This window comes from Herpailurus yagouaroundi, unplaced genomic scaffold (assembly GCF_014898765.1).
Source record: "Herpailurus yagouaroundi ecotype Mexico unplaced genomic scaffold, PumYag 100, whole genome shotgun sequence".
Classification (NCBI taxonomy): Eukaryota; Metazoa; Chordata; class Mammalia; order Carnivora; family Felidae; genus Herpailurus; species Herpailurus yagouaroundi.
The window spans coordinates 43,987,007-44,057,128 of NW_024412391.1; the positions used below are offsets into that span (position 1 = coordinate 43,987,007).

At 49.8% G+C, this 70,122-nt stretch overlaps 1 protein-coding gene, 2 long non-coding RNA genes and 1 other non-coding gene across 6 annotated transcripts; 2 read left to right on the forward strand and 2 right to left on the reverse strand.

The window, feature by feature from the left end:
- Positions 1-25,096: 25,096 nt before the first annotated feature.
- On the reverse strand, positions 25,097-30,002 carry EVX1 (even-skipped homeobox 1). Its single transcript, XM_040472380.1, has 3 exons — positions 29,549-30,002; positions 27,711-27,958; positions 25,097-27,088 (listed from the first exon to the last, which is right to left on the reverse strand). The coding sequence occupies exons 1-3, from the start codon at positions 29,973-29,975 to the stop codon at positions 26,549-26,551; spliced, it is 1,215 nt and encodes a 404-aa protein (XP_040328314.1). The 5' UTR covers positions 29,976-30,002; the 3' UTR covers positions 25,097-26,548.
- Positions 27,950-33,008, forward strand: LOC121028567 (uncharacterized). The gene is made up of 5 exons (XR_005789309.1): positions 27,950-29,056; positions 30,281-30,546; positions 31,056-31,093; positions 31,220-31,330; positions 32,681-33,008. It is a non-coding gene; the product is annotated as an uncharacterized LOC121028567 (long non-coding RNA).
- A 3,906-nt stretch (positions 33,009-36,914) lies between these two features.
- Positions 36,915-45,551, forward strand: LOC121028568 (uncharacterized). 3 transcript variants are annotated; one of them, XR_005789312.1, is made up of 4 exons: positions 36,945-37,517; positions 40,719-41,055; positions 44,926-45,076; positions 45,169-45,550. It is a non-coding gene; the product is annotated as an uncharacterized LOC121028568 (long non-coding RNA). The 3 variants fall into 3 exon arrangements; XR_005789311.1 differs by having other exon boundaries at positions 36,977-37,517; positions 44,926-45,551; XR_005789310.1 differs by lacking the exons at positions 44,926-45,076; positions 45,169-45,550 and having other exon boundaries at positions 36,915-37,517; positions 40,719-41,916.
- Positions 45,552-50,507: 4,956 nt separating this feature from the next.
- On the reverse strand, positions 50,508-50,614 carry LOC121029052 (U6 spliceosomal RNA). Its single transcript, XR_005789559.1, has one exon. It is a non-coding gene; the product is annotated as a U6 spliceosomal RNA (small nuclear RNA).
- Positions 50,615-70,122: the final 19,508 nt, after the last annotated feature.

Below are 70,122 nucleotides of genomic sequence, written 5' to 3' on the forward strand. Positions count from 1 at the left end.
CTAAAACATGACTATTTCGGGGAAGACTTCCTAGACCCTCCACCTTAGGCCAGATCATGGTATTCCCACCAACTAGCATAGTGTCTGCATATGCAAAGTATTTAGCAGATATTTGCTGAAATCCCTCTTCTCTAAATCCCTAACCCTTATTCATCTCTTGGCATTTATCACACTGAAATAGAAGTATTTATACCAGACTGTGTGCCGTTGAAGGATCTGGAAAATGGTGCCTCTCTCATTTTTTTCTTTCTTCTTTCCTCCTTCCTCCTCCTCCTCCTTCTCTGCTTCTCCGCCTCAGTATCCTTTCACATAACCTTGTGCTTGCTGGCTCATGACTGACAATGTCAAAACGTCAAAATGTCTGTCAAAAGGATAGACCCTCCCAACAACATAATTTATGGATGACATGGAGAAAGACATTATTTGTTCTAAATAGGAATGATTTTTACAAACTTTTCCATGAACCAGGGCTTTCTAAAATAGGGTGGGAAGGCAACATGCCATCACATTTCCCTGAGAAGGAGAGCAAGTATGTAGAATAATACTGTTGCTTTGGACTAGGAAAGATGCTGCTGCAAAGATTTTTTTTTTTTTAATTTTTTTTTAACACTTATTTATTTGTGAGACAGAGAGACAGCATGAACAGGGGAGGGTCAGAGAAAGAGGGAGACACAGAATCAGAAGCAGGCTGCAGGCTCTGAGCTGTCAGCACAGAGCCCGACGCGGGGCTCGAACCCACAGACCGCGAGATCATGACCTGAGCCGAAGTCGGATGCTTAACCGACTGAGCCACCCAGCTGCCCCTAGATTTTTTTTTTAAGTAGGCTTCACACCTAGCACAGAACCCAATGCGGGGCTTAAACTCACAACCCTGAGATCAAGACCTGAGCTGAAATCAAAAGTCAGACGCTTAACTGACTGAGCCACCCAGTCACCCCATGCAAAGATATTTTTAAATGGCATCCACAAGTTGTGCTAGGAAAGAGGGTCTGTGCTTGATAACTTCCCAGCGGAAAAAATACTGGGTTAGAGCAGTCTGTTTAACAAACATACTCTGTTAGACTTTAAGATGTAATATTTCCATTTTGATTCCAACATTCTAGGTCAGCTTCTATATGGCACAAACACAATAGGAGTATTTATTTCCACTTAGGGTCCCCATTTTAACAAGAAAAGTCCAGAAACACTAAAGGAGAGCATGGCCCTGAGAGGTACATGACATTAGCCAAGGCTAGAATGGATTAAAGAAATTGAATTGTGTACAATAAGAACAGAAAAGAACCCAAGACCATGTTCTACTTTTAAGGAAATGGCATGTCTGCACCAAAGACCTTCCTTCACTTACCAATCATAGAAATATTTAGTAAGCTAGCAAGGACATACTTAATATTTGGCTCCAGGTAGCAATTCCCTGTTTATCAGGTATTCCTCACATACAACCTCCTAGAGATGAAGGGAAATTCATGCTAAAATGGACATTAATACACGGAGATGAAATTGGTTCACATCAGAGCATGATAGATAGAGCTGGATGAGAACTTGAAATTCGTTCAGGCGATTTCCCTCTTTTTATCATCAGTCGTAGAAGCAAAATTCTTCCTATGTTTCAAGGGTAGTAGAAGAGAGGTCCCAACTCAGGACAAGTAGGAGTGAGCACACCTCACTCTGTTTCTCCCACTGAATGCAGCGATAAAACCTAGACATAATTCGTGGAGTATCTCTTTGAGGATTCTGAAAAGTGAATAGTAGGAGGAAAAGAGGAGAAAAAGAACATAATTCGAAGTATTACTGAACTGGTGGTAAGTTTCCCATTTTTCCTCTGGTATTCCTGAGCCTGGATTCAAGACAACCTGAACCCAGAGTGGCACCAGGCCACTGACAAAGAGAGCTCCAGGACAAGCACTATAGTGTGGCTTGAGAAACAGAAAAGGGGACTCATAACTCCCAGCGAAAATGAAGAAATTCCCCCGTTTTTCTTTTTTGGCTTTTCGTTTCTCCATTTTCTCCTGTCGCAGCCACCCCAGGCAAATTTATAGTAGTAATAGTTGTGTCAGCCACTGTGGCAACAGCAGAAGCTACAGGCATCTAAAAACCTGATGAAGATTCTCTGGGATCCAAGAAACTAAGGTCTAAAGGGGATGGTGTGAACTCCCAACATCTTATTTCTGTCTCGCTCTCTGGCTGCTTGGCTCCAGACACTAGGTCAGCCATAAGAAGTATATAGTAAAGCAGGATAAATAAACTCCAGCTTTCAGGTCAGAGGACTAAAAAGGTGAGCTTCAGGGAACTTTCCAGACAGATTGCAGAGAGAGTCGAGCTTGGGAAAGTGAAACCATAAAGCTTTTTAGAATTCCCGGGCTCACTGCTATCCTGTGTACGTGTGGATTTGATCCTACACAGCTTATGAAAAACTTTGAGAGCTGAACTAAGTATATAGTCCACTGTCCAGGTGCCAGACTGACCACTGGGTGGCACACATGTGAGACAGATAGCCCTAAATAGCCCTACAAAGGCTCTGAGAATAGAACTGGCATTGAAACCACAGCCCACATAAGACTAGTCAGGACTTGGGACCTAAGTACAACTGGACTCATTGACTGATACAAAAAAAAAATAATATCCAGGATACAATCCAAAATTGCTTAAAATCTGAAGAACTAGGAAAATCTCAACTCATATAAGGAAAGGCAATATGAACCCCAAGATTAAACGGCTGTTGGAATTATTGAAAAAGAATTTAAATTACAGAATTTAAGGCACAGATTCTCAAAGAAATAAACAGTTTGAACCAAAAAGAAACACAGAAAATTTCAGCAAGGACATAGAAAATATAAAGATGAAACAAATGGAAATTTTAGAACTTCAAAATATAATATCAAATTTAAAACTCAAGACAAGAACTTGATAGCAGAAGAAAGTCAGCGAACTTGAAAACAAATCAAGAAATATCCAATATAATGGGGCGCCTGGGTGGCTCAGTCAGTTGAGCATCTGACTTCGGCTCATGTCATGATCTCCTGGTCTGTGAGTTCAAGTCCCGTGTTGGGCTCTGTGCTGACAGCTCAGAGCCTGGAGCCTGCTTCTGATTCTGGGTCTCCCTCTCTCTCTGCCCCTCCCCCACTCATGCTCTGTCTCTCTCTCTGTCAAAAATAAATAAACATTACAAAATTTAAAAAAAAATAGAAATATCCAATATAATCAACAGAAAGAAAAAAGACTGGAAAAAAAGTTAACAGAGCTTTAGGAATTTGTGGAACAATACCAAAAGGTCTAACATTCATGTCATCAGAGTCTGAGAAAGAGAGGAAATAGAGTACAGTGAAGAAAAAACATTTGAAGAAATAATGGCTGAAAATATTCCAAATAAAGTAAAAGACACATACCTACAGATTCAAAAAGTACAGTAAGCCTCAAACAAGATAAAATCTAAGAAATCTATACTCATATCCAACATAATAAAACTACAGAAAACTAAAGGCAAAGAAAATATCTTGAAAATAGCCAGAAAAAATGGCACAGTACCTACAGGGGAATAATAATTCAAATTATTGCAGGTTTCACATCAGAAACTATAAAGTCAAGACACAAGTGAAACATTTTTTTTAAGTGATGAAAGAAAAGAATCATCAATCAAGAATACTATATCCAGCAAAAATATCCTTCAGGAATGAAGGTAAAATACATTCTAAGATGAAAGAACATTAAGAGAATTTTTTGCTGGCAGATCAGCTAGAATTGCTGAAGTCAATTATTCACACATAAGGGAAATGATAGTAAAAGGAAATTCAGAACGTCAAAAATGAAGAAAGAGCAATGGAAATTTAATTATCTGGGTAATGTAATAGATTATTCCCTTGAGTTCTTTAAAATACAATTTGATGACTGAAAGCAAAAATTATAAATATAACTTGTATTTAAACATAAATATAAATTATAAATATAAGTATTTATGATGAGTTTTTCAATTTATATAGGTGTAATACATAAAAAATAATATAAAGCAGGGAAATAGCTAGTAAAATGTCTATATTCTGCTTAAAATGATAAAATATTGAAGTGATAAAATGTAAAAGTTGATTGTGAAGAATTGTGTATATTGTAATCACCAGAGCAATCACCAAAATAACTATACAAAGAGGTATATAATATAGTAAAAAACAAACTAGATAAGTTAAAATGCAATATAAATTTTTTTTCAAATAATCCAAAAGAAAGTAGGAAAGGGGAAGTAAAAGAATGAAGAGATGAGAGGAAAAGCAGAAAATACATAAAATATGGTGGACATAAATCCAAGCATATCAATGATTACATTAAATGTAAATTTCTAAACATGACAATTAAAAGAGATTATCAAAACAGATTTTTAAAAATTTTTACCAAATTATGCACAATATATAAGAAACTCACTTTAAATATAATGATATAGACAAATTGAAAGTAAAAAGAAACAAAACAAAAACACTAACCAAAAGAAAGCCGGACTAGAAATATTAATATCAGAAAAAGTAGACTTCAGAGCAGAGAAAATCACCAGGAATAAACAGAGACATATAATGATAAAAGGCTCAATTCACCAGAAACATAATTCTAAGTGTGTAGGCACTTAACAACAAATCTTCTAAATCTATAAAGCAAAAAAGTGTGCATGTACTTAACAAAGCTTCAAAATACATAAAGCAAAATACATAAAGCAGAATTGACAGGAGAAACAAAGAGAACAAACAGATCAATGGTTGCCAAGGGCTAGGAGTTAGTATGACCATAAAGGGATAGCTAAGGGAGTTTCAGGGGGTGATGAGTTTTTTCTGATTGCGGTAGTGATTACATGAATCTATATATGTGTGAATATTCATAAAACTTAGGCAAAAAATTAATTTTACTGATTTAATTAACATATTAAACATTTTTAAGGCAATTATTTAAAAAGAAAAAGTAGGGGCGCCTGGGTGTTGCAGTCGGTTAGGCGTCCGACTTCAGCCAGGTCACGATCTCGCGGTCCGTGAGTTCGAGCCCCGTGTCGGGCTCTGGGCTGATGGCTCAGAGCCTGGAGCCTGTTTTTGATTCTGTGTCTCCCTCTCTCTCTGCCCCTCCCCCATTCATGCTCTGTCTCTCTCTGTCCCAAAAATAAAATAAAAAACGTTGAAAAAATAAATAAATAAATAAAATAAAAAGAAAAAGTATATAAGTGATCCAAAAAGAAGATCCAAAAGCCTGGACTTTAGTCTTGCCATAAAGGATATTAAACCTTGTGCTTTATAAATCTCAGTTACTTGTCACTGAAATTTCTTTCCCCTAATCACCCCACTCCCACTCCTGCCCCATTCCTACATCAGTATTGGGTTCATGAGGTTCCCTTCTTCTGGAAGACATTTTTCCTTCCATTCTGGTATTTCGTCCTGTTCAAATTTTACGTCCTTCAATCCCCAAGTTTAAAACTACCTTCTTTTGATGTCTTACTGACTCATTCTACCCTCACTAGCTGAAGTTAAATTCCCTTTTTCTTGAAAATAGCCAAATTATTCTGTCTGGACCTCTTGTACAGCACTTGCCAGTTTCTCCCTAGTATCATGATCCTCCACACTGCCTTATTGTCTCTACCAGGCTATAGTCAAGAACTAGCAAGGGTCTGAGATTTTTCTCCTGTTCACAAACTAACCAATTAGCCTGCTACTATTTCATAGATGTTGGCAGAAGACATGAGATTCTTGGGTCAGAGACTAAAGACTTTATTACTCATGGCAGAGCAGGCAGGATCAAGTTCCTAGGTTGTCCAAGTCCCGTGGAAGCAATGTAGAGTGGCTTAAGAAGGTGCTGTGCTCACCGTGGGTCTGGATCACAGCTGAGGTTCCCTGAGCTTGGGAAACCCCCAATCTTATAAGAAGACTGTTAGCAAACCTGCCTAGTTTCTGCCCCAGAAAGGGATATTATCTTTATTATACTGGCCTCTGCCAAGGAGTAAGATACTGTCTCTATCCTCCCAGACCACTTACCAAAGAAATAGCCTTGAAAATACAGTCCAGGACAAATGCTGATACATGAAGACTTGCACCTGGGGGAGGGGGAGGATGGCTCAGTCAGTTGAGCATCCAACTTTTGATTTCAACTCAGGTCACGATCCCAGGGTCATGGGGTTGAGCCCCGTGGCTCCACAGGAGCCTGCTTAAGATTCTCTTCCTCTGGGCAGAAAACATGAATGGACACTTCTCTAAAGAAGACATCCGGATGGCCAACAGGCACATGAAAAGATGCTCAGCGTCGCTCCTCATCAGGGAAATACAAATCAAAACCACACTCAGATATCACCTCACGCCAGTCAGAGTGGCCAAAATGAACAAATCGGGAGACTATAGATGCTGGAGAGGATGTGGAGAAACAGGAACCCTCTTGCACTGTTGGTGGGAATGCAAATTGGTGCGGCCACTCTGGAAAACAGTGTGGAGGTTCCTCAAAAAATTAAAAATAGACCTACCCTATGACCCAGCAATAGCACTGCTAGGAATTTACCCAAGGGATACAGGAGTACTGATGCATAGGGGCACTTGTACCCCAATGTTTATAGCAGCACTCTCAACAATAGCCAAATTATGGAAAGAGCCTAAATGTCCATCAACTGATGAATGGATAAAGAAATTGTGGTTTATATACACAATGGAGTACTACGTGGCAATGAGAAAGAATGAAATATGGCCCTTTGTAGCAACGTGTATGGAATTGGAGAGTGTTATGCTAAGTGAAATAAGCCATACAGAGAAAGACAGATACCATATGTTTTCACTCTTAGGTGGATTCTGAGAAACTTAACAGAAACCCATGCGGGAGGGGAAGAAAAAAAAAAAAAGAGGTTAGAGTGGGAGAGAGCCAAAGCATAAGAGACTGTTAAAAACTGAGAACAAACTGAGGGTTGATAGGGGGTGGGAGGGAGGCGAGGGTGGGTGATGGGTATAGAGGAGGGCACCTTTTGGGATGAGCACTGGGTGTTGTATGGAAACCAATTTGACAATAAATTTCATATATTGAAAAAAAAAAGATTCTCTTTCTCTGCCTCTGCCCCTCTCCCTGGCTCATGCTCTCTTTCTCTCTAATAAATAAATAAATTAATTAATTAATTAATTTTAAAAAAAGACTTGCTCCCCAACAGCTATTACCTCCTTGAAGATCTATATCTGATTTCCTCTTCAGTGACTTGTGCATTTGCCCAAAACATACTTTGGGGGTAGGAGATGTTGGGTATTTGTTCACTCTTTAATCATAGGCTTGTCAAAGAAATTTTAAGTTGGGGCAGAATGAATGTGAAGTCTTGAGTGGAAGAGGGCAGTTAGTCCAAAAATAACTCTGAGTTCATGTGCCTAAATGACACCATTTGTATAAATGAAACATTGTGACTGATGTCAGGACACGGCATCTACTATATGCCGAATGTTTCTCAAAAGATACAGGGAATTGGGCCACCTGGCTGTCTCAGCTGGGAGAGCTTGCGACTCTTGACCTCAGGGTTGTGATTTGGAGCCCCATGTTGGGTGCAGAGAGTACCAAAACATAAGAATAAAATAAAACTTAAAAAAGAAAGACAAAGGGAATCATTGGACACGAGGAGAAGATGCTCATCAAAGTAGCCAAGAAGTGGACACGCCCCAAGTTGTCCATAGATAAAGAAAATGAGGCATATATGCACAATGGAATATTACTGTGACTTAAAAAAAAAAATAAAAAAGAAGGGAAATCCTGTCACATGCTGCAACACAGGTGAAACTACAGGACGATATTCTGAGTGAAAGAAGCCAGTCACAGAAAAGCAAATACTGTGTGTTCCACTTAACCCTGAGATATCTAGAGTAGTCAGACGAATGGAACCAAGTTGAATAGTGGTTGCCAGGGCCTGTGGGAGGGGGAAGTGAGAAGTTGTTTCATGGATATGGTGCTTCAGTTTTGCAAGATGAAAACAGTTCTAGAGATCTGTCGCACAACAACGTGAATATAGTTAACACTACTGAACTATATACACTTAAAAATGGTTGAGAGGGTGAATTTTATATAGATGATTTTTTCACCGCAATTAAAAAAATTTTTTTTAATTTTTTTTAATGTTTATTTTTGAGACAGAGAGAGACAGAGCATGAGCGGGGGAGGGGAAGAGAGAGAGGGAGACACAGAATCTGAAGCAGGCTCCAGGCTCTGAGCTGTCAGCACAGAGCCCCAATGGGGGGCTCGAACCCTCAAACAGTGAGATCTTGACCTGAGCCAAAGTCGGACGCTCAACCCACTGAGCTACCCAGGTGCCCCTCACCACAATTAAAATGAAAAAACAAACAAACAAACAAAGAAAAAAACAGATTTCTAGGCCCCACCCGTGATCTGAATGAGAATCTTTAGAGGTTAGTCTTGGAATCTGCATTTTAACCAGCTCCCCAAAGTGGTTTGGCAGGGAAGCACATTCACATTTGAGAAGCCCTGCTCTGGAACATATTTCCAGGGACCTCAGCAAACTGCTGTAGTCTCTGTTTGTGTCCTCTCCCACCATTCCCCATGAACAGGTGGGAATCTACACACAGACATCTCTCTGATGTTCACAGAAAACTCTCTCTTTTCATTATTTTTTATTTCTGAGCTCTTTCGCCCCTCAGCTTTTCTTTTGCCAAGAGGAATCTCTGACTGTTCTTTACTTTGTTCTCACTACTGTCAGGTCACCAGCTCTTTCTCCCGATAGTGCCCAAGCAAGGCCTTGACGGTTTCCTTGGGCCGTTTTCTGCACAGACGCTTGTATGCTCAGACCTGCCCGCCCATCTCCTCCTCAGTCTTCGCTCTCAATACTAGGTAACACAGCACAGCCCAATGAAAAGAGCCTCCTCTACTTTCTCCAGTAATTCACAGCATCAGACCTGCTTCAAGCTGAAGTGGGAAGATATTTCTCTTGATGAAAAGACTCAGTTGACCCTACCAAGTTGCATTGGTGTTTTCAGAGAAGAATGCATCTATACAAGTAAATCTCTAATGAAAATCAATTTTCTAACAAGGAAGTTCAGAACAGAGGGTAGGATGTGGTGACAGTGAATCCCTGTCTTACAAACCAGAAGAGTCCGAAAATCTTTGGCTTGACCAAAATTCAGCCACAAAATGTAGAAAGGAAACTCTCCCTTCTAATCATTGACTCCAAACCTCCCCTTCTTTCTGTTAGTAAAAGTAATTCAGAATGCATATTTATAAAATTCAAACGTGGGGCACCTGGGTGGCTCAGTCGGTTGAGCGTCCGACTTCGCTCAGGTCACGATCTCACAGTCCGTGAGTTTGAGCCCCTCGTCAGGCTCTGGGCTGATGGCTCAGAGCCTGGAGGCTGCTTCCGATTCTGTGTCTCCCTCTCTCTCTGACCCTCCCCCATTCATGCTCTGTCTCTCTCTGTCTCAAAATAAATAAAAACATTAAGGAAAAAAATTTAAAAAAAAATACTAAAACCCTTTGAAACAGGTCACTGTTATGTACTAATCCTCTGAAAATTATCTCAGGATCCTTGAGAAAAGAGAAGAGAGGAAAGCCTCCCATATACAAAAACTGACCCTGGCCTGTTTGCTGAGCTCCCTGGGCACTGGGTCTATGCCAGTGGCTTGGCTTTCCTGTGTATTTTTCATCCAACAGCTCTCTATGCGGAACCAACCAGGGCTTCTGAGGTCTTTGCACCAGCTACTGTGCCTCGCATCAGCTTGATATTTCCAAATTTCAAAACGGTCCAAACGGGATCTTTAACCTATCTATTAGTGATACAATGTGCAATTCTCACTCCAAGAAGATTTTAGGTATACATCTCCTCCGGGGAAGATTATCCCTGCTGATACAGCCTGCACTTCAAAGCTTCCTACCTTATCTTCAGGTTCAGGAATTGTTAGAAGGATGTGTGTTACTAATTACTCAGTCTTCAGGGAGTTGGGGGGCAGGGAGGTAGTGGCATTGCTATCAGTTTTACATTCCTTACTACACAGGAGCTAGGTAGGCGTTCTTCCTCAAAGGGTTAGGAGGTTAATTTTCACACACAGAGAGTAAGTGGTAAAAGGGGACTTGAACTCGGGCTTTTCCAGTTTCAAAGGCTACACTTTTTCCACTACGTTATCAGGTCACCCTGTCTGTTCCTGAGCAAGCAACTATGATTTTTATGAATCCGGATCTTCTCCCATTTGAGCTGCTTTGTTGATTTTTGTAATGTTTATGTTTATTTTTGAGAGACACACAGAGAGAGCACGCGCACAGGTACAGGTACTGGGTAGAGAGGGGAGGGTACAGAGGATCCAAAGCAGGCTCTGCGCTGACAGCAGAGAGCCTGATGCAGGGCTCAAACTCACAAACCGTGAGATCATGACCTGAGCCAAAGTCAGATGCTTAACTGACTGAGCCACCCAGGTGCCCCTGAGCTTGTTTTAGAAAGTATTCATACTGCTTTCCCAGATGACGAGTTGAAATTTCTCTCAAGCAATAGCAAAACCCAATGTTGCAGCTTCCACAGAATGTACAATAAACACAGATCACTGATGTTGTATTCAATGGGAATTGAAAATCATATAGGTTGATTGTTTTGCTTGACCAGCTTCTTTAAAAAGACAGTAAGGGGGAGTGCCTGAGTGGCTCAGTTGTTTAAGCATCCGACTTCGGCTCAGGTCATGATCTTGCACTCTGTGAGTTCGAGCCCCACATTGGGCTTTGTGATGACAGTTTGGAGCCTGGAGCCTGCTTCGGATTCTGTGTCTCCCTCTGTCTGCCCCTCCCCCGCTCACGCTGTGCCTCTCTCTCTCTCTCTCTCAAAATAAATAAACATTAAAAAAATTAAAAAAGAGCGAGAGACAGTAGGAAAAGTAAATGTACAGAATAGAGAATACTACTTGACATGACTACTAGAAGTCTAAAGCTGGATTTCCAGTACATGTTAGGTCAGAATTATTTATATAAAAACATATTCCCAAAATTATAATGCAAATCATTAGCAAAGCATAATTGAAAATACACAATTCCTGGGTTGCCTACCTGGCTCAGTTGTATATGTGCTGCCGAGGTGAGCACAGCTGGCTCAGTTGTAGAGCGTGAGACTCTTGATCTCCAGGTGGTGAGTTCAAGCCCCACCTTGGGCATAGAGCTTACTTAGAAATACACACTTCTTTTTAATAAAGCTTTTTTGTGTGCCCACCAAGCACATAAAATTAAGTCAACATATCAAACTTCATATATTTACAACTAGTGCTTATAAAATCCTTGAGATGAGAAGGTGCTCTTTAAGATATAACTCTCTGAGGGGCACCGGGCTGACTGAGTTGGTGGAGCACATGACTCTGGATCTCAGGGTTGTAAATTCAATCCTCACGTTCGGTGTAGAGATTACTTAAGAAAAGATAAAATCTTAAAAAAAAAAAAAAAAAGATCTAACTCTTTGAAAGCCATTTAATGATCTTACGTGAATATTCATTTTAATTTGGCTCATTTTGAGCCCCTGAGATAAAATCTTTTCCCCTGAAATAAACCAGCTGAAGAAGCTTAATTTTTCACCTTTCACAAAATCAACATATATACTGACATACTTCACTGTACCAAGTAACTGATAAACAAAATTTTGGAAATCAATTATCCTCACCCCATCCACACTGCACCGTGAGGTCCTTGGGCCATACCCTGTGTGTATTTCTTGACTCAGGGTGACGGAAATGAGACATCGCCTAAAGAACAGGATTAGGGGCGCCTGGGTGGCGCAGTCGGTTAAGCGTCCGACTTCAGCCAGGTCACGATCTCGCGGTCCGTGAGTTCGAGCCCCGCGTCAGGCTGATGGCTGATGGCTCAGAGCCCCGCGTCAGGCTGATGGCTTGGAGCCTGGAGCCTGTTTCCGATTCTGTGTCTCCCTCTCTCTCTGCCCCTCCCCCGCTCATGCTCTGTCTCTGTCCCAAAAATAAATAAAAAACGTTGAAAAAAAAATTAAAAAAAATAATAATAAATTAAAAAAAAAAAAAAAAGAACAGGATTAAAGGCAGGGTGCCTACAGCAAGCCCTAAATGAGGCTGTGTCACATACCCCTTCTCCCAACAATGCGTTGCTTTGTCCTGAAACTGGAATAATTGACTTTGAAAGGAGAAAGGAATAAGGTGCTGAATTTGTTCTAAGCCATGTATCTTAGCAAATAACCAAGGTAACTTTCTTTAACCAATAAGATTGTCCATCAACAAAACATTCAAACACTTACTAAGTCAAGGCACTCTCTCAGGCAAAATGTCTAAAAATTCCATGGTAGAAAAAGGACAAAACTAAATCTTTATGTCACCGAGACTTAACTTCACAGATAAGGAGAAAAATTAAGGGGTCCACAGTCGATCACTGAAGATAGGAATCCATTTCAGAACCATCACTAATGCAAAGTACCATCCCACCCCTAGGCAAACGTAAATATACCACACATCCAGAAACGCATAGGCTGTGTTAAAATAACAGTTAAATTCGCAACTATCCTTCAGCAGAAACTGACTCTTGAAAGATTTCTAGTAACCTTTAAAAAGTTTGGTGGAGGAGCGCCTGGGTGGCTCAGTCGGTTAAGCGTCCGACTTCGGCTCAGGTCACGATCTCGCAGTCCGTGAGTTCAAGCCCCGCGTCCGGCTCTGTGCTGACAGCTCAGAGCCGGGAACCTGTTTCAGATCCTGTGTCTCCCTCTCTCTGACCCTCCCCCATTCATGCTCTGTCTCTCTCTGTCTCAAAAATAAATAAAGGCTAAAAATTGTTTAAAAAAAAAAAAGTTTGGTGGCTCCCATACTAATAAGGTGAAGAGTCCAATTTGAAGAGTACTCTTGAGTAGTATTGTGGGTAGAGGGGTCATGGGAAATGGCTCTCCGCCTCGGTTCACTGCAGGAACGTTATAAGAAACGCAACGTTTGTACACTTGGAACTTACTTAATGTTAAATAGCAATTTTACTTCAAAAAAGAAATGCAGAGTTCAAGCAATTAGGGGGCTCCGGGGTGGCTCGGTTAAGCGACTGAGTCTTGATTTCGGCTCGGGTCGTGATCTCGCAGTTCAGGAGATTTGAGCCCAACGCCCCTGTCGGCACAAAGACTGCTTGGGATTCTCTCTCTTTCCCACGCTCTCTGCCCCTCCCCTCCCACGCGTACACTCTAAATAAATAAATACACAAGCAGACGATCATTAACAAAAAAGAAGAAGAAATTATGCGTCCAACACAGACGTCTCCGCTAATAGTCCAGGAGACCAGGACATGCCACAAATAAAACCCTGAATTCCCCTCTGCTTCTTCTCAGAGCCTGTATAAACCTCGCACTCCGTTCTCTCCAACAAGAGAGAGGCGATCCAGTGACATACAAACGGAACAGCTGTTAAATGTCCACCCTCCAATAGGCATGCGAAGTCATCTAAGTTCCTACCACTGTGTTGTCCACAAGCCTGACTCCTCCACAGATGGGGAAACACAACGAAACCAGCAAAGGACCTTTTGTCACATCTTCCTGAAACTCTGTTGTGGATAAAATAAGAGTGAGATTTTCGCCAGGTGCAAGTGGTAGGTAATCCTAATTTACCAAGAGTATCAGACCTGGGGTAGAGTGGTCAGTATATTCTAAAAGCGTGATCATCACCTTTCCTCTTGGTACCTCGAAGTGAGCAAGGACATGCACACTTTACACCATGAGCCCAAATCAGGCGTGGGTCTCCAGACCCAAATGGCATTTCCTGTTTCCACCAGCCTGCTTTACGACCTGAGTCGTGTGCTGGGATTTGCAGTGATATGGAAGCCTCCCTTTCTTTCTTTTCTATCTCCTCTGATCTGATCCAGACATCCTAGCAAATGCAAGCATCTGGCTATGGCAACGGAGAACAGACATCCTTACCGTGTCTCCAGAACCTCAAGAACTACTATGCACATATCGAAGTAAATTTATTTCTTTAAAAAAAATCATAATAATAACCTTTCCCCTGCAGAAAGGAGAATTATTGACTGCTTTTCAGGGATGTCACGGTAGTTCAGAAGAAGACCCTGTTCAGGCAGTGCTATAGTTTCCTGGAATTCTCGAAATTCTCTTTGGAGGTGGAGGACTGTTTTTGTACGTATTTCTTCCAGACTCGCTGGTACCCCCCAAACCTTATCTCTGATCTTCAACAACCATGATTCCTAAAGCCACCTGACCAGTTCTGGTCATCGAGAAAACAGAAACTGGCAGAGCTCTCCAAAGGTTCTCCCCCACCCCCGAGGAACACTGAAGTCAACATGTACGCTTACCTTTTGGAGTTTGCCAGCAGAACTTGTAAGTCTTTCTTTACACTTCTTTAGTGGGGTAACACTTAGGTGATACCTAGGGCCCGATTGCCCTGTTTGTCTCAGCACCTTGCCTTTCACTAATTTCAGTCACTGATCCCAGAGGAGTACAACTGGAATGTCAACTTGCAATGAAGTTCCCAGACTGTCATTAAGAAATGCAGCTTTGGGGAGCTTGGGTGGCTCAGTCGGTTAAGCGTCCGACTTTGGCTCAGGTCATGATCTCACAGTTTGTGAGTTCCATCCCCGCGTCGGGCTCTGTGTTGCCGGCTCGGAGCCTGGAGCCTGCTTCAGATTGTGTCTCCCTCTTGCTGACCCTCCCCGTTCATGCTCTGTCTCTCTCTGACTCAAAAATAAATAAAACGTTAAAAAAAAAAAAAAAAAAGATAATAAAGAGACCCGGATCCTTTCCTACTAGTCCCAATCTCAGTTCAATTACAATTAATAGCATTTACTGAGTACCTAATAGTGCTAGGACGTGCTTATACTTTCCCTTCCCCGGTGGTCCCGAGTTTCAGGGGGTTTTAGGATCACCCAGGGGAGCTTTGATAACCACGGATGTCCAGACTACCGCTTCCAAGATTCAGACTCGGAAAAGTCCGAAGGTGCTTCTAACGTACAGCCAACGTTGAAACCCTCCGTGCTTAAAGCCACCGCGACCAGTCTCAGAACCTTATCCTGTCTTGCTGTCCTTACACCAGTTTCTCTTGCCAGTCCCATGGCTTTAATCTTTTACCTCGGACGGCTGAATAATAATGCATTTTCATCTGCTGTCCTTTTGCTACTGGGGTCCGCCTTCCTAACTGAGTAGCCCAGTATCGACAGCTTATAGAATCAGGACTGAGCCCCTTTAGATGCTGCAACTTGACCTCTTTGTTGTCCGTTTTTAAGTCAGCTTGTAGGCAAGTTGATTTCACTAACTAGGTCAGGCAGGGCCAGGAGCCCTAACCTAGTACTTGACACATTGCCTCCCTGCCTCCAGCTCGACACCCTTGCTATATCATCTTCTACAGCTCTAGTGGCTATAACTTCATGAGAAAACAAAGTTAGGCAGCTGAGGCTGCTGAATGTAGCATCGAGGACCAAGAGCTGGAGTGAGACCATCTGAATTTGAGTCCTGGATTCCCCCCTTTTACTAGCTGTTTGACCTTACACCTGTGTGACTGGCTGTGTGCCAGGATTCTCCAGAGAAACAGACCGAGTATATACATCCACGTAATTATGGGGGCTAAGAAGTGCAGACCCAGGAGAGCCAATGGTGTGAAGTCCCAGTCCTGGTCCAAATCTGAAAGCAGGAGAAGACAGGCAGAGAGAAAGAATTCTTCCTTATCAGTCTTTTATTCTATCAGGCCTTCAACAGACTGGATGAAACCCTCCCACAGCGGGAAGGACGATTTGCGGATACACCCAGAATAATGTGTAACCAAATATCTGGGCACCTTGTGGCCCAGCCAAGTTGCCATGTAAAATCACTTATCATGCTGGGCTTTTTTCCTCATGTCTAAAGTGATAATAATCATAATTTTTGTCTCATGTAGCGGTGGTAAGAATTAAGGATGACAGCGAATGTGGATTTTTTTTAAGTTTAGTTATTTAATTTGAGAGACAGAGAGAGAGACTGCATGCACATGCACATGAGCAGGAGAGGGGCAGAGAGAGAGAGACAGACAGGCAGACAGAGAGAATCCCAAGCAGGCTTCACGCTGTCAGCGCAGAGCCCTATGCAGGGCTCAGACCCACAAATCTTGAGATCGCGACCTGAACCAAAATCAAAGACTTGGATACTCAACCAAATAAGACACCCAGGCACTCCTGGAATTTTTTTAATTAAAAAGCGTGAGCCCAGGGGCGCCTGGGTGGCTCAGTTAGTTAACTGTCCAGCTCTTGGTTTCAGAAGGGTGAACCCACTATACAAATGTCAGTGAGCATGATTACAAATAGAAGAGTACAAGTAGTATTCACTTGCAGAAAAAAATATCTTTTAAAAGTAAGGAACAAGTTAGCTAACGAGAATCTCCTAGTTACCTCTTATCTCTAGGTACCCTCCCCTGGGGTTTTTCCAAAACGTCCCATCTATTTTCTTTCTACTCTGCTTCCTCTTGCCCTTGTCATTGTGGCAGTTACTCCGCCCTGCCCTTCCTACAGTCTTTTACACAGCTTTGCAAGAAAAAAAAAAAAAAATCGAGAGAGAGAAATTGAAATAGGAGAGTCTAGACGAACAAATGAGTGCGAGCTGTATCAGAAGAATGATCAGAGCAAACAGGTGTTATCCTGTGCCTGACTGGCTCAGCTCGTAGAGCATGTGACTCTTGATTTCAGAGTTGTGAGTTCAAGCCCCGTACTGGGCATAGAGTTAACTTAAAACAAAACAAAAACAAACAAAGCAGATGCTGTCCTAAGCTCTTTATATATAAAAAGTCATATAATCCTTACAACAACCCTATGAAATAGGGTCTGTGGGAAGTAGTCTCTTAGATAGCCCCCAGTGACCCCTGTCTCCTGGTTTTGATGCCTGTGTAATCCCCTCCCTTTAAGTGTGGGCTGGGTCTAGTGACTCACTTCAAACCAATATATTATTATGGCAAAAGCAATGGTGGAATGTCACTTCTTTTTTTTTAATTTTTTTTTTTTTTTTACATTTTATTTACTTTTGGGAGACAGAGAGAGACAGAGCACAAGCGGGGGAGGCACAGAGAGAGAATGAGACACAGAATCCAAAGCAGGCTCCAGTCTGGGAGCTGTCAGCACAGAGCCCGACACGGGGCTCGAACTCACAAACTGTGAGATCATGACCTGAGCTGAAGTCGGAGGCTCAACCGAGTGAGTCACCCAGGTGACCCAGTGGAATGTTACTTCTAAGATTAGGTAACGGAAAGACTATGGTTTCTGTCTAGGCAGTGTGATCTCTATCTCTATCTCTATCTCTATCTCTATCTCTATCTCTCAAGTATGCATGTGCTGCCTGGCTTATTCATTCAAGGAAAAGCCTGAGGCCATGTTGTGAGCTACCCTATGGAGAGGTCCACACTGCAAGGAACTGAAATAAGCTCATAACCAACAGTCAGTGAAGAATTAAGGCCTTCAGTCAAACAATCCACCAGCAAGAAGCGGAATCCTGCCAACAACCACGCCAGTGACGTTGGAAGCAGATGCTCCCACCCGCCCCAGTTGAGCCCTTAGATGAGCCCACAGCCCCAGTGGGCTGACTTTAAGCCAGAGACACCCCGTTAAAATTGTAAAAAGATTTCCACCCACAGAAATTGAGATGATGTTTATTGATTTAAGCTGCTAAACTCTGGGGTGATAGCAACGGATAACTACAACAGGCCTAAGATTGTCATCTCCATTTCGAAGATGAAGGAACGATGTGTCAGGGAGACTAAGAAACTTTCAATGATATGAGCCTGTCAGTGGCAGACTGGGGATTCGAACCCAGAAACCCTGGTTCCAGAATCTGTGCTTTTGAGTTGCCTGAATGGTTTATGTTTTAATAAATAGATGTCAAAATGCTTATATTTTATATTTTGTACAATGTGAAACTACTGATGCTGACAATGTACAGGCTCTAAATCAAGTAACATATGAGTTGGCTTTTGCCGGGGTCTCTGACAAGGAAGTGTATTTCCTACCATAAAATCACCCTAGCCACAGTTGGCATCACTAATGAGTTCTTCTCAAGCAAGGTAAAAATTAGTTGTAATAGGTTACAAACACAATCAAAGCCACATCAGTGCCAAACTGGAGGAGAACAAAGACATTGTATGAACCTAAGTCTGGTATTGGCCATATTGTCGGTGTTTAATAAATATTTATGGATTCATTCATTGGGCTAAACTGCTCATTGAATGTCCACCAAAGAAATTGGAGATTAAATTTTTGGAAGGCAGAGTGGCATTGCAGTCTTTAAAAATAGACACACAGGTCCATCCTGCCTCTTATACTACCTTTATCTAATGCATTGGAAAGCATAAAACAGTGAATGGCACGTGACGAGTACTCAATAAATGTTAGCTCTTCAACCTTACTGCCTAGCACCACAAGTCTGCTCTCTGGACTTTCTAAGGGTCGGCAGAGAAATGTAGGAGCCACAATTACTGCTGATCTGAAGAAAAATCTGAGTGAAGTATTCACCACCACCACCACCCCCCCCCTTCCTTGAGCCCCGATACCCATCAACCAGGAGCTTGAAGAGTTCCAACCTAGCAGCTGAGTTCCCTGTTTGGTGCATTCAAAAAGTGAAGCGTTTGGGGAATTAGCTAAAGAATGGAAGTCTAACTACTGGAACAACATATAAATAGAAAACTGGGAATATTAGACGCATGAGTCACAGGTCTTCTACTCAACTTCAGCGATTCTTTACTTTTCGTTCACTGTCAAATCACCAAGGACTCCAGGAGAGGACCTTCTGTCCATCAGGGAACTACTTCCGGGGGATCTGGGTGGCTCAATCAACTTCCTCTCAGGTCATGATCTCGGGGTCGGTGAGCCCTGCTTCCGGCTCTGTGCTGACAGCTCAGAGCCTGGAACCTGCTTCAGATTCTGTGTCTCCCTCTCTCTCTGCCCTTCCCCCACCCACGATCTGTGTCTCTCTCTCGCAAAAATAATAACCGTTAAAATTTTGTAACTTTAAAAAGGAATTACCTCTGTATTTAATTATCCTCACTGACCTTCTTGCCATCTCAACGAGATCCATGCTTCTTTTACTGATTCCTCTTCCCCCACTCTACAGTTTCTCTCCCCTACACATACACACACCTATTTTACTCTCACTGCCAAGTTCTTTCTTCCTCGTCTTCCTTTACAAAATATTATATTTGGGAATGACCTACACATGAATATACACATTGACATTCTGCTTTCACAGTTTAAAAATACATACCGCACAGCGGCACATAGCACACCCTCACATATTTGCTGAATAAAATCCTCCTTGACTGAATTCGCCCAGGCTGGACAGAGACAGTATCTGTCTGACAAGGTGTTCAGTTCCCTAACACTGGTGACAGCTACAGGAAAGAGAAAGAAAGATTATACATCATCTCTATCAAGCCCTAGCTCCTGTCTATCCTACACGGGAGGAAAATGAAGCTAGGAAAATAATGTAATCCAGATGACGCAGCTATTTACGAACAGAACCCAAGCTAGAAGCCTCATCATCGGTCTTCCAATCCAGCGCTATTCGCGTGTGGGTACCGATGCCCCTAACTTCCCAAGGGTATGACTTTGTCCGGCCTCAAAGGGGGGCCCTGGGTTCAGCCCCAGGCCTCCACTTCCGACCTCAGGCACACTACTGGCGGGGTCTGACATCCACACTTCATTAAGGCTGGCCCCTACGTGGATTTTCTATTCAGCGCATCAAGGGTGTGGGGCCTGTGCTGACTTTCTGCGGAACCATCCCGAAAAGGGGTCTCGACCTTCCCTTCTCCTCCACCCTGGGGCTACTTGCAGGCTATCATTCCCACCTTCCTCCAGGCTCCAGCCAGCCAGGCGGCTCTGGCACGGGTCTCCGTGCAACTGGCTCCCAGCGCCTTGATGAGGCGTGTTTAATCTTCCACCCGGATTATTTAACCTCCGCATCCTTGTTAACAAACAGCCATTATTAACGAGATGAGAGACCACATGGGGTGGGCTTCTACAGACAATGCGCGCTCCCTTGGCCTTTCCGCAAGCAAATTCATAATCCTCGGCGACTCGGCCGCCCCAGCCCTCCTGCCAGGCCTGAGAGGGAGTCGGGAAATAGTAGGAAGCGGGTCATCGGGACCCTTATCCACGACCCCCTGCGCCTGCAGGGTCCGGGGTCTGCAAGATGGAACTGTACCTCTCGCTTCCTTCCCTGCCTCCCTCGCTCGCTGGCTCGCTCGCTCTCCCAAGGGACTGCTACAGTGCGTTATAAATTTTACCTTTCCAGTGTGCAGGAGAGGCGAGAAGAGGCTGTGTCCCAGCTCCGGGCCGGCCTGTCCCCGAGGACACCAATTAAAGGCACTAATTGGACAGCAATACATCAAAGTCGCTCCCGGGAGTGGGTCCTCAGAGCGCCAGGAATCCATTAGTTGGGCTTTTGTTTCAAAACAGAGAAATACAGAGGAAGAGGGGAAAAAAAAAAAAAAAAAACACCTCGACGCGGATGGGAGTGGCGCGTGTGCTGTACCGCATAGACTCCGCTCTGTGTTCTCTGGGAGCCTCTCTCTCCTCTCTTACTCCAGGCTCGGTACATCAAATGATCTTTCCCGCCTCTCTGTTCCGACCCGCCTCACTTCCATCCCCAAAGAGCGCCGCCTAGAAAGGTCCTCTCTTCCCTCGGACCCGCATGCAAACAGGGCCCGTGTAGACGCTGCCCCGTTATACCTAAGCGCGCCTGTACCGATTCCGGAAGAACCAATTCACCTCCCCGCGCACCTTGTTCTGGGTCTTTGCCTAACCCTGGTGAGGAAGGGGAGGCAGACACCTCGGGGAGGCCCATGTCGCCTCGAAGTCGGCTGCACTGGGCTGTCACGAGGCGCCGGGACGCCCGCGGGAGGGGGACGACGCAGGGGGACTGGGTTCACCGGGAGGGGTTACATCAGGATGCGGGGAGGGGCGCTCCGATGGGGGGAGGAAAGGGCGCTACTTTGGAGAATTTGGACGCTGCTCACATGCCGGAGGGCACCCAGAGAAGCCGGCCGGGGTGGGCCCCAGGTCCCCGAAGGAGGCGAAGTGACCCCAGGCGTCTAGGGACCGCAACGATGAGGGGCCCAGGGGCAATGGGGGCCCCTCCCCGGCGTCGGCTCAGAAAGAGGCTGGGCTTCCAGAGTCCGGAGCCCCGCGAGCCCCGCAAGGCCGTCGGACCTGTGCGCGACGAACGCAGATCCGGGCTGATCCTGGCGAGCCCCCAGCACAAAGTGGGATGCGCCGGGGTCGGCGTCCTCGGGCGCAGTGACTCGGCCTGCCTGACCCGGGTCTCACCCGGCAGCCGCCTGGGCCGGGGAGGCGGGAACCTCGCCCAGGGCCGGGGCTCCGAGGGCCATGCTGCGGTTTCCCGCCGGCCCTGCAGCGGGCGAGGGCGAAGGCTAGGCCGGCCCGGGTGGGTACGGCAGCCAGGGCGCAGGATGGAGCCACCGGACTCGGCCTCACCTGGACCGAGGGGAGGCCGGACGCCGAGCCCCGAGCGCCCCGCATCCTGCGGGGGCCGCGCCCGCTCCCTTCCCTCAAGGAGCCAGATTGGAATGGCTGCTTTTGATGCCATTTGTTACCAACCCCGGCATTTGTTTTCCATTTTATAAACGCTTCTCTTTAAGTAATTGTCCCTGTTAACAGCGTATACCTTTCAGCAGCCTCCGCTGCGCTATAAATAATCCCGATGAAGATGCAAGGATATGACTTTCACAAGATTGGACAATTGATTCAATCTGTGACCCGCGATCGCGAATAATATTGGAAGGCTATTTAAACAGATGAAGGCCTAAATTGTCTTGCTTGTATCTGAATTAATTTCTCATTCATCATCATTATGAAGTGATTGGTCTATTCAAGCTCTTCAGCCTGCTGGAACGGAGCGGGATTTAAATGAGATTGTAACACAATTTAAATGCTTGCCGACTTTAACGAGGCCAATTGAGCAGCTGCAATAAATACAAATATTTTTCTAAACAGCCTTGTTTTAAATAATTACTTAATGCTTTCATGTTATTTTTAAGTGGCAATCTTTCTCTCTTTCCTACTCCTGCTCAGAATATCACAGACTTATTTGCTGAGAAGGCGATTTTCGAAAGGACTTTATGTCTCTGTTTGTAGAAGGTAGCATGCCTTTTGTGGTTGGGTTTTTTTTTTTTTTTTTCACTCAGGGTCAACATTTCGGGGTCCCACAGCTGGCACACACGGTGAACCGCACCTTGGTTTCCCTCTGATGCAGTCGGATATGTTTGCCCTGGCAGAGCCTGGGAGAAGCTGAGTGATGGAAGAAATTTGCCCTTTGGACCAAGTCATTTATCCAGACGGGTTTAGCTGGATCTTGCAAACGAATCCAAGCGACTGCACTTACGGATGACACCCCGAAGAGTGGTATCGCTTCTGACTTGTTCTGATGACCGTCATCATCTCGAACAAATCAGAATTCCAGCATATCTCAAAGGTGTCCCTTAGGAAGTTCAATCTGCCAGCAGTTTGGCTCCCGTGCAAGTCGACCGGAGTGGGTGGAGGAAGGCTGAGAATTTCTTTGTTTAGGGAATAGGCACGGAAAGAGAACATGGCTACAAAGGTTGGTTGGTTGGGGTGGAGTAATTTAAAAAAATACACCCCCCCCTTTTTTTTTTTGCCCCTTTTCCTCCCCCTACTCCCTCTCTCACTCTGGGGAGATGATGCAAGAAGAAGATGCTGAGAAGGAAAACCTCTTCCCACTTTGAGAATGGCATCCTCAACAACCCTCTGCCATGACACCCACGCTCTTCCATCGACATATGGCGGCGGGTGTTTCCTCAATTGGGGAATAATGGAGGCAACCGAGCGGGAGAAGCCTGGGGAACAAAAGAATCTCTTAAACTTTCGCCAAAAGGCTGGGGGGGGGGGAGGACACGCGGCCTGCCCCGGAGACCCAAGCTCCCATTTGCAGCGATCTGTTTAGGACCACGTCCCTTTGGGAAGCCTAGGGTGAGGGAGGGTGCATTCTGAATCACTTCTCTGCCTCGGAGGGCGCAGGAGGACTCAACATCTGAGGTGTTAGGGTGCACGGTTAGTGGCTGGGAAGGCAGAGCCAATATGGTCACTAGAGAAACCATCCGTGGGACAGAACACCCTGGGGGGGGGGGGGGGGGGGGGGTGCGATCAAACTGCGGGCCAGGAAAAAAAAAATGGGGACAAGGGTGGAGGAACCAAGTGATTTGCTCTGTAACTGGGCAATTTAATGCCAGAGTTAGGGAGCTGCTGGCCGGAATCATTTTGTCTTCGGAGGCTCTGCGGAGCTCATCCTCTTCATCCTGTTGTTTAAAATGAGCATTATCCCAAACATATGCAATGCAATCAGTTTGGTCACACTTACAAGAACACGCTTTAATAAGGCAATCAATCACACGCTAACAAGCCGGCGACGGGCCGGCGCTGAGCGTGCACTCCGGCTGCGGGACGGCTGGTCTTGCCCGGCCCGGCGGACTGCGGCTGAGCGCTGGTCTGCTCTCCCAGATCCCCACGCCGCCGGGTCGCAAGGGGGTTGAGGAGCCCAGGGAAAGTGTGTGTGTGTCGGGAGTGAGGTGTCAGACTTTGCAGGGGTGACGGTGGACTCTGGGCCCCATAGTGGCGCGGGGGAGGGGAGGGGAAGCCCGAACTTGAAGCTCATAGCTGCATGGGACCCTAATAGCTGTGTGAGACCCAGAGCCTCCGTTTTCCCACCTGCAAAATGGGACCAAGATGGGGCAAAGCTAAGCAGAGGCTTTTAGACAGTTGAAAAAAATAATAATACCACGCCAACCCTGTTGTTTGTTTTAGCCTTCTTTTACAGACAAGGAGACTGAGGCTGTGGAGGGGTGGTGCCTTCTTCAGGGTCATCTCCCACCCTCCCCCACTTCCGCCAAAATGTAGGGATCAGGCCAGGGGCGGTTGCCAGGTGCAGGCGGGCAAAACCTGTTTTTAGGTGCAGGGGTGGAGAAGGGAGAGTGAGAAGTGGTGCCTAAGTGCCAAACCGCAAACCTTGGCAAAAGGGAAATTTCATTATGAAGTAATGAGTAATTCCTCCTGGCAAGATGTATTGTTATATCTTCCACTTCAATTTGGAGGAAGAGAGGCTCAATTACCCAGAAAATACAGTCAATTAAAGGCTGCTGATTGGACACGAGGCCGGATCATCGATCTTGTACTTTCCAATATCGCTGCAGACACCTCATTTTCCCTCCCTATTAACTGAAAATACGCCTGGCATTACGGCAACCCGCAGCCCATTTACCTGTCGCAAGCAATCTGGGCCTGCCGCGAAGTAACCGCGAAATTTGCCCGAGTTTGGCACGGGGAGCTTCCCGGGCTGCAGAGGTAGCTGCGAAAGGCTGGGGGTGGAGGAGGGAAGGGGAGGAGGATACTGAAAACCTCAGCTCAAGGCTTTGCTTGGGAGGGCGGGAGGGTTTCTCTGGAACCCACAGAGGGATGGAGGCCGATTGAGGGTTCCCCATCTGCCCACAGAGACACGGGCGGGGACCCTTGAAGTCCACGCAATTCCGCGCTCCCAGTCTGCCCATGACGCCCATCTCTCCCCTGCATGTCCGGTGGCTCTCCTCCGGGGATGGAGGTTGGGGGTGAGGTGGCTGAGGGGGGCACCACCCCCTAGCCCTGACCAGGCCAGAACTCCATTCTGGGAGAGGACTTTCCGTTTGAAGAGCATTCAGACCCACCCTTGCCGACCCAGGAATCCGTCTCCCTCCTTTCCCTGAACCCTAAGGTGCAGACTCAGCTTGACCCAGCAAGCCCAGCTCGCTGTAATTCTCAAGCTCCACCCTCACTGCCTCATTCACCTCTAACCTTGGGTTGGGGGTGGAAGCAGGATCCACAGAGACCTTAGTCCAGGGTGCCCTTTCCTCCAAAGTTTGGAGCAACTGGAGAAGAAACCATCGCAGGGGTGAGCCCCAGGTGGGCCAGTTCAGCATGGAAGGCCCCCAGCGTGCAGGGAATTAAGAAAACATGCACCTCGGGGCAGTCAGGGCCTGTCTTCTCCACATCTATGCCATGTCCTGTCTCTGCCAGGGCCAGCAGAAGTTTGGGAGACTGTCTGCAGGTGCACGTCTTGGTGCCTTCTATACCTGAGCTTCTGGTGGCCGACCTAGCAATTCAAAGAGTCACTGCACTGCCTGCTGCCCCAAACATTAAACTGTTAAAGTGAGAATTATGTCCAGCTTTTATTGCAGTATGGTTAACAAATTGCAACAGCAGGTTCGTCAGGCTTCGAAGGAAAACCAAACCGAATTCATTCCCTACTGGAAGAAACACTCCCTCCGTCAGGGTGAAGCTTGTTATTGAGGGGTACACGTTCTCCTAGCCCTCAAAAACTGGCTGCAGGAATGAGGGTGAGAGTGAGAGTGTGGGCGCAGCCCCCAAACAAAACCTGGTGAAGGGGAAGGGCAAGGTCCCCAGAAGGGGCGGAAGGCTTCTGCTAGTGTCTGAAAGCCAAGCCTCAGTGGCAGCTTGGGAGGAAAAGGAGAGGAAGAAGGACGTAAAATGCCAACTGTACCGGGAAGAGCCAGAAAGCTCTTGGTGAAGGGAAGGTGAACAGGCAAGGGCTTGAAATCGCCTCTAATTTGCTGGCAGATACTTAGTGAGGGAAGGAGAAGAGGTCCCTGCTCCCTAAGCTCTTCCCTGGGCGCCTTGTTAACAGCTCAACTCTGGGCTCCGTGGCACGGTGATCATTATTATACATTCAGCATTCAAACACCCTCCTCACACATATCACTTGCTAATCAGGGTGTGTATTGGGCCCGGGGAGAAGAGAGACTTGGTAGAAGCTGCCAAGAGGCCCTGAGGCCTCCGCAACGTCTCTGCCAATGCTAAATAAACAAAAAGTGGGGGTAGGACGGAGGTAGGAGGAGAGATGATGGAGCTGCAAGTTGAGAGATGGCAGGAAGCTAGGAGAGAGACACGAGATCAGGTGCTGGGAGATGCCAGAACGAGAAAATGTGTAACTGAGGCTCCAGGAAGGCAAGAGAGCCCCTAGGTTCCATGGGAGGGCCAGGATCTTCCGTGGTAGTAAATCACCCCTCCCACTCTCTCCCCTGGGCGGCTGGTGCATCGCCATCCACAAGCCCCTTGCCGTGCCTTGGAAAAGCTGGCAAAGATTAATCTCTACCTGCCCTGCATACACAGCATTTTGTTGGGAGAGACAGCAGTTTCCTTTCCAGTGCTTGGGCTTGGCCTTTGGGGGAAGGGGGGTCCCGGGTGAGGCAAGGGTGTGAGGTGGGGGTGTGAGGAGGGACTGAGGGGCTGGATATCGGTGGCTGCTGCTACTAAATTTGTTTGGCTTTGGAGCCATGGCCTCAACCCCCGTCCGGGGCACGGGGTCCGGTGAAAAACGGCTGAGGGGCCGCCCCAGAGGAAGGTCTCTCGGCCTCTGCCTCCCCATCCCCACTCCTGATCCCCAAACGCGCCAGCCACTGCCGCTCCCCAGGCGTCCTGATCCTGGAGGCCGAGTCCCTCTGGTCCTTTTCGGCCCGCTTCTTTCCCCCTCGGTGCCCTGGGGGCAGGGAGGGGCCCTGGCTGAGTCCCCACGCGGGGGGGGGGGGGGGGGGGGAGCCCACGGGCGTCCTGGAGCCGGCGGCCCGCGGGCAGCCCCTTATCTGGTAAGGGGCACCTCTTCTCTCTGGTCCAGGGCGACGGAGGAGGCCTTGCTGAGCACGGAGGGCGCGAAGGTGAGGAAGGAGTCCGAGCGGGAGGTGGAGGCACAGGTGAAGTCCGAAGCGGCGGCGGCGCGGGGCGCCAGCCCGTTGGCGGGGCCGCTGTGGCAGGCGAGGCAGGAGCAGGGCCCGCCGGTCGCCGCGCCCAGTCCGTGCGCCGGGCCGGGGTAGAGCGGCGGGTGGCGGAAGGCGCACAGCAGTTCGGGCCGCGGGTAGGGCTGCGACAGCACGCGGAAGGTGTCGAGAGGGCGCAGCGGGCCGCTGAAGGGCGAGGCGGCGGCGGACGCGGCGGACGCGGCGCCCAGGCCCACGGGCGAGTAGTAGGGCAGGGGCAGGTGCGACGGGAAGGGGTAGGGCAGGCCGCCCGCGGCCGCCGCGTGGCTCATCATGTACGTGTAGAAGGCGGGGTCGGCCGGGTGCGGCCACGTCATGGCCAGCCGCTGCCGCTTGTCCTTCATGCGCCGGTTCTGGAACCACACCTGGGGAGGAGAGGGGCAGGTTCGGCGGCTGCAGGGGCGCCGGCCCGGGCGCACGGAGCCCCAGGAGTCCTGTCCCCGCGGCGGGGGACGATGCCGGTGGCGCTGGGAAGAGCCGCGGCAGAGACCCTCTGGGCGGGGGCAGAGCCCCGCCGCCACCACCTGGCGCTGGAATCCCCCGTGGAGAGGTTCGGGGAGTGGCTTCAGGATCTGTCCCTCCTTCCCTCTGCCAGGGCTCCCTGGAGGGCCAGCCCGGTGTGGACGCGCAAGTAGCCCGGTGGACTAAGGACTCTGCTGGTCTGAGGTCGCAGGCAGGGCTTCCCCAGAAACACCGCCCCTTCCAGCCGCTCTCCCTCGGGGCAAAGGCACCCCATCCCCGCTGTTTGTTTGGCTAGAAAAGGCAGAGAGTCTACCGCAAGCCAGCAGGTCCCGCCTAGGGTCTGTCGGGAAGGTGAAAGTGCACACACCTGGCGCCCGCACCAGGCCTCGACACCCCCGGCCTAGCTGCCACGTGGGCTGGGAGACCCCAGGCTGTGATTCTTGGCCCAGGACTTAGGGAGTGGACAGTTGGTATTTACTTCCTGCTGAGTGGGCGCACTCCTTCTCCCCGGTCTCGGGCGCATACCTTGATGGTGGTTTCCGGCAGGTTTAGGGCGGCGGCCAGCTCGCATCTCCGCGGCCTGGATACATAGTTCTCCCTGTAGAATTCCTTCTCCAGCCGGGCAATCTGCTCCCGGGTGAAGGCGGTTCGGTATCGGCGCATCTGGTCACTGGCGCTGCAGGCCAGGGTGCCCTGCGAGCTGCCGCTGCTGTTGCTCTTGGGGGCCTCGCTGCCGCTGTTGGGACTGCTGGCCGGTGCCTCTGAGCTGGGCCCTGCATAGGGAGCCCAGAGCACATGCACACACAGAACACACAACAGACACACAAAACGCTGCTGATGTGGGGCTGTAGGCCCAGGGCATATATGAAAGGTGGGGGAGAAGGGGACACAGCCTCAGTTTCTGCCTCTGCTGGGGCCTGGGGGACTTTGAGAACAGGGAAGAGAGGTGGGGGGCGGGGGGGGGGGTGGCTCACCATCCAGACGATTGCAAAGCAGCCCTTAGGCCTGGCCGGGCTGCTGTCTGGGAGACCTGAGTCTTGAGGCCTGCTGGGTACAGAAGCCGCAACCACCCTGGCCCCTTGCCTTGCTTGGGGCACAGACTGGAAGCAGACCCTCTGAGCTTTGTGCCCCCCGTTGGCAGGAGTGGGCAAGGATGTGCATATCTGCCGGGCAAGTTGAGATGCACCTTTGGTACTAGAGTGTTGTGAGCTCTGGGGTCTTCGTGCCTTGCAGGATGCGGTGCACAAACTGAGTTTCGTTGCTTTTGTGTGTGCCAGGCTGCCGGTGTAGGTGCGGGAATGTATACTAGGCTGCATGTGCATAGGAGTGTGTGCGTGAATATCCTATCGCCTTCATAGATTTGAGCGGCCCTTGGCTTGTTCTGAGGGCATGCTGTGGTTAGGGAGTCTGGGTTGAATGGATAAGATGGTAATGAATGGACATGGGTGTTCAACCAGGTGTTGGCTGCCAAGGCCAGGGGGTGGTTTTCTGCCCTGCCATGGTCTTCCCATCTCCCCCCACAGCTCGGTGGAGGAGTCTGCTGCTGGGCTCTCCCTCCTACTAGCTTTCCACCCCTCTTTGGGAGACTCCCTTCTTGGCCACCTCCCCCACAAACTAGCCCCTCGTCTGGGAGGGGTTCTCCAGTTAAAGCAGCAGGACAGCACCCCTCCTTTTGGGTCTAACCCGAGGAAGGGTGGGGCTCCTGCCCCCCGCAGCTCCTTTTTCCTTTGGGTGGAGAAGTGGGACTGGGAAGGAAAGGGGAATGGGGGAGGGCCAGAGCTCTGCCTTTTCAAATGCAACCGGAGACCAAAGGCAATTAGATCATTGGGACCATTTCCGACCTGGCGCCACCGAGCCCGGGAAGTGACAAGGTAATTTGGACCTCTGACCGACGTGCAAACTGGTCGGAGGGCCGCGGCACCCAGGCAGCCCGAGTCGGCCGCGGTTTTACGGTCCTTTATGGACTCTGGGCTTCCGCGCCTGGATGCGCCTTACACCCCGCCGGCCACAAACTGCCCGGACCCGCGTTTGATCTCGCCCACGCCGGGGGGAAGGTGTCTTCCCCAAGCAGTTGAAGCAGTACCACAAAACTCTGGGGGGTTGGGGTGCGCTTTGAACCCCCCTCAAGCCCAGGGCTTGCGTCTCCCTCCTCCCGGAAAGCACAGCTGTCACCCTCAGTCCCGCCAATGCCAGAGCACAGAAGGAGACCCCAGCCAGGGCGCAGATAGCTGGGGAGAGTTGCTCAGGTGGGTCCCCCCAGCCACCCTGCCCTGGGGGGAAGGAGTGTCTTCCTCCCCTCTGGAGCTGAAGTGGAAGGTGGGCGCGATGGGAGGCCCGGGAAGAGAAGGGGGCGCGATGGCTACCTTTGCTGTGCTGGTACTCGGCGTTCGCCGTGGCGCAGTCCGGGGTGCAGCTCACCTCGATTTCTTCATAGAAATCCGACTCGGTGTCCGAGCTGCTAGGTTGCCCCTGGCCCGAGAGGCTGTCGGCGGAGGGGGCCGGAGGTCCGGGGCCAAGCACTGCAGCCCCGGCTGCCCGCGACTCGGCGCCCGGCCCGGGAGCGCTGCCTGCTAGTCCGTCGACCGGCTCCTCCTCCAGGCCTGCCCCGCCGCGCTCCCGGGCGGCCGGAGGACCGGCCCGCGGGCTCAGGCAACCACGGGGCACCATCTTCTCGGGCGGCTCGGGCAGCGGGCTGCCCACGGCTTCGGACAAATTGGAGACTCTCTTGCCAACCAGAGTACCAAGCTGACCCGCATCCAGAAACATAACCATGTCCTTTCGGCTCTCCATCCCGGGGCTCGCCGGAGGGGGGGGGGGAGGGAGTAAGCCCCAAGTGAGCTCCTAGCCCCCGTCTCCCTGGGTCCCCAGCGGCCCGACAGATCTTGGCTTCGGGAGGCAGAAAGAGAGGCCAGGCGACCGGGCGGGCGCGGAGCGGCCGGAGCGCGATGTCGACGGTGACGGCGGTGGCGGCGGTGGGGAGCTGGGGTCACCTTGTGATGCGAGCGCTCCTCTGTGCCGCACCGCCTCTGGGAGGAAGCCCCATTGCCCTCTTCTTTCTAAGCTGTCATCCTCCTAAGCTGCAATCGTCATTACAGTACCGCTGGTGACGCCACTCGGCGAGCGCAAGTGGATAAATAGAAACGTCTGCCACAGCGAAGATGAAAGGAGCCCCGCAGCTAATGGCTCGGCAGTGATGCGCCAGGTGTGGGCCTGGCTCGAATGGGGAGGAGAGTGTGAAAACAGAGAGATACACACACTGAGAGAGGGAGACACCCAAGCAGAGGGGATGCAAATGGCATTCTGCAGAAAGAAAAAGAAAGCTTAAGGCGCGCCGCGAGTTCCGCAGGAGCTGCGGGACTCGGTAATTGAATAAGCTTCTGTTTTGTGTGTGTGTGTGTGTGTGTGTGTGTGTGTGTGTGTGTGTGTGTTTTATTGTTGTTTTGGCTTTTGTTTTCTTAACTTGGTGCCTTGATCTAACGTTTGATGAGAGAATCCATGACTGCATTTTAAAAGTGTGAAGGCCGGCTCACAAGCCTCGCTTCTCTCGCCCTTACAACTGCCTGTGCTGGCGGGCTAACCTCGCAGGGGCTCCAAAGTCTTTTTACAAGCTACCGAAAAACACATTCCCTCCTCCCACCGGTTGTCTGGAGAGTTTGAGCCCGGGGTATCCTTTCCTCTCTCTTCCTCCTCCCACCCCCCTACCCCCAGATGTCTCCTTCCTCCTGGAAACCAAACGAGAACTTTGCTATTTTTCTTCCCCAAGGGGTAGGAGATAAATGCGCTAATGCTTTTTCTTTAAGGACCTGCTTTGGCTGCTGACTCCACAGGCTTGCTGATTTTTTTTTTTTTTAACTCCCCTTCCCCATCTAGGTGGCCTTAAGCTTTCCACAGCTCGGCTTGACCTCCAGGTGGCTATTCATAGAAGAAATTGTTTTCCCATTTGCTTGGGCCTCGCCTGCGCTTCAGGTATGTAGGGTGGGGAGAGGTTCTAAGAGTGGCCTTTTTCTTTTTTCTTTTCTTGCCCATATTTTAAGGTATTCGTTCAGAGTCAACGAATTCCTCTGCAAACAGGTTTTGCGAGTGAGGAGACACTAAGAAGTGCGGCCCCTGCAGCGGCAGCAACGGAGGCTCCCAGCTGGGAGAAGGTGCTGTTCTCATCTAGAGACTGGGGGGCAGGGGAGGGGTTGAGAGTACCCCAGCACGTGACATTGGGGTTCACAGAGCTTGGACTCCCAGGGTCCTCCCCCAGGTCCTGTCTACAGGCTTCAGTGGCACTGGGGCTAGAAGAAAGAGAAGTCACTGAAAATGCCCTGAAATATCAAGTGACTAGGGGTGCTCATAATCTTTGAGGGCAAAGGGGAACCTCCAAGGCAAGGTTGGGGGTAGTTTGTAGTGCTTGCTGTCTTTGGAAGCAGCCACAGGCTCCCTCTCTCAGCTCTGCTTCCAGGGAAGGTACACTGGAACCCATTAGGAAACTGACCCCTTGCCAGCTCTGAGCAAGTGTGTTGGGGCCAGGCAGGTGGGCAAGGGCTCTCCCCACTTTGCCCAGGGCAGGAGGCAGCCCTCTTCTCCACTGTCCTATCCCTCCAACTCTCCTTTCTCTGCCCCTTCTCCTTTCTCAGAGCTTCTGGTTCTAAGCAGCTAGGGCTGCCCCTGTACGCCGCCGCCCCCCCCCCCCACTTCTTCTCAGTGTCCCAAGACCAAGCTCCAGTTTCTGAGATTCTAAAGAAAAGTGTTATCACTATCTTTTATTTTTTTGTCTTCCTATTTTGCTTTCCTCCATATTCTCTTTCTCAACTCTTCTCGCTCTTTCCCCTGCCTCTGTCTTTCTCTCGGTGGGTTTGCGGAGGTGGTGGAGACAGCAAAGCATTCAAGCAAGACAAAGTTCCCTCCTCACTGCTGCTTTCTACTGCCCCTGTTCAGTAAGAAGATGCTCATTCACCTCAGCTGGGGATGGGGGCGGGGGTGGGGGGGGTGGAGAAGGTAGGGGGATCCAAAAGGTAAGGTAATGTTGGCCTAAACATCTCCACTCCCTGGGACTCCTGAAGCAACCATCTGCTGAGCACTGCTAGATTAAAACTCCCAGGGAATATTCGAAAGGTGAGAGGAGCGACTGGGAGTGGGGATCAAATCCCAGAGCCTTTTGCCGCGTTGCAGAGTTGTCTTCGGATTCTGTCGCGTGCCCTGCCCTGCCCAGCCAGCAGCCAGAGCCTGAGGGAGCACCTGGCTTGCTCTCTCCTTCCTGTCCAAGTCGAGCCCGCGGCGCCTGTGTTCCGAGCTGCCTCCGTTGGGCCCTTCCAACCCCGGGCCTGGGTCTCGCCCACCCTCTGCCCGCCCTGTGAGCCTGCCGCCTTCTCACAGCCTCTCCCGCTGCGCTCACCTCCTTGGGGCCAAGTCCTCTGAGGGACTCCAGTCGCCCCGCCCCGCCCCCAGCTTTGCATTCAATGGGAGTGCTCTGCGTTTGATCCTCTTTTCCTCTGGGTTTTTCCTGCGAGATGAAAGCCGTGTAGGATTGAAAGATCAAGAGGTACCCCTTGCGTCTCCTTCCTGGGTCCGGCCCACCCAAGCGGGGCTTCCCCCGCCGTCCCAGGGAGGAAGGAGGCTCCAGCCAGGGCTCAGCCTCTCCCGGATGGGGGGCATGCCTCCTCAGGGTTTCGGATCTGAAGCTTCTGGAACGCCCCCTCTGCCCCATCCCTCTCTGGACTTCTGCCTCCGCCCTTTCAAAGGATCAATTCCCCACCTCACCCCACCCCCTCCGTCCCCGGTCTCAAGGGGCCTATTGCGCCGTCGGGCGCGGGGGGGGGGGGGGGGGGGGAGCAAAAAAAAAAATGTTAACCAAATGTCACTTCTTCCAAAAGCATCCTTTCATCAACATCAGAGGAAGAGAGGTTGGAATTTTCACTAGAGGAAGAAAACACGAGGGGACTGAATAAGAACACTATTTCTGTTTAGTCTTTTTTTTTTTTTTTTTAGGGTGGGGAAGGGTTATTTTAATAGTGTGGTTATTACTGTATCAGGAAGATTATTCCCGACGACACTGCCCAAGAAGCAAGGTAAATGCGTAGAGGGAGTCAAGTCCGCAGCCGCAGAGGCCTGGGAAACCCCATAAACGCAGAGAGGGGGTGATAGCAACCTAAGTGGGGTCCGTTTTCGGCCCCGACTGCTCCCTCTCTCCCTTCGGCAGGGACGACCCCCTCCCCCCACCCCCGTTGGCCTGCTGGCCCCTCCCCCGCTGGGGCGACGGGTTTAGGTCCCGCCGCCTCCTCTCCGATTGAAATTCTCGGGACTTCAAAAGCTTGAGGCTCCGCTTCCGCCCGGGCAGGGCTGGGCCGGGGGGTGGGTGGGAACCCCGGGGAGGCGACGCGGAGATAAGATGCGCGGCTCGTGTTAAATGGAATCGGAAGCCGAGCTTGGGCCACCAGACGCGTTGATCCGCTGGAGCCGCTACGCTTCCCAAGAAAACCCCGCTCGGGAGAGCGGCGGCAGGGGGTGGGGAAATGCCTCAGTGGCCTTTGGACCCTGCTTGGGTGCGACGATCTGCGGCCCTGGGGACCTTCTCCAGCCAGGTGCGGGGTCTCCCAGAGGCGAGTACACGTCCCGGCTGAAAGGCAGGGGCGCAGGTTTCCGGGAACTGGTTTGGCTGCTTCGGTGCCAGCACAATTTTGATCAGGAAAAAAATTGTTTGTGCTTCTCACTTTGGTAAAACGCAAGAACAAAGGGAGCTTCCTTTTAAACAATAAGCGTTGCCCGGCTGTCGTGGATATTGATCGTGGGCCCTTGTACGTCCTCCAGGCCCGTGTCGCGGGCGTGCACATCGAAGTTTTCGCGCGGCTGGGTCTCCGAGGCGGGGATCATAGGGGTGAGGAGACTTCCGAGGTTGGTCCCTGTCTTGTCCCTGGCAGCTGCCAACGCCCATCTGGGAACGCCAAACCCAGAAACACCGCCGTCCGGTGCCCCCCCGCCAGGAGCAAGGTCTGCTGGATCTCAGACGCCCAGAGACGTTCTCCCTGTGCCAGGAGATCACGCCTCCTCTACTTCCCCCAAACCCTTGCCCACCCACCCCATAGAGGGAGGCCCTGACACACTCACCTGCAGTGGGCATCACAGAACAGTCTCTCCTGCAGGGAGAACCTGCAGCTTCTGGAATTCTGGTTTGGATACGCTCGCCTTCTCTCCGTGCCTCTCCCAGAGCCAGGAGCCAGGAGCCTGGGACAAGAAACTGGATGCTTTCTGACCCTGACACTTCCTGCTCCTTAGATCCTTGGTGCCAGCCAGACCTACAGTGCCTCTTGCACCTGTCAGCCCCAGGGTCCTATAGGCCCAAGCCCCGTGGCTTTTCCCACCCTGAGCTTCAGACAAGTGCCTGAGCAGCCCACGACTTGCCCATCCCAGAGCCAGAGGACCCAGGGCAGTACTGGAGTACTTGAGGACTTCCTCAAGCTCAAGGCTTGCTTCTGCCTCAAGGCACCAACTGGAAGGGTTCATTTTTCCATGGAGGAGCAGTTCCCCAACATCCAAGCAACCAAAGCCCAGACATACCCTTCCTTCCTCTACCCTAGCAGGGATGGTATGTGTTTTTCCTTCACCATTACTCTTCAGACATTTGCTTGCATTACAAGCCCATTTCTCACTTAATCGACACAACACTCCTTTAAAAGTCCTCAACAGGCCACAGTTCCTTTTCTCCCACAGTGATCGGGTAACCAGCGGTCTTGACTCAAATGGCCAGGCTCTAGACCAATTCTCCGTCCAAGGCTCTGTCCCTCCCTGGCCGGCAGGGATGCCTCAACACCCAACAGTGTCTTAACTGTCCATGAGGCCATCCTCCACAAACCTCCTGCCCCTTCTGGGATCTAGGTGGGTCCAGGGTCCCCTCAGAGAGGTTGCCCACCTGCCCTCAGTGGCAGTAGCCTCAGGGCCCACACACCTGGACTCTTCTCACAGTGCCCCACCAATGATTTCCCAGGAGGGCAAAGAGAAACCCTATCTGGAAATCTGGGAACCCCCACATGATAAGAATAATCACTGTTTTAGGCATTTCAGCAGTATTAGCTCTTTCCATCCTCACAATAGGCCCGAGGAAGAGAGTATAAATCATCGCTATTTTGCAGCTGAGTCATCTGAAGGAGAGACAAGGCCCACATATAAGTGACAGAGTCAGGACTGAACTTCTATCTATCCCTCCAGCTTCAAGTCCGCACTCACAACACCCAGAGCTATTAGAAAATCCCAAGCATTGCATTTGGAGCCTCTCCTTTTCAAAGCTCCACTTGTGTTTTTTCGCCAAGCCCTTTCCCCTGCCTCACTCCCGGATGAATTCACTGGGGTTGGGAGAAGTGGGGGGGGGGGGGTACAACTAACCTCCGGCCACTCAATTTGAGCATGGAGAAGAGTAAAGAAAAAGGTGGTACAAAACCATTTAGAAATGTATCCTGGAGGAGGCCTCCAGGTCTTGCCCTCTTTTAAGATGGGGATCAGAGGCTAGGTGGGGATTGTGCAGGGGCCTGCAGGGAGGCTGGAGCCACCCTGAGGGGTTTGGGGTGGGAGAGCCTAACTGCCCTCCCCAAGCAGGGGGGAATTGTTTACAGGGTGTGAGTTCCAAAATATCAGGAAGATAATCACAGCAAGTGATTCTGGAGACCCTAAGAGACAAAATCCAGTTGCTCTTTGACCACAGCAATCCACCAAGGCCCTGAGCCTCTATCTGGAAACGGGCAGACTCACCAGAGTTATCCTCGCCTGCTTTAGCCTCTTGGGAGTCATGGCCCCTTCGCATATCTGGCAAACGTCTCCCCAGAAAAATGCACCGAAGCATTAAAGTTAGCCTTCAGCTTCTAAGATTCCTGTACCCACAATAGCCCCACCCCAACCACCAAACCCCAGGCACAATCACCAAATCCCTTTGTGGTTTTACCAGGGTGTTTTCCCTGACAAGGCAGCTGCCTCCCTCGAACTGTCCTCCAGATTGATTGGCCCAAGGGACAAAACCTGAGGGTATGGCCAGGCCTCTCCACACCGCATCTGGCCTCAGCATATTGGTCAAGCTTTGCACATGCTTCCATTCAAAACCTAGTCACTGGAGGTGCATGCTGGGAAAGAGAATGGCCAGGCTGGGGCTTGGCTTGGCCTAAGGAGCCGTGGGGGAGGGAGGGGGGATCTGCAGTGCAGGGAATTGGCCGATTATTATCATCAGGGAGTCCTGTTCACCAAGGGTTCCTTTTCCCTGGGGAGGGGCAGGGAGTGAGCAGGTTTTCAGTTTTTGTTTTTTTAATAGATTTTGTCCGGGCACAAATCCTTTCCAAGCCCTGGACTGCCCAAAGGCCAGATAAGCCTGAAAACTCTGCGTGTGCTTCCCACTCTCACCCCGGCTCAGGAAGAGGGAACCGGCCCATTGCGGTCCGGTCAGGGTGGTCCAACCAGGGGACCCGGGAGCCGGATCCGGGTAGAGTCGTTACTCAATGGAATCGCTCTTCTACGACTCAGTTAGCCCTCAGTGGCCCTAATGCTCCCTCCCGGGGGCAGGTTTCTTTCCGTGAGTGATTCTGGGTGCTGCCTGACCGTGTGTGTCTGTCTCTCCTGTTTCCCGGGCCGAGGAGGCAGCACCCCCTTCCTCTCTCCCCACTGGGCCTTGCCCGGCCAGGAGACGCGGTGGCGCCGGCCTGCAAACGGAGTAGTTGGTCTCCCAGTGTAGGGGGTAGGAGAACCGCCCCCAGGCGAGGAAGTCCAACCGGTTGGGCGGGCTAAGCCTCGCCCTCCGGCGAAATGGAAAAACCCTTGTGTGAAGAGTGCTGGGGACTGATTTTTATAAAGCCCTCTCCTGACCCGGACCAGTTCCATTCCTCCTACTGGAGCTTCGCAGAGCCCTGATGGGGTACAGTTCCTGGCGTTGTGCAGCGGCGAAACTGACTCTTAGAAAGGTTGAGGAACTTGCCCCGGGTCACACAGCTGGGGAGTGGTCGAGCTAGGATTTTAACCCAAGTCGTCCGGCCTCCAAAAGCCAGATTCTCTCCGACGTTAGCGCCGCGCCCCCAGGGCGGAGGACTGCGTTCCCTAACACCGCAGACACAACTAAGGTGCCTTGGGTGTGATTGAAAGACGCGAACGCGGGCCACCCATCTCTGGCTGATGGGTGGCTGCGCCTGCAGCCCCCGCAGGGGCTGAGCGTCGGCGGGAGCCGCTCGGGCTGTTACCGTAAGTCTCAGAGGAGCGGGGCACAACGGGAAAGGTAACGAAGAGCAGGACGGGCCGGAGGGCGCCGCGACGTGGAGAGACTGCGTTCCCGGCTCAGAAGCCTGACCTTGAAGGAGTGAGGGTGCGCACGCGCCCGAGGCAGTGAGTTTCGGAGGGGAGGGTACTGGCTATTAGGGGCTCGTTGTAGTGAGGGGAGAGCAGGACGGATGTCAGCCCAGAGGACAGGGTGTCACCCACCCAGGACTGGATTGCGCGCACAGGCTGGGTCCGGACGAATCCCAGTCCTTTCTGCTCCCCCACAGGGCCGTGCCAGGTGCGGCCTGGAGCCCCCAGAGAGTCCCTTTCTGGCCTCGAAGCCGGTCGACCGCCCAATCCTGTCCCCACGGCCCCTTTCTGCGCCCTCTTCCCCTCCCCTTGCTGCGGCGGTGACAAAGCGCAGCTCCCGAATTGCTGTCTTGGTGCGCCCCCCACTGCCGACCGCCAGAGGCGGAAGTCGCGGTGCGTCCTCGCTGGCTGGGATCCCGCTACTCCACGAGGAGCAGGGACCCTCCCTGCTGCTCATCCCGGACAGCAGACTTCCGCTCCTTAGGGAGCCTCACCCCGCCCGAAGCGCCCGCCTTCTGAGCTTGACCCCAGGAAGAATGCGTGGCGGTTCGGGGCCCGGTAGCCTGGGCTTCTAGGGATAGGTAATCCACCTTGCGGGGGTGAGGGGCTGGAGGGAGCGAACAGTGCTCAGTATCTTCCCTCTTCCTTTGAAGGGGCAGTGGAACCCACCCCCAACCTGTCTAGCCCGGTAGAAGGCAGGCCATGTAGGGGGAAATGCCTTATAGATTCCCCGGGTCAGTCAGTATGATCAATCATGCTCCCAACACTTGTGTCGACTCTATTTGTCGTGGCCACAAAGCCCAGACATTGGGGAGCCCCTGGGACCACCGCGTCTCCACAGTCCTCAAACGATTCCTTTTTTGAGTCTCACTTAGTTCTGAAGCCCATTTATAAACAGCATAGCCTCCTAGCACCTCTTCCCCTTTCCCTTTGGCAGTGTTTCTTGAAGTGTGGTCCCTGTGCCACCTGGGAACTTGTTAGAAGTGTACATTCTCAGGGCACCTGGGTGGGTCAGTCGGTTGGGCGTCCGACTGCGGCTCAGGTCATGATCTCACGGTTCCTGAGTTCGAGCCCTATGTCGGGCTCTGTGCTGACAGGTCAGAGTTCTGTGTCTCCCTCTCTCTCTGCCCCTCCCCTGCTAATACCCTGTCTCAAAAATGAATGATTCTCCATTATGCTTGGAAAGGCTTTTTTTTCCCCCAGTGTACCTTGTTTTTGTTTGTCTATGGCACAGAACTTTATGCCTCTTTTTATTCACATTTGTTCTTCCCGCTTTATCGTTTCACTTGCGTGGATCTCTTCTTTGTGCACTAAGGTATCACCTAATGATGCCATTATTTAATTTAGCTTCTCACTCATCTTCGGGGTTCATCCACTGCCTAAGGACATGCCTCGCTTGGTAGCAGACCAGAAACTGCTCTGGAACCGCAGCCACTGGAGCAGAGCGGGGGAAACTTGCCCTCCACAGAGATTTCCCTCACAAAAGGGAGTCAGAGGCCTCCAGATGTGATTGGTTTCCTGGCTGCAGAGTAGAGAAGAGCAGATATTCCATGTTTGGGTACCCATCCTGCTAGAGCATGGAAAGAAGGGCCTTGGTGGGGATGAGGAAAGGTGAGGCACACAAATCGATTTTCTACGGGTTGCCTCAAAGGCTTTGGGGGAGGGACCCAGCCCCAGCTTGAGATACACAAGTATTTTTCTTTGTGGATGTCTCAAGATGGTGTCTTAGGCCTCTGTTGGTGGCTGGTTAAATGCAAGCCGTTTTAGGAGCCAAAAAGGCTCCCTGAAGGAAGATGGAGAAAATAAGGCAAAGGTGGGTTAAATGCTAACTCAAGATCACATGGCCTGTTGGTGGCAGAGGTGATATTTGAATTTTTAACATTTGTTCATTTTTGAGAGACAGAGCATGAGGTGGGGGGCAGAGAGAGAAGGAGACACAGAATTTGAAGCAGGATCCAGGCTCTAAGCTGTCAGCCCAGAGCCCGATTTGGGGCTCGAACTCACAGACTGCAAGATTACGACCTGAGCTGAAGTCGGACACTTAACCGACTAAGCCACCCGGGAGCCCCGGAGGTGATATTTGAATCCCAGTAGTGGGATGCCAGACGCCTGGCCCCTGCTCACTGGATTCAGCCCCTGCCCGTGGAAGCTAACAGGTCATGACCTGTCATCTCAAAGGATTGATTTAATTTCCAAACGTAACTAAACTAGTCAAAGCCCTAGAATAATATTACAGCGTCACCAGGCATTACTAATAGTAATATTAATAATAACTAACAGTTGGTCTTTTCCCACTCAGGTAACATTTTCACACCCACTGTCCCATTTGATAAAATAGTCCCATCTAATAGGAATAGGAATATTAAAATCATCCCCACTTTACAGATGAGGAAGTCAAGATCCAGAGGGGTTAAGTTCCTCCCCCCAAATCACTCAGCTAATGAATGGCAAAGCAAGGAACACCATTACCCCTTTGGCCATCATTGTCTTTGTTTCTTATTTTTTTCTTTCGGCTCATTCACAAACACTTTCATGCTTTCGTGTATCATCATATTAGTCTGTGACACGTCCCCCTCAGTTTAGGCTGCTCCAAAGGACTTCTATGTCTAGCATTTTATTCGCTCCTCCGAAGGTCCCTAATGAGGCAGAAGAGGCCAGCGTTGTTCTTTCCAGTTTCCAGTTGAGGAAGCCAAGATTCCAAGAGTTCAGAGGGCTTGAGTAAGGTCACGGAGCCACAATAGGAATCAAAGTCTCAGACTTTTCACGGGCAAGAGTGAATTTTGTAGAGAATCCCACAGAATGAATGAATCATTCTTACTCCCTGTCCCGTCCTTCAAGCCTGACAATGCTAATGGATGCCCAAAGGAAAGGCTGACAATTATGAAAAACTACCAGTTTACAAGTATTCAAAACCTAATGTGCTATCAGTGCAACTTAAAAAAAATTTTTTTTAAATGTTTATTTATTTTTGAGAGAGAGAGAGTGAGGGAGGGGCAGAGAGAGAGGGAGACACAGAATCTGAAGCAGGCTCCAGGCTCTGAGCTGTCAGCACAGAGCCCGGTGCGGGGCTTGAACTCAAAAACCCTGAGATCATGACCTGAGCCGAAGTCGGATGCTCAACCAACTGAGCCACCCAGGTGCCCCTGCAACTTTGTATTATAATAGACTTAAAGTTGTTTCATAACTTCCATTATTTGGCAATATGTCAACTTTGAAATGTTTTCCTAATTATTCTAGAGTCAGCCTTACTGTTCTTGGAAAGAATTAGAAGAGGAAAGAAAGGTCACTGCTTTAAAAATAGGCATGGAAAGAGCCAAAGGAACCCAGATCCAGGATGTAACTGTGCCCTGGTCTTCGGCCCTGAGGAAGGGGTCTGTACTTTCACAAGCGGCAACAGCCAGGCGACGATTTTCATCTTAAATACAGCCCATCAGCAACTGAAGAACCACATGACCTCCAAAAATTGACCAGTCTTCTTTGGATTCCTTCCTTCCGTCACAGCCCTCAGGCCCCCCCCCCCCCCCCCGCATAGGCAGCGGGAAAAAAGGAAAAGCTCATGTGCTCAGGCTCTAAGGTAAGAGCGTGACAGGCACACGTTCATTCATGTCTCACAGCAATCCCTGGAGGGGAGCATGGGTCTCCCCACTTTACGCGTGAGGAAACTGAGGCAGAGAGAGGTTAAGCAACTGGCCTGCAGTCCCACAGGCCTGAGGCAAACAAGAGCCAAAGGAAAACCCAGGCTTGTAAATATGCAGTTTAACTTCCAATAGCTATAAATCTACTTTCCCTAGGGATGTAAATTCTGAGATCTTATGATCCAGCAGGAAAGGAGCAGCAAGGAGCTGGTCTACAGTGCAGTGAGGCCTGGATTTTGAGTCCAGGAGGGAGAGAGACAGACCCCAGGGACCTTTGGGAAGGTAGAGGATAATCTATAGCTGCGATAAGAACAGAATCCATGGTGGAGGACTGCTCTCAAATTTTCCCAGCCAAGATTTCTGATACTTCAAAGACAGTTGGTGGCAAGTAGGATGATGTGCTTGGAAGCCAGACAGGCCTGAGCTTCAACCTCAACTCTGGCACTTACTGGCCGGTGACCTTGAGCGGACCAAAGCTGCAGGATGTCAGATCTAAGAAACAAGCCACCTGCCTCTCAGAGCAGATTTAAGGAGATACAGAATGGAAGAGGTCCTAGCACAGTGCCTGGCCTCCAGGGGGTCCTCGATGAGAGTAAATTCCCTGTTGTCCCCCCCTTGGCAATGCCCCTACTTCACCTCCTGTGTCTGTGATTCTCCTTTCTCAATATTGTACCCTTGGTGAGTGAGAACCAGCGGAGAATGTCAAGTGAAAGGGCATGGCCCAGGGAACCAATAATATGCTTGTGCCCCTCTCCCTGCATGGTGACTGACATTTCCCAGAAATAAATAACTGCATAGCATTCAGGCTTTCATGCATCTGTTGCATGAAATATGGCGGTAACTCCATTCACTGGGATCTGGGATAGTGAGAAGAAAATCAAGACACGACTCATGTGCTAATGGAATTGTCCCTTCATGGTAGTTTAAAAGCATAGGCAGGGGCGCCTGGGTGGCGCAGTCGGTTAAGCATCCGACTTCAGCCAGGTCACAATCTCGCGGTCCGGGAGTTCGAGCCCCGCATCAGGCTCTGGGCTGATGGCTCCGAGCCTGGAGCCTGTTTCCGATTCTGTGTCTCCCTCTCTCTCTGCCCCTCCCCCGTTCATGCTCTGTCTCTCTCTGTCCCAAAAATAAATAAACGTTGAAAACAAAATAAATAAATAAATAAAAAATAAATAAAAGCATAGGCAGATGATCCATAAATAATAATAAACGTAGTGGCAATGTGGTATAATGTATAATAGTTAAGTGCACGGACCCAAGTTAGATTGCTTGGGTTCTACTCCGGCTGTGCCGCTCACCGTGCTAGCTGTGTGATGTTGAACAAGTCACTTAACTTCTTTAGGCCTCAGTTTCCTCCTTCGTAAAATGGGGCCATATGAGGTCAAAACGAGTTGGCACGAGTTAGTACCTAGAAAGCACTTGAAAGCATACCTGGCATATAGTAAGCGTCAAAAAACAGTACTGTTATTACGGTGGGGTGTTACTTCCCTGAATGTGAGCCTAAGGGAGTTCTGTGAATCTGGAATGAAAAAGAAGAGGAGGAAGCAAGAGCCCTTTGCCTGGAGCAAGGATACCAGTGACTGCAACCTGCCTTCGGGGTTTCACTACTGGCTCCACGATGAGTGGGCTTGGAGGAGTCACTGAACCCTCAGGAGCTCCTATTTACTCGCGTGTAAAATGGGTGTGAATAACAGCTGCCTTACCTTCTTCTCGTAGTTATTGCCCCAAATAGAGCCCAATTGCCTGTCAGTTTAGCTTTTGATCTTTGAACTCATAAAGGTTTTCTTCTGCTCATTACGGGGTACGCCCTCCGGGAGGAGCCACATTTTAGGCCATTACCTGCTCAGTCCTTAGTGACACATCAGCACTTTACCAGTATCCTAGGAATGGGTGAGAGGAGGGCTGGAGACACCATTGAGGACAGGAGGAGAGCAGGAGTTGAGAAAACTGCCAAGACCCCTCACTCCCTGCACATGGTTAACTGAGAAGCATCCTGCCCGGTGCCTTACAGTAATGTCACTGGTTTAATCCCACAAGTCTTGTAAATTGCCAAAGGAGCATGGTCCCTGCCAGTCTCTTTTCTATTTTGAGGGAAGAGAGGAAGTTATGGTGGTGTGGGACTTTCTCCAGTATCTACGGGACGTGAATAGTGTAAGCAATGAAAGGAGGGCGCCATGTTGGGTAATTTTTAATGGGACTTTGGGAGATGGAGGGAATGCATTACAAAGAGTTCTCCTTTCTCCAGAGAGCTGACTTAAAGGCACAGCAAATTTGGAAAGCAATATTACCTGAATCCTCCTCACCAGCTTTTCCTCCCAGCTTCTTATTCCTATGCCCAGCAGAAGATTCTGATGCTATTAGTCTTCCTGGTGAAGGTTCCAGGAATCCCCAAAGGACACTTCAGTTTGACTCAATCTAAATAATATTTACTGCGATCCTACTGTGTGCCCCACCCTGAGCTAGTCACTTGGTAACAGAGTTACTGTGACAGAGACAGCCATCTGCCCTTCTTTCATGATGAAAGAGCATCCAGACTTCAGCCGTCCACGTGGCTTTCAGGTCTAAACACCACATTCCTCTATCTCTCTTGCAACTAGTAGATTTAGGACTAAATTCAGCAGACTAAATGTCATCAGGAATGTCATATGGCAGCTTCCTTACGAAACAAACCTATATGGCGAATTATGTAACATCGTCACAGAACTTCAGGTTACACTAAACTTTTTTCCAGGCAGGTGGTGAACCAAAGAAAAAGTTGCTAAAGTACCACCAGCGAACTAATTACTTTTATGTATTATACCTTATGCCACCTATAAGAATTTGTTTTGGGGCGCCTGGGTGGCTCAGTTGGTTGGGCATCTGACTTCGGCTCAGGTCGTGATCTCGCGGTCCGTGAGTTCGAGCCCCACGTCGGGCCCTGTGCTGACAGCTCAGAGCCTGGAGCCTGTTTCAGATTCTGTGTCTCCCTCTCTCTCTGCCCCTCCCCCATTCATGCTCTGTCTCTGTCTCAAAAATGAATAAACGTTAAAAAAAATCTTTTTTTAAAAAAAGAATTTGTTTTACCTGTGCAGTGATAACATCTCAGTGAGGTATTGTGGAGGGGTTGTGAAGAAGGCAAACGAGAAGTTTCCCAGGAGATAGAATGACGACGAACAAGCCTTTCTCAGAAGACCAGTTGCAAAAAACAGCCAACTCTTCTGATTCTATTCTGTTCTCAATTTGCTGTGAGACTTTGAGTGAGCTATTAAACATCTTGGACCTTATTAAAGGGGGTGGTAATTTCACGTAGAGTGGGTGTTGCTAAGCCTTCTTGATTTTAAATCCAAACTCAGCCTCTCCCACCAAAAAAAAAAAAAAAAAGTGTAGCTTTTGTAAGCTGTTCACTTACTGCTGGGGAGGTAAAAGGATATGTCTGAAGAGCTATTGCAGTTATAAATAGATATTCCATATGCCAACTTAACATAAATGCCTCAAACTTTTATTTCCTTAATGGAGAAACATCAGGATCTCTGGCCTGTTTTACATGCTTTAGCCTTGGGTGGGAAATGCCCCGAAGTAAAATAAGAGGCCATTTCAGAAGTATTCCTCCTTTCCCACACGACTTATTGTCTCTAACAACTCATTTTCCATCCACCGTGTTTCCCTGTACTGGTTTTATGGTAGGGGAGTCTCCACCACTGTGGGCCCTCTGCTAGTCTAGCCAATTCTTTCTGGCTTCCCAGTGAAACATGGAGGACAAAGCTCAAAATGATGACAGGACTGGCCATGTGATGTGGCTGTTACTTTTCTGGTTTCCATCTACCCTGCAGGTGGCAAGTTTGAAGGTTTGGGGAAATTCCCTGACGGCTGAGATGCACCAATTTCCAATGGGACCAGATTAGCACATTCAACTATAATTGCCACCGTACTGGCAACGTCAATTTTCAGGCTGTGCATGAGGATGAGAACAGCTACCCACAGGTCTGTAAAGTTTCATACACAAGAACCCAGCACCTGAAAACTGAAACTAAGATGCATGCCAGCCCCTATGGATTACACTCTCCATTCCATAGGTATAGATGGAGGCAAGAGATGTTTGGCTGGTCTGACCAATGACTACTAGGTCGAAAGCCCAAGAGCCCAGGTAAGAGTTACGTGCAACATCTATGGCCAATGGCTATACTGTATTGAGGCCCTGGGCAGCCCAGAAAATTGGCCAGTGGTTCAAGAAGGTGGGCTCTAGACCCGTTCTTGCCATCCCCTGGCTGGGTGACCTTGGATAAGTCGTTTCACTCTTATGGGCCCTCATCAGTGGATAGAGTACCAATCCCAGTTCCACCCCACACTGGGAGACCTTAGCCAACTCACAGCCTGGAGTATCAGAGGAAGCTAAAGGGATTTCTTTTCTTTTCTTTTCTTTTCTTTTTTTTTTTTTTAATGTTTTATTTATTTTTGAGAGAGAGGGAAACAGAGAATCCCAAGCAGGCTCCATGTCAGCACAGAGCCTGACATGGGGCTTGAACTCATGAACCCTGAGATCATGACCTGAGCCGAAGTCAGATGCCTACCATCTGAGCCACCCAGGCACCCCAAGGGATTTGTTTTCTAGGGTGTCCCCATTATGGTATTCTGTGACTCCGCCAAGGACACATACTAATGCCTATGGGGGCAGCCTGGTAGTAGTGATGAGAAAGATGTCCTTGATCATGTTAGGAACTGGAGAAGACTGGATGACAGATTCTCAGCTCCAGAACTGATTGTGTTGCCAGATATTTCGTTTTCAAATGGTGTCACATGTTGTCAACTAATGTGAATTGTTATAAAATTCTGTCTTGGCCAATGACTCGAGTCCAGAAGTGGCCTACTAGGTCAATTGTGGAGTCTTCTGCAGCCCACTGACCGGAGGAAGAGTCAAACTAGGTGGGGACCTGGTGGGGGGAGTGGTGGATGCAGTGTCCCCTACTTGGAGAGCACAGATGATCCTGGCCAAAGGTGGGCTGGCGAGTCTGAACGGCACCGCGCTGTCGCTCCTACCCCAGCTGCCGTTTCCCCAGCGCACCTGAAACGGCCGACCCCGGTGGCCGGGGGACCGGGGTTGGGGGCGGGGGGAGTGCTGGGGAGGGGTATTTTCCTCTACCAGAGGCGGGGCCTTATTCTCCACCCAAAGATGCGCCTGCCGGTCGCAGGCAGAAAAGGAATGTGTTGTGGGCAGGCACTGAACCATCGCGGTGTCAGGCGTCGGCTGTGGGTCCCCTGCCTCGTGGGTGCAGCCACACCCGAGACGCCGAGACGCGCGGGGATGCACTTTGCAAACACCAGTGCGGGCAGGTGCGGGGTGGCGCCGCGCGCGCGAGCGGGGCAGCTCCGGGCGGCTCCGGCAATTCCGGCAGCGCGCGCGGCCCAACCTGCCCAGAAACCCCAGAGCGCGCGGCTGGCGGGCGGCTGGCGGGCGACTCGCGTCGCGGGCGTGACGGTGGCAGGGCGGGCGGGGGGGCCTGCGTGCAGCCGGGAAGTGCCCTGAAACGAACGGTGCGTATTTGTTGGGAGGAAATTCGATCCTTGAGCCCTTTCCTGCCTGGGCTTAAAAATGGATTCTCCACCTGCTGGGAAAGCCTCGGGCTCCGGGCGGCGGTATCCGGCTCCTGGGAGTCCTGGGGGGCCCTCGCTCCACCTGCCACTCGGCTCTGACACACATTAGCGCTCGCTGACGTTGGTGTCCCTTTCAAAGCCCCCTCACCTATTCCAGCCAAGCCCAGAGGAGGTGATGCTCTGTCAAGTTCAAAGAAAGAAGCCAGTGGTCTGTATAATCCAGAGTTCTGTTTGTCCAAAAGAACTTTGAAGATGGAAAAACAAACAAAAAACAGACAAAACCTCTTCGGAGGCAATTTTGCCATTTATGAATTTACAGGTGTTATTTCGTTTGTCCCCTCAATCTCACGTTTGGAATTTTTTCCTACGCGATGCATTAAAAAAATGTTTACTATGTCATTTTTGTGATGATGAAAAAGTGGGAACAACCCAACTGTTCATCAATATATATAGATAAAATGGTTGAATATATAAGTGCATTTACATACCCAGAAATACTCTATAGAAGAGATCTGTGTTCACAGGCAAATGAGTCTAAGCTTATGTTAAATGAAAAAAAGTAAGTTATGAAAGTAAATATGCTATGATTCCACATTCATTAAAATGCAGAAAGAGATTGTAAGTAAATGTCTACAGCTCACTTGGATATGATTAATGACTTCTTATTTCATAGATGGTTATATAGGAGATATATATATATACATATATATATATATATATATATATATATATATATATATATATTTGGAGAAATATATACCCAACTGTTATGGCTTATCTTTGGGGTGATCCTGAGAGGGAGGTATGTGGAACATTAACCTCCCATATTATATATTTAAAAGAAAGTTTGATTTCTTTTTTTTTTTTTAATTTTTTTTTCAACGTTTTTTATTTATTTTTGGGACAGAGAGAGAGACAGAGCATGAACGGGGGAGGGGCAGAGAGAGAGGGAGACACAGAATCGGAAACAGGCTCCAGGCTCCGAGCCATCAGCCCAGAGCCCGACGCGGGGCTCGAACTCACGGACCGTGAGATCGTGACCTGGCTGAAGTCGGACGCTTAACCGACTGCGCCACCCAGGCGCCCCAAGTTTGATTTCTTTTAAAGTAAGCATGCATTAGTTTTGTATTTCCCACACACTGAAAACAATAAAGATTTTTAAAATCATACCCCTTCCCACACTCAGACTACCAGATTGTTATCACTTGTCCAGTCCTCCCTGATCTTTTCATTACTATGTTAACTTTCCCTTCAACCTCCTCTCATCCCTGTACAGCATCCAAGAGACTTGAATTCTTTTCATTTGAACTTACAAATTGCCTGTTTCATGTGTGCAGTTTTTAAAATCTTTTAAATGGAAAGAAGTGAGACTATTACTTCCACTTTAGCTACCCGTACTTTTCAAACAACAAGATTAGGTGTGGGGGTTTTTTTGTTTTGTTTTGTTTTCGTTTGTTTGTTTGTTTGCCCTTGAAAGCATTGCAGTTGTGAATCTATTACTTCTCAAGTTCTGTGTGGATACGGCACATATTCTCTCTCAATGCAGCCAACCATGAGAGATCTTTAAAACACAGTTCTTGTTTCTATTTAATCCAGAAAAGTGTTATCCTCTGTGGAGGAAATACCACTGAAAAGTTGAGCGGGGGGGGGCGGGCCACCTGGGTGGCTCAGTTGGTTGAGTGTCCGACTTTAGCTCAGGTCATGATCTCACAGTTTGGGTAGTGGGTTCCAGCCCAAGTCAGGCTGTGTGCTGACAGCTCAGAGCCTGGAGCCTGCTTCAAATTCTGTGTCTCCCTCTCTATCTGCACCTCCCCCCCCTCACACTCTGTCTCTTTCTCTCTCTCAAAAATAAAGAAACATTAAAAACTTTTTAAAAAAGAGAAGAAAAGAAACGTTGAGCAGGATTTGACAGGACAGGAATTGGAGTGGGAAGGGCACCGTTGGTTGAAGGAGGGACACCGTGAGAGGCTGGGAGAGGGGAATGTGACCATGGGCTGGATTCTGGGATTGTTTAGTCTGAATGTTGTCTCAGAAGCATGAGCTCAATTCATACTATGGGAAACAAGTACAGCCACACTTCAAACATGCAGAAATGAAGGAGTTGTCGGGGCGCCTGGGTGGCGCAGTCGGTTAAGCGTCCGACTTCAGCCAGGTCACGATCTCGCGGTCCGTGAGTTCGAGCCCCGCGTCGGGCTCTGGGCTGATGGCTCAGAGCCCGGAGCCTGTTTCCGATTCTGTGTCTCCCTCTCTCTCTCTGCCCCTCCTCCGTTCATGCTCTGTCTCTCTCTGTCCCAAAAATAAATAAACGTTGGGAAAAAAAATGTTTTAAAAGAAATGAAGGAGTTGTCAGGCCTTTTTAAATATTCATCTAAAAAAAATGGCACCCAGCAGCATTAAACTGAGAGGGTCTACTCCCACCAACATGTGTGATATGGTTCTTATTTACATAAGTCAACATCATATTTCCTTAGGCAAAGGTCTCAGAATATTCCTGAATCACACACACACACCTCAACTTTTGCTCAGAACCCTGATGTCCTTCTCCTCCCTTTCATATACACTAAAAGCATCATTGTAAAATGCAGGTGTTCTGGAACAAACTACCTGGGTTCCGATCTTGACTGCCATATATTAGCTTATGACTTTGGTCAAGTTATTTAACTCTTATGTGTTTCAAGTTTATGACCTCTGAAATGGGGATAATAACACTCATTTTATAATATGTTATGCAGTGTAAACAAGATGATGTGTATACAGCTTTTAGAACAGTAAGCTTTTTAGAATACTAAGAAAGCTGTAGAATATAAAGCTTGTTCTTTTTGTTTATTTATTATTTTAAGTTGGCTCCATGCCCCATGTGGGGCTCGAACTCACAACCCTGATATCAAGAGTTGTAGGCTCTACTGAGGCAGCCAGCCACCCCAAGAATATAAAGCCTTTTTTTTGTTGTTGTTAACGTTTATTCATTTTTGAGACAGAGAGAGACAGAGCATGAACGGGGGAAGGTCAGAGAGCGAGGGAGACACAGAATCTGAAACAGGCTCCAGGCTCTGAGCTGTCAGCACAGAGCCCGACGCGGGGCTCCAACTCACGGACCGTGAGATCATGACCTGAGCTGAAGTCGGACGCCCAACCGAGTGAGCCGCCCAGGCGCCCCTATAAAGCCTTTTATAATACTAAAAGTTGAATAACAGTCTCAATTACTACTTTTTTACACCCCCCCCCAAAAAAGCTTATTCTTCCTCATTCTCCCTTCCTTAAGATACTGCCATCTCTACATTCTCCAAATTGTCTTTGTCCCATCCCTTTTTCATGAAGATTCTAACAGTAGCTCCACCCCCCATCCCCCCACCACCTTTGCCTTCTCTCTTCTACCCAGTGGGAGGCAAAGACTGGGCCATAGTCTAAAGAACATCTAATTGAATACTTGGAGTCTGTTCTTCCCTTCTTCTGTGACAGTTTCTGAGTTTTTAAAACAACTTTATTCACACATATTTTATATATCATAAAACTCACAGGGCGCCTGGGTAGCTCAGTCGGTTAAGTGTCTGAAGTTGACTCAGGTCATGATCTCACGGTTTGTGAGTTCGAGCCCCGCGTCAGGCTCTATGCTGACAGCTCAGAGCCTGGAGCCTGCTTCAGATACTGTGTCTCCTTTTCTGCCCCTCCCCTCTCTCTCTCTCTCTCTCTCAAATATAAATAAACATTTAAAAATTAAAAATAAAAACTCTTCAAAAAAACCCCACTCGTTTTAGGTGTACAAATCAGTGATTTTTAGTTACTTTACCTAGTGATGCAATCATCAAAATAAATCCTTTTTTTTTTAAATACAGAACATGTCATGAATTTGCACATCATCCTTGTGCAGGGGCCATGCTAATCTTCTCTCTTCCATTCCAATTTTAGTATATGTGCTGCCAAAGCGAGCACAAAATAAATCAGTTTTAGATCATTTGTATACCCCCCCCCACCATAGGATCTCTTATGCCCTTTTACAGTTAATCTCCCTTCCCACCTCCAGCTTGAGGCAATCATAAATCTGCAGTTTGTTTTTACAAATTTGCCCTTTCTGGGCATTGTAGATATGTGGAATCATGCCATAGGTGGTCTCTCGTGTCTAACTTCTTTTACTCAGCATAATTTTTCAGATTTATCCATGATACAGCATATATTAATAGTTCACTACTTTCTGTCAGCCGTCAAGTCAGAATGACTTCTGCCATGTCTGCAAGAATTAGATTACATGAACATATTGGTAATATATAATTAAACCTATTATTACACCTGCAATGCTCTAAGCACTGGCTAAGTGCTTTATTTGCATCATAGAATTTCAACTTCACAACAGCCTATGGGCTAATGAGATGATACTATCATATACATTTTTAAGTCGAGGACACAAGTATAGACATGTGAACAGAGTTGCCCAAGGTCACAAAGCAAGTGAGTGGCGGGGGGGGGGGGGGCGGGGCGGGGACTCAAATCTAAGTCTGTGTGACTCTAGGGCCAAAGCCAAAGTCACCGTCAAAATTAACAAGGGGTTTTGGGTTCCATACCCGTCCATCGTCACAGAAACAGAACCTAGGGACAGCATTCACGTTAAAGTCCACCAAACAGTTGGAGAAATGGTCTGCTTTGTCAACTGTAAATCCCCACTTGTATGTAAGGAACTGTTACCCCATCATTTTCTCCATAACGGATGCTGCTCCTGTTCTGGGGACATCTGACTCCTTTGGGAAAGAGCTGGTGTCATGAAGGACGCAGTTCTATAATTTTTTTTAATTTTTTTTTTAACATTTATTTATTTTTGAGACAGAGAGAGACAGAGCATGAATGGGGGAGGGTCAGAGAGAGAGGGAGACACAGAATCTGAAACAGGCTCCAGGCTCTGAGCTGTCAGCACAGAGCCCGACGCGGGGCTCGAACTCACATATCGTGAGATCGTGACCTGAGCCGAAGTCGGACGCTTAACCGACTGAGCCACCCAGGCGCCCCATCGCAGTTCTATAGATAAAGATTTCTAATGTTTGAAGAGATTTTCCTGGGCACTGTCCTAAGGCATCCCCAGGCCAGGCAGCTCAGGAAAACAGGTTGGACCTTCCCCCATCACCCCGTCTGGCAGGAAATGAACATGCAGGGAAAAAACTCCTTAAGATCCGTGCCTCCCACTGTTAACAGTTTGTAGGTTGGAACTCATGGCCGTGCATGGTAACAATGAAGGTGGGCCATTCTAGTCTACCATCCCGTGGAACGTGAGGTTCTGCTCAGTAGGAAGATTCTGCTGCTACAGGCAGAAACACTCTTCTCTGAAGATTTCTAAAGAAGCCTCCAATTCTTATTTAAAGTCATAGAACCTCTGTGAGGTTTTGTGATGAATCCCAGGCCCCACATGTATGCGGAGCCTCAGACTGGAGACATTCACTTTCAAACATGTGTTGTTATTATTATAAATTCATGAAGAACATTGGTTTTAGTAATAATAAATACTGCAATAAGCCATGCTTCCAATCTGTCCTAGTATTTCTGAATAATATTTAACCACCCTCATTAGTCGCAGAAGGAAGGGTCCTCAGAGGGAAAGGTCTCATTCCACCAAGGGGCCCCAGGGATCACAGGAGGTGCCTACGTGGTCTGGGAAGGGGTGGGCGTGAGAACCCAGGTTTCAGTCCCTTGAAAAGATCCAGGAAAAGCAAGCACTCCCACAAATCCTGGTCTGGCTCAACAGCAACTAACTTAGGGAATGGAGCCTCTTATTAATAGCACTCCACTGGTCATGTACAATGCCCTTCGGGCATCATTTATTTGTTGAATGAAAAGAACAATTTGTGGCTGTTTGATGTCAGGGTAGCGGCTCCCCTTGGCGGGGTAGTGAGATCCTGTGTTCTGCTTCTTGAGCTGTTGCTGATGTCACAGGTGTGTTCACTTTGTGATATTTTGTGGATTTTAGCCACTTTGGGGTACATAATATTACAACAAAACTTATCCAAAAAGACACGAATAAAGAGAACTATTTTAGAATGAAAGAGCCTAGTGCGGAGCCTGTCATGTAGTAGGTGGATATCACATGAGTATTTATCGAATGAATGATCTCATTCGATCCGATCGCGTGGGGCAAGCAAACGCCTAGAGTACTGTTACTGTTGTCACTATTAACCTTTCTTAGCAGATTACAAGTTCACGCCTCTGCCCCGGTCCCGCGGTCGGTTAAGTCGCAGAGCCCGGAGCCTCCGTTCTTCTCCGGAGCAGAACAGGAAGAGAAGAGGGTGGGTCACTGCCCCATTTCGACTTGGCCGCCACGCGGGCTGCCGAGGCCCTGGGCGAGGAGGCCGGGCGGGCCGGGCCGAGCGAGCTCCGGGGACGCGATCGGCCCGGAGGAGGCCTAGCCACGCCTCCTCCCGGCTCGCGGGGTCCCCGCCGCCGTCTCTGGGGCTTCAGGTTCATTCTCGCTTGGCCGGCCCCGCCTGTCCTCCCGGCAGGGTCCGTCCATCCGTCCACCGGTGTCTTCACTGTCTCCCGCCGACCTTCACACTCTAGTCCCCTACCCTGAGCAACGGTGCCGCGGGACCTACCCCGGAAAAAGCACCCAATTTACCATCGCTCCTGGATATCTTCCCCAGCTGGAGATGGCGGCGGGAGGAAGCACAGAACTGTGAGAACAATACAGCCTTTTCTCACGCGGACCACAAGGAAAGCCTCCCACCCCGGGCTCCCCGTTACCTGGACTTAAGGCACAAGCTCGCCTGAGGACCTGGCACAGAGTAACCGATCGATCGAGTCGCACAGATCCTGGCCTCTGCCACCCAGCTGTGGGACCTCGCAGAAGTCACTCACTCATTCTATGCCTCGGTTTCCTCACCTGCAAAATTAGAATAACAACACTGCCCAACCCTAGGGGTGTTGTGAGGGTGAATGAGAGAGGCTTTGCAAAGCACAGCATCCAACATAGCGGGTGCTGGACAATACTTCCCTTACCTTCCCCTCCCCTTCAGCCAAACTATGTTCCCAACATTTCTCTCGCATCTCCCGCGGAGGAAATCCCTCGCTCTGCCCGCCGGGGTCAGGGACATCCTGTGGGACCAGGACGAGTACCTCAGCTTCCTTGCTGTCTGCCCCCACGGGACCCCCACGCTGGAGCACGCTGTTCATACTGATCCATCCCTGGGTTCTTATCTCCGCCCCCAGTGCCATCACTCAGTTGTGCCACCCCACCGTTCTCTCACACACAGACCCACGCGAGCACGCAATTCCAGACTGTTAATGCTGCTGAGGGTAAGTACCGCCTCGCTCCTGTTAAATGCCAAGTGCTGCCTAGCACGGGGCCTTGCTGACTCAATAAATGGCTGTTCCCAGGCAGTAGGTGCAGAAGGTCTCTCCACCTCCAGCCTCCCCCTTCCAACCCCCCTACTGCCCCTCCCCCCATTCCTGCAGCTGCTGGTGCTAAAGACTAAGCCTCCACCCCCTCCCCCCAACTCAGAAGCCATATTCACCCTAGCCGTGGTGACAGGTTGATGACTCCTATAACAGGCCCCTTTCCTCCTCTGGGGGGTTCCTGCCTGCATGGAGTCTGGTGGAGGGGCCACCAGCAGGGCCGGAAACCTGGGGAGAACGTCTCTGGCTGCCACTGATTTCTGTTACTAGACTTGATGTTTTTCTACAATTACAACCTTCCCTCCTTCATTATGTCTCCTGTGTTCCCAAGGTAGTAAATACTGGGGTTATACATTACACTACCCATAACTTACTTTCAATACTCAGAGAAGGCATCTATTAATTGACCCACTGTTGACAGAGAATCAATCTGGCTCTGAAGTTCAGAGTGAGGCTTCTAGAGCGATGGCTATCCTCTGAGCACAGCGATGCCCACCTCGCCAACTTTTGTCCTCTGGACCACTGTCTCTACCCGGCACGCTAACAAGAGGCAGGAGAGATTAGCTGCCGAAAATACCCAATGCCTGGGTTCAATCCTACTGTTGCCCCTTACTAACCGGATGATCTTGGGCAAGTTACCAAACCTGACTGTGCCTCTGTTTCCCCATCTGTGCAATGGAAGTGATGGTAATAATAGTTCCTAGAGTTGTTAAGCAGATTAAGTGAGTTATTGTTTGAAAAGCGATTAGCACTCTGTAAGCGCTCAATGATTTTTGTCAAGCACCTAAAGCTTAATACATCTGAGACCCTGACTCCTAAAGATGCCTAGCAACTTCTAGGTAGTTATAATCTGTTCTAGAGGAGAGACTCAGGAGCACCCGATTTAACCCTATTCTTATTACCGATTTTCAAGCCTGATAGAATTATCCTTAGAATTAACCAATTGCCCTCAATCTTTACTTTTCTTCATTTGTGTTGTATGTATGTAGACACATTCTGGAAGGAAAATTCAAAGGAAAGAGAAAGGGAGGAAGGAAGGGAGGGAGGAAGGAAAGAGGGGAGGAAAAAAAGGAGGGAAGAAGGATTTGGTTGAGATGGTCAACATCTTTTTTTATTATTTTCCATCAGCATGATGGAATAATAATGCCAAATGTTCAATAAATTTTGCCAAACTCATACTTTCCTGGACCTTACACTTTCCAGAAAATCTAGGCCAGAAGAGGTTGCTCAGAGTCAGATTGGCCGAGTCTAAGAGCTGGAGGAAAGAGATGACTACAGAGCTATAGGGCCACTTACTGGATCAGAATCAGCCTAAGAGTATCCTAAAGGCCAACTCTCACCTCAACATTTGAGATGCGCTCTCTATTCCCTGAAAAGCAGCTCAGGTTGTACAAAAGCTTAGCCATTTCCCACCCCAAGACTAGGTATGCTAAGGAAGGAACTTTCTTCTACTCAAGGCTGCAGGAAAAAGTGAGTGTCCTGGATCCCCCTCCCCCAGCATCTATGCTAAATACACACACACACACACACACACACACACACACACACATCCTAGTGTCAGTGAGTCTAAAGGTCTGGATTATGTGCCTTGGAAACTACATGTTTGTCCAAACGCTTCATGCAGGTATCGCGATGGAGGTTTAAGACAGCCCTTAAAAAGGTGTTCATGATCCAAATGGCCCGAGAGGTCAAAGACGAAGAAGTAGTCTCCCATCCTGGTCCCCTAGCTCCCTGAAACCCCACAAAGATCATTTCCAGCAAAGCATTCCCCTTTTTCCTCAGAAATGCCTGCACCATAGAGACCCAAACTGGGCGTTCTCGACCGGGGGCAGTTGTGGCCCTCAGGGGACATTCGCCAATGTCGGGAGACAGTTTGGATTGTCACAACTGGGGTAGGCGCTACTGGCATCTAGTGGATAGAGGCCAGAGATGCTGCTAAAGGTTCTACAGTGCACGGGACAGCCCCCGCGGCCAAGAATTATCCAGCCCAAAATGTCAATAGTGTCTAGGTCGAGAGATCCTGACGTAAGCCAAACTCCCACTGCCTCAAAGGAAATAAGGTCTCAGAATTCCTCCAGCTTCTTAAGCAGACAGCCAGCGAGAGCATCAGGAGGGGAGCTCCAGAGAACCCTTTCTCAGGCCCCACACTAAGAATGGGGAGGTCCCAGCAGAGCCTTCCTCCTTCTGCTTTGCCTCCAGAACACAAAACCCTGGCATCTGAAAAGATTAAATAAAACCCATGATTCCCAGCCCCTCAGGCTGCATAACCCTGCCCCTCATATCCTATTTCTCTCCTGCACCCCCTCAGTCTTGGAACACAGTTGGAAATTCAAATTGCAATCTTTACTGTCCAGCCCTCAAAGGCTCGGCCTGCTTCCTCTCCCAGGGACAAAAATCTCCTCAACATCCTGCCTCCCTTTGAGATGAACCCCCCAACCCTGCCTCTTTCACCAACTGTAAGTTGCTCTTCCCCACCTCCCTCTACCCGGCCTTCTCTTTCTAATTAAACCACATCCAGGGTGTCGGGAGGGAAGGGGAAAGGATCCGAAGACTTCCGTGCTGCAGGTTCTGGGGGCCTACGGCCTCATGTTTTTTTGTGAGGTGCCAACCACACTGTGATCATTAAACCCCACAGTGGTGGGGGGATTTTCTCGTTGCTGTTAACCTGGGAACCAGCTACATCTTGTTTATCAGACTCGTTTTAATTCAGCTTGGTCAGGTTCCAAGTGTTGAGGTGGAGATTAAAGGCAACTGAAGAATCCAATTAGCCGCCCAGTCTTCTTTAAGCCAAAAAATCAGGTCACAAACTAGATCAAAGTGAAATTATTTCTCGACAGCTCTGTTCATTAAGGAAGGGCGGGAGCTCACACTGCTAAACTGGGCTCATTACTGGGATTGGCATTTTAAATACAATATCTCCCCCAAATTACATGTTTCAGAGGTCGGAGGGAGAAACCGAGATTATCTTACGTGAAGTCTCTCGTTGGCTAATAGAAAACAGAAAGTCGAAGAATGAGCATATAACTTCTAGGAAAAGAATTAAACGAGGCCCCAATTTTCCTGGGCCGGAAAACCAAATCTGGAAACTGGAATTGGCAGCAATCACTCCCAACCAGAGAATTATTCCTCCTCCAGGGAATCTAGAGAGCTGGGAAATCGACATTTTCCAGGTGCCTCGAGTCACCCATTCCCCTATGTCGGCTCTTCCGACGAGTCTGCCCCCCCCCCCCGGCTGGGTGCAGCTGCAAGGGAGGCCCCCTGGCAGCCCGGCCTAGCCTTCCCCCAGCCACGGGATCCAGGCAGACTTTGAAGAGAAACCACTCACTGTTTCTGGATTCTGGGTCCCAGGCAGAGTCATTTCCAGCAGCAAGAGACTCCCCCTGGACCTTTCTGAGTTTCTGTGGGCTCTTTTGAGGGGCCTGGAGAACAGAAGAGGAGGAGAAGAAGGAAGGCCCTCATCAGATTCACTTCCCAGAGGGAGGATCAAATATAGGACTGCTTGGAGGACATTTAGAACCCTTGAATCTACATGAGAGAAAGACGGAAAGATTACATTCAGGAGAGCAGTAACAGGACACATACCCTCCTTCTGTGAGCACTGATTTCGAACAGAGCCAGGACATCTGCAGAAACAGTGGCCTTTCCCCTTCAGCTTGCAAAATTCTGCTTAGCTTCTCAGGCAACCGGGAACCTCTGGGTTAGAGAACGGCATTTTTTTAAGTCCTCCAGGCCACAAGCGTGGGGAACACGGAATGAGGAGGCTAAAAGTTCTTTTGGGGTCTTTGGCTGGTAGTCACTCCCCGGGGGTCTCTGAAATCTAAACCCCGAGTGAGACCCTTCCTCAAACTTCCCAGTCTCTCTTTCCCCTCCAAGCAGGGCCTGGGAGCAAAGCCACTAGTACATGGGGGCCTGGGGGGGGGGGGGGGAGGTAAGAGAAGGGTAAGGGAGACACAGAAGGGAGGAAGAACAGTGAAAGGGAGTCGGAAAGCTTTAGTCTGCACCTCTTGCCAGGGTGTTGCTGTCCCCCAGTTTCTGGCTGCTGCTAGCTAACCAGCTGCCTCCTCCAGGTCTGGGAGCCTTGGCATCCAAGGCTTGGAGTTTAATTTGGGGCTGAAGCCACCCAAGACCCCCACTAGGCTTTCCCTCTCCCCTTCATTTCCTGCGGCCCGGAGCCTGCACCCTCAAGGGGGAGGTGGGGAGCACACATTTCAGGGAACCTCTCCCACCATTGGCAGGTAACTGTCGTCCAGAGGGATTCTCCTTGGATGATGCACTTGGAGTAGGAACAAATCCCGTCTGGCAGGTTTTGTTTTTCTTCTCTGTATTCCCCTCCCCGGGATTATGTCATCCTCCCAGATCCTTCCACACCCGCCCATTCTCCATGCCCTGGAGCCCGCAACAAGCGCTGCCAGACTTCAGAAAATGCACCCCGGATCCCACACAGATATTCTTAAGTGCCCCTCAACGCGAAATGATCGCCAGATTGTTGTGTTGTGTTTTGTTTATCAGTGGCCTAAAATGAGTTTCCAAATGTGGTCATTTCCTAAGGAGAAAGGAGAGCGGACAGGCCTACCTCGCCCTAGCGCGAGCCCAGACCCGCTGATTTCCGTAGGGGAGTCCGCGGGCCTCCGGGAAAGGAGCGCTGGCCCGGGCGGGCACCCGCAGCAGCCCCTGACCAGCCTCGCAGCAGGGTTTTCTCTTCCGGGGATCGGGGATCGGGGAGACCTCTGAGCCAGAGTCCCCCTCCGTCTGCTACACCCACCGGCTGAGCGTTGCCCCTGCACCGCACCGCGCGTCCTTGTTTTTGTTGTCCTAAAAGCCTGAGCTGAAACGGAAGGTGAGAGTTGCTTTGGGGCACAACGTACGCCTTTGTCCCTCAGGGGGCCGGCCGCGGCCCCGGACTGCTGTCCCTGCACTGATCACTCTCACTCGGCGGGCGGAGCCGCTGCCCGAATTCGGACCGAGGTGTATGCGTCGCAGGGTGGGAGTGGGAGGTGCCAGCACAAGACCTTACAAGGTTCCCAGAGAGCCCCTGTCGCAGGCCTTCGCCCCGGTGGGGGCGGGGAGCGCTGGACCTGCCCCTGGGCGCGGACGTGCTGGCCCGGGGGTGGAGGCGGGAGGTTTCCCCCCCCCCCCCCCGTCCCAGCTGTTCTTCGGGCCCCTTAGCACATGGGACTCAAAATAGCAAGTTCACCCCGGGTCAGCCCAGTGAGAGCCGACCCTGCAGCCCGCCCCAGTAAAGGCTCGGCCTGCGCCGTTCGCCTTTCGAGAACTGCTCCAAGGCCCAGGGCCTCGGCCTAGCGGTGGCATTTCAACCCGGAGCAAACTCGGAGTGGGGACTGCGGGGTGCGCGGACCGGCGCCCTGATGGGTAGGTGGGGAGGGTGCCGAAAGACCTGAGCGGCCGCAAAGGGTGGGAGGGCCAGACTCTGCCCGAGGTGCGGGCTGCCCGAAGCCGCGACGGCCCCAGGCCACCAGCCCCAGCCGCCTCCCAGCGCCAGGCCCGGCCTTGGAGGGCCACGGGCTCTGCGGACCCGCGGGGGGAGGGGGGGGTAGTTGTGCTGCGCTTCTCCGCCGGCGCCTTCTCTCTGGCGCGCCCGCGAACCTGGCACACAAGTGGCCCCATAGACACTTCGAACAATACGGGAGGGAAATCAGAGACAGAGAGAGAGAAAGCAAGCTAGAGGCCGGTTTGTCCGCCTAAGCTCTACGAGTGACTCTGAAACTTTTCCTGGCTTCTCGTAAAGGTGGCCCGTAAAGGTGGCCGGGGCCGTTTACAGTAAGAGCAGAATAATGTTTGTGACTGTGCGACATAATTATCTCCAGATTTGCCTCTCCCCCGCTCGCAGCTACGGTTTTCACCAGCGAAAGCGGCTAATGCATTTGCACACATTAAACATCTTGAACGCATAATTACAGGCTGCAGACAGGCGGGACAATAAAATATCTCGGCTCGATATTTTTGGAAGCCTTTTGCGACTGTGCCTGGAATAAATAATCGCTTTCTATGTCCTCGGCCATCTAACTACAGCCACCGTTATTTCAGAACACCCCTGCTCCACCCCCGCCTGTTTTTGAGCTTTGGGGGGGGATGGTGGTAGAGGGGGGGCAGACGGGACGATATGACCACCTGGAGAAGTCTCCCGGGCCTCGGGGTCTGCTGCGGGGTGCGCCTGGGCAGGGGTGACTGGAATAAGGAAAAGAAAATATATTCCGAGCCCCGGAGGCCTCCTTCCTCATTAGAGGGATGCGAGCGGGGCCATCTAGGCCTCACAGCCTCTGAGCACAGTGCCCTCCCCGTCTCTCCCTACTCAAAAGCTAAAGAATTTGAAGCAGGCACAGATTGCGGGTATTCCCGTCTCACCACCCTGAGGAGAGCATCTCTAGACTGATACCTGAGAAACGTGCTAGAAAAGAAATGGCTTTCTACGGAAGCCACAAGACCAGGAGGAGGAAACTGGGAGCGGTTATGTTCTCTCATGGAGGCCTGGGACGTTCTACCTTCCCTTGAGTCTTACTTGCCTTGTCTGTAAAATGGAGAGATTATAATAACCCGGGGACCTACTTCACAGGTCGTTATGAGGAAGCACTTAAAAAAAATTTTTTTATTGCCATATAACTTACATATAGCAAAGCATAAAAATCTTAAGCACCTAGCTTGCTGAATTTTTATATGTGTATACACTTGTGTAACTACTACCCAGATCAAGATACAGAGCATTAGTAGCCCCCAAAAGGCTCCATGAAGAAGTACTTTTATTTTTTTTTAATTTTTTTTCAACATTTATTTATTTTTGGGACAGAGAGAGACAGAGCATGAACGGGGGAGGGGCAGAGAGAGAGGGAGACACAGAATCAGAAACAGGCTCCAGGCTCTGAGCCATCAGCCCAGAGCCCGACGCGGGGCTCGAACTCACTGACTGCGAGATCGTGACCTGGCTGAAGTCGGACGCTTAACCGACTGCGCCACCCAGGCGCCCCGAAGAAGTACTTTTAAAACGAACTTTAGTTAGTGATAATATTACTATCCCTAACTCAAGAAGTCAACACCCCAGTAGACTATGTGGGGCTTCTTGGTACTTGAGGACAGGAATTAACAAACCAAATATACATATACAGGATAATTGCAATTCACAACATGACCAGGAGCTGTGGGAATAAATCTCTAGCCCAAAGGAGCACGTAGGGCCCTTGTACTCAGACACTCAAGGGTTGGGGGAAAATTTATGACCAGGCTTTAATTCACTTTGAGACAATGGAGTTCTCTTGCTATGAATAGCTGGAGTTTATATACTGGGTTGGCATATTCATTTCCAGGTTAGGGTGAAACTAGCTTCTTTCCAGAAGATGGAAATCTGAGTGGATGTCTATGACGCTACGTTCTAAGCTCTGAGGTGCTTAGTGACTTATTTCAATGTCTCCCCCCAATCCAAGTCTGGGTCTGATGTGTGGAGGGAATCCCCCAGAGGAATGTTTGGCCATGAAATAATCAATTGGGGCACTCTGTTTTCTGAAGAGTTTACCCCAGTGGATAACACATAACATTGGCCCACGTTACAAATAATATTAAAAACTTGTACAGCAAAAAGTGAATTCTCTACCAGACCCTCTGACCCAAGTTCTCCCCAGCGGAAGCCATTGCTACTGATTACTTGTCTATCCTTCCAGCTCTTATATACACACCCCCTTTTTATTTTTTTATTTATTAAAAATGTTTTAATGTGTATTTATTTTTGAGAGAGCGAGAGACAGACAGACAGACGGAATCCAAAACAGGCTCCAGGCTCCGAGCTGTCAGCACAGAGCCCCACATGGGGCCCGAACTCACTAAACAGCGCCAGATCATGACCTGAGCTGAAGTTGGACACTTAACTGACTGAGCCACCCAGGCACCCCCACACCCCCACTTTTGAAAGCACCATGGTAGCCCTCACTGTACATACCGTTCTGGCTTTGAATTTTCTTCCTAGATAACTGCCCAAGACAATTCTCCATGATTAGCTCAGAAAGTTATGTTCAGGAGCACCTAGCTGGCTCAGTGGGAACAGCATGCAATTCTTGATCTCAGAGTCATGAGTTCGAGCCCCATGTTCAGTGTAGAGATTACCTAATATATATATATATATATAAAATATTATATATATATTATTATATATATACCTAATATATATATACCTTATATATATACCTAATATATATATACCTAATATATATATAATATTATATATATAATATATATTATATATATTATATATAATTATATATATTATATTATATATATATACAGACTTGCTGACCCAGCTTAGCTAAAAGACAAGCTAACTCTGTGTAGCCTGGCAAGGGTAAGTGCCACTAGAGTCTGGGTAGATTCTGACGTACCTCCACCTGGGTTGGCAACCTTCAAAATGGTCAGCTAATTTAGCTGAACCGTTATTACCCACAGCCCCCCAACCTCTCTTGGGTAACCAGAACCGTGCTGGGGGAAACAATCCAGGCACTGGCTATGACTTTGGACCCACAATTCTCTGCAGTTGGGGGAAATTGGTAGTGCTTCTTGGAATTTTTAACTCTTCTGTCTAGTGGCTGTAAAAAGTAGCGCGGGGGGGGGGGGGGTCATTAGCCCATCCTGGATGTCTGCCTCCGATCTTATTTCCTCAGTCCTCTTTGGAACCCGATGGGATGGCCCTCATCCTGACTCCCATCCAGGCCTGGGCAGAGGAGGGAGGGCACAAGTGAGGCCCTCAGCCCCAGACCTTGCAACCCACAGTGGGAGCCGAGACGACGGAGGAAACAGCGTTTACCACCTGGGCGACCTTGACTGCAGCCGATTAAAGTTTAATCCGAGGTGTGTACTCAGCCTTGCCATGTTATTTAAACACATCAAAGGTCATAAAGATTCCAAAGGCGTGAGCAGGTCCCGACGCGAGCCCGCCGGGAGCCAGCATTTGATTCTGGTGGATTTCCAGAGCCAGGATTTGGAGCGCGGGGCGGGGAGAGCTCCTTAAGAAGAAAGAAAAAGCTTTGCTTTCCCCATGGAACACGACTTCAAAAAGTGGCGGGGCAGGGGGGCGGGGAAGGGGGAACCGAGTCTCGGGCCCCGGGAGCAGACAGCGCCCTTCGATTCCGATTAACTGGGAAGACATCTAGTGGGAAGAGGTCGCAACTGCAGCCCGCCTTGCGCGCATCCTCTGCCTCAGCCCCTAGCTACTTGACTGCCCCCGGATTAGGTGGGGGTGGGAGGGCAGAAAAGAGAAAATCCTCTCTCCTCCGCCTCCCCTAGAAGCATCCCTGGTCTTGAAGATCCCCAGTCAGGGCCCCAGACGCTTTGTCCAACTCGGCCAGGAAAGGTCCGGCTCTCATTGGCTTTCCTCTCTCCAGGTTGAGGTCCTGGTCAGCGAGGTGAGGGCTCATGGGGCCCAGGATACCTGGATTCCCATCGATCTCTTCCTGGGACTCCAGAACCCAGGGAGGGTGGAGTCCTGGAGCGACCATGTATGCGATCTTCTCAAGGGTCCTGAGTGACCCTGGGGACCAACGGATCATCACAGAATCCAAGTGAGGCCGGAGGCATCCCACCCAGCAGTTGCCCTTGACATCTAGCAGCCTGCAGGCTGCTGATCGCCAGACACATTGCAGAGATAGGAGCCCAGCTTCCTAGCTGCGCAGGCAGTATTTTCGCCCCAGCTCTTTCATGGGGCCATTGAACTTTGCCTGTCTGCTTCCTCTCACCCAGACTGTCTAATTTCTGTGGGGGACTGGGTGTTCTCTCACAGCCTTGGGGGAATGAGCCCCACATGTGGATTACTGTCTCTTACCTTGGCTCTCGCCACCTCACCAATGCCTGTGTAACCTGAAGGCAGGCAGAACGATAGACTCTGTGCCATCTGCCTCACAGATGCCAACTGAAGCTCCTCTGTTGGCCCATGTCACCTATTTAAAGCAGGGTATCCCTCCTCAGGGCCTCCTGGCAGACCATTTGGGCTGGATCTAAGTTCTCCCCTCTGGTTCTATTTATGGTGGCATTACATCATCTTACAATTGTCAGGGAGGAGAAGCATAGCCAGGATGCCTTCTGTATCATCGAGGGATATGTACGCACCACATTTCAGTGTGTGAATCCCAGGATTTTATGGAGCCACAATTAGGCACCCTGCAGGGGGCCTCCACTGAGGCTTTCCAGACCTTACAGGGGACGGTGATGGCTGCTAAGAGTTGCCCTCTGTCGGAGGACCCCACCTTATGCTCAGTCCACAGTTGTCAGGAGTGGCCTCCCCCTCCCCCACCTCCTCTTGCCCATCAAGGTGCCTTCCCCACACCTGCCCATACTCAGGGCTTGGATCCCCCCCCCCATTCTCAAAGGAGGGCTCGGGGACCCCATTTCTTTGGCTTCGTGTTATCCTCCCACCACCTCAAAATCTGAAAGTAACTGGAAATTGTGAATGAGATTTTTTCTGGGCAAATGCCTTAAAGCCCTCCACCAAGATGTTAGCCAGCCCCAGCATACACTGAAGTGCATCTCCGAAGGATGGTAAGGGTTATGGCCCCTTTTGCCCTCCCCTCTTCATCACCTCTCAGGTGGATGAATCTTGCTCCTCAGATAGGGAGACTCCCTTGGGTTTTATTGAATCTGATACAGAGCATTGGAGCAGCGGCGGGTGGGAGGTGGGAGGAAGGACTGCGGCTGGATTAACCAGCTTTACTTTCAGGGAACTGAAAAACTAAAACTAAGGCAAATGAGCCTAGGATCCAAGGGCCTGGAGCGGTCAAGATTCCACATGAGTTCAGTGGGCCAATATGTGTGCTTGGAACAGAGCTGGCCCCTCATTCCCTGCACTGCCGCACATGACCGTGAAAGCTCCTTCCCAGCCCACCTGGCTAAGCCAGCACCAGACCGAGGCTGGGTCCCTCCCACAGTCCCAGCCAACCTTGCTCTGCTCTGCTCCCAGCTCAGACCCGTGGCGACGTCTTTTCCTCGGGGTGACAAACGAGTGCGCTTGCTCTCGGTGACATCAAATTACTTTGCACTAGCCAAGGGTCCCATGACCTGACATAACCCCACATTAGGTCCTAGAAATGTAAAGAAATATGGCCTTTTTAAAAGTGGTTGAGAGCATGTAATTGCTAGCAGGCTTGAGGGATTGTCCCAAGTCTGGCTCATAACCTATGCTGGGGCAGCTGATACCAGCCAGAAACCCTTGCTTGGGCTCTCCTGTGGAGAGAAGTTCATGCCTGTATTTAACTCTGAACCCCAATCAGTTTCTCAAGACCCAGATTATTTTTGTGCAGCTAAAGAAATCTCAGGGAGGCTTGCAGCCTAAATGTCCCCTCCTCGCCACCAGTGGGGGGGCCCCCAGCCAGGGTTCAGAGAATAGGCTTCCTGAGAGAACAGGTTTCTGCAGATCTTTAAAAACACAGGCCTGCTTTGGGTGGCTGTACCTTGACTTTTTGCTGGAAATTTTGGTTTCCTTGCTTCTTGTTTTTTTCCTTCCCATCTCTCCCTCCCCCCCCCCCGCCCCCAGCTTTTCTGGGGCATCTCTCTTCTGTCTCCCTCTTCCTCAGAATCTTCTCACTTCTGCAGTCCCCAACCTGACCCTGACCCAAACCCTAACCCTCTGGTGAACTCCATCCTAGAGCCAGGAGGCCAGGGACCCTCAAAACTGAGGGGCTGTTCCCAAAGCACCAGTAGGATTCGATCTCGTTGAAATGCCCCACAGCCTGCAAGGAAGGGACTCATGACCAATGTCCCCAGGGACTTTTGCTGGGTACAGTTGGAGCGGTCAGAGTGTTATATAAAATCTGTGCATGTAATTCCTCCTCCTGTTTAAATTACACATCCCTTATGAGTTTAGACAAATAGCTCTTTTCTAATTCAATGAGCAGTTATTTTAGCATATATTATTAGCGTAGAAGCGTGCCTGAGTCAAAGCTCCTAGGTATTTAAGAACTCCTCAAAAACAAAACAAAACAAAAGATCATTAAGGAACCATCAACAATGTAAATGTAAAATAACTCAACATTCTGCCACAGAAAGGACGACCAACATTCACTGAGACAAGTGGTCTTAGAACTTAAGTAGCTGTCTGGTATAGGACTTATCGAATTCAACGGCTCACTATTTTCTATTTTTGCATCTTTGCTTTCTAAAGTCGCCAAGGCTGTTAGTTAGATCACCCTCATAGCTTGCTGGGGAGGATCATGCTGATTGTCAATTAGACCACTCAATTAAAACAAAGCAAAACAAACCACAGTGCTTTTGTTAATTAAAGAAAAATGTTTTACTGCTGAGGAGAGTTTAAAAATACATAGAGTTGCATTTTTTTCCCCTGAAAACTATGGCTGCTGAGATGAACTGCAGACCCAGTACAAACATTTCCTCACTAGCTCAATCAGGAGAAATCCCTTTGTGATTTCTACCGGGGAAAGAGGTGTGTTGAAATGAGAAATGGTCATTTGTCCAATCAGAAGGGGATATAAGTTAACTTGGAACATAGAAAGGACTGAGGCATGGTTATCATCGCTCTCCAGATCCTAATGGAGCAATACAAATCTTCTATTAAAGGATAACAAACTCATGGGAAGAGGTAATATAAGTCTCCCTCATGCATAGATATTTTCGATTAAGAAGAGACATATAAAATTTCAGGCAAAATGCACTCACATTCCCAAACTCCTTTTTTGCCCAGATTCCTCTTGGGTGGATCCTCAAGTTTTTTCTAGATTGTAACCGGAACAGTTCAAGTTCAAACGCACTGACCGCTTACCCTCAGACATGGGAAGAATTTCTTTTTATTGAGTAATATTGCTCAACCTTGAAATTTATCCTCAAAATCCTGTTGGGAGTGGAATGATTCGATATCGGGGATTTACTTTAAAATGCTCCGGGGGGGGGGGGCGGAAAAAGAGTGGAAGTGGATGATGAAACATAAAAAATAAAATGATAATTTGTGGTTGAAACTAGGAATTGGGTATACAGGGGTTCATTATACTTTTGTGTGTGTTTGGAAAGTTCCACAATAAAAAGATTTTTTGAAATGTTGTATTAAGCAAAGGTGAAAAAATTATCCCTGCCAGGGGTTTCGAACAAAAACTCAGTCAGTTGGGTAGCACCTGGAGTTTACCCACTTAATCTTCTTTTTCCAAGAACGGAAAATGACCTGACTCCCTTTTCATTTCTCCGGAATCAGCCGGCCATCCTTAGGCTTTCTTTCCGGCAGGCTCCCTTTCCCAACCCATAAACTGAGCATCCAAACCCGAGGTTGGGGGCTGATTAATGGAGCTTCCGTACTCAGCTCCCCTGACTAGAGTGTAAATACCCATAAAAACTAATATCAAAAGTTTTTATTGAGCTGCTTCGTTTCCCTGAGCGTTGGGCTGAGTGGGGCTGGAGCAGCGGGACAAAGGAGCGGCTGGGGCGCCACGAGCAGCGTCGGTGCTCCTGTCGGGCTCCGCGCGGGTTCCCAGAGCCAGCCGGAGTTTCTGGGGAGAACGCCCCAACCAGGTAAACGCCAGGCAGGGGCTCGCCTCCCACTGGGGACAGGTGTTTTTACAAAGCCACGAGGGACGGAATGGAGAGTGGCCGGAAAAAATCAGACCGGGTAGGGAGACACCAGCCACCCCAAAGTATGTCACCAGGCTGGTCCGACTGGGTGGAATAGTTTTCCTCGGGGCTGGGTATGATGCCTGTATTTCACCCCCACGACGTTGGATGTCCTCCTTTACTGCGTGTGTGTGCGCATTTCGCGTGCGAATCTGCGTGCCTATGGAGGCGCACGCATCGTTACGATGCTTGCGGCAGACAACGTGCCGTAAAAGTCTGCTCACACCTCGCATCCTCTGCTCTGTCCCCCCTGCTCGTGGCTGCGCTGGTGAGTTTCCTTCCCTCGCTTGCTCTGTGCGTTAAGAATGCGCAGCCCGGGTCGGGGACGCGGGAGTCTTCAGGGTTCTGAGCAGCGACGGACTCCCGCGGGCCCAGGCCGCGTGGCCGCCTGGCTGCCTGCACCGGTTTCTCCGCGAGAAAGCCGGGGCTGCGCGGGGCCTGGCTTACATCCCAAACCCCTGCTTCCTTCGACCGCTCGAACGTCTTCACTGTATTTGTTGACCTAATGAATCCGCAGCCCCGCGCTGGTTTCCTGCTTTGTTGCGGGGCCCTGAGCATCCAGCTACGGTGGGGGTGGAGGCTGGCGGGTGGGACTGCTTTCGGAGGCAGTAGCAGGGGCAGACCGCGGCGGGGCCAGAGACCTCTCGCCCTTTTCACGTCGCAGCCGCCCAGACGCCCTGGGGCCGCCCTGCGCTCCCCGAGTGACGGGGAGCTCACTCTCTGGGTGGCATGGGCCCCACAGTCCAGCGGGCCCGTACCCCCGCCGCCAGCTGAGGACTGCGAGAAGGCGTTTCCTCCTTCCGGCTGAGCGCTTCTCTGAGTTCCCCCTGCTTCTAACGCGTGCTACCTCTTTTAAGCGAATGCTGAGTTTCCAGGTCCGGTCAAGGGCAGAGCCTCGGCACCCGCACCGTAGGGCCAGGCTGCGTCCCCTCCACCACCACCACCACCGCTGGCGGAATCACCCCGACCTCCCACAGGGCCACGGCGGCACCGCGCCCTTCACTCCAAGTTTGCGCCAACCTGGGGAGTCTGGGCTCCCGTGACAGGCACTGTGCGGAAGAAATTGCTCTTTCAGGGAGCCTGGGACCTGGGGCTGGTGGTTCTGAAGGGGGAGGGAGGCCGTCCCCGCTCAGGGACTTTCTGGGGAAAACACTACAGGGCAGCGCTGGAACTGGGATGCTCCCTGGGCGTCCGCTCTTCCCAGGCACTGTGCACCGGTGACCTTGAAGGCCTGGTACTGGAAGGAACCCACCAGACAGCGGGAGAGCCGCTCCTCCAAAACCTCGCCTTCCTCGAAGTTCTGTGGAGTGAGATCTTAAAGGCAAGGTGGGGTCTACGTAGGTTTTTCTGGAACTTGCTCTTCCTCCCATTTTCACCGTGTTAGCATTTGGTCAGCACAGTGCCAAGTGGCTTCCCACAGTCCAGAACTATCCCTACAGCCTTTTGCTGTAGGGTCTTTTGCTGCCTCATTAACGCTTCAAAATGCACAAAAATCTAGAGTGAGAGCTGGACCAAAAGTGACTCAGGATGCGCTATTTCTTTGCCTATTGGCCAGCTTCGGCCCAAGTTTCTTCAGAAGCTTCTGCCCTGGTTGGGATGAGGGTAGGGAAGCCTCGAAGCCCGCGGTGAATAGACCAGTGCCTCACTTCTCTCTTCCTAAATGGTCTGGTTGAGTGCAGACTCTGAGATGTTATCTGGGTGTTTTTCCTTTTCTTTCTCCTTCTCTCTTAGCTAGCCTCAGCTCCTCAGCCATCCCCCCCCACCCCCACCTCTGGATCTTTCTTCCTTTGCCATTATCTCTGTGCCCCCCTACCCCTCCTGCGGTGGGAGAGAGAGGGTTAAGATGTTCTGCAAACGCAGCTCGTAAAGCTGCTTGGATACATTAGAAACACATGAATATCCTGAAATACAAAGTGTCTTTAAACCAACTGAGGAATGTTTATCCTAATGCTGGATAGATGCAGAGAAACAGTGCCAAGGAGCAGTGCTGACAGCCTCCTCAAGTTAAAGTGAGAGCAGGTAAATTTCATTTGCTAGTGAAAATCAAACCCGATTAGAACCTGGTTTCCTTTTGTCCTTTTTTCTTCCAACCCTGAAATCCCAGGGCCCCGTGGCCCAGGCTGGCAACAAATACCCCGCCGGGCCCCCCCCCCAAAAAAAAAACCCCCAGCCAAGGTCTGTTTCTTCAGCAGGAGGTTCCAGGGCAGCCAAAGCCCCGCAGGGCACCTTGGCCTGCACTAGGAGGTAAGAAGCCATGCCTGCCAAGAATCTGGCAAGAGAAAGGGTCTGGCAGCCTCCGGAACAAAGGCCAAGCCACTAAGCTGCCGCCTTCTAATCTTGCCCATGCTGCCCACTCAGGGCTCCTCCAGGGGGAAATCAAGGAGCACCAGACAGAGCCCACCTCGACCCCTGCTGCCCTCTTGCTAAAGGGCCACCGCTGCCTGCAGATCCCTTTGGGTCCTCTGACTTCCCCA

Bases quoted from the DNA above. Each gene is read 5' to 3' on its own strand.
- EVX1 (XM_040472380.1), bottom strand. From the start codon at position 29,975: ATGGAGAGCCGAAAGGACATGGTTATGTTTCTGGATGCGGGTCAGCTT. The intron at 27,959-29,548 runs GTAGCCATCGCG...CTCCCTATGCAG, and splicing joins CGAGTACCAGCACAGCAAAG to GGCCCAGCTCAGAGGCACCG. The intron at 27,089-27,710 runs GTATGCGCCCGA...TCTCCTCCCCAG, and splicing joins TGCCGGAAACCACCATCAAG to GTGTGGTTCCAGAACCGGCG.